The following is a 72,089-nucleotide window of genomic DNA, read 5'->3' on the forward strand; positions in this document are numbered from 1 at the left end:
GGACAGCTGAACCATCCTGGAGTACAGAGGATTTGCAATCTAGACTAGGTTCTAAAAGTTTACCACACCATAATGGGTTACACCATGGTTCCTCTGCTTTGTGGCAGAAGTAGGAAGAAAGAGTGAGAGAAAGTTGTGGTAAAAGACTACAGCAGGGTTCACCACCCCACCTCCTGGAGCCTCGTGGAGCTTAGGTGTTTTTGCTTAATAAACACTCACAATGCACGGTCTGGGAATCGAAATCACATTCTTACAACCACGAGTCCGCTGCCCTAACCACTGGGCCATTGCGCCTCCACTGTTGTTGTTGTTGTCATTGTTGTTGTGGCTGTTGTTGTGGCTGTTGTTGCAGTTAATGTCATTGCTACTTATTCCAATGTCAACCATGATCCAGCAAACCTATTTCTGTACTACCCACAAGGGGCTAAATGCAGAGAGGACAAACAAGGACAGACAAACGGATTAAGTCGATTATATCGATCCCAGTGCATAACTGGTACTTATATAATCGACCCCAAAAGGATGAAAGGCAAACTCGACCTCGGCGGAATTTGAACTCAGAATGTGAAGACAGACGAAATACCGCTAAGCATTCCGTCCGGTGTGCTAACGATTCTGCCAGCTCGCCGCCTTCCAACCACAATAATCGATTTTTATTAGAAGCATATAGTTTTACAATTGTTTGATGTGTCCTCCTTTTCTTCAGAGTGCAGGGTGCAATTCTAAGAAAACATGTTTAGTATTTCTGGCAAGATGAGTGATACTATCGAGGTACCCTTACTGATTCATTCTTGGAGTTTTTAGGGATACACATTCTGGATGAGGAAGGGAAAGAAAATTTATCAGTTTATATATATTTCTTTATTGCCCACAAGGGGCTAAACATAGAGGGGACAAACAAGGACAGACAAACGGATTAAGTCGATTACATCGACCCCAGTGCGCAACTGGTACTTTATTTATCGACCCCGAAAGAATGAAAGGCAAAGTCGACCTCGGCGGAATTTGAACTCACAGCGTAACGACAGACGAAATACGGCTACGCATTTCGCCCGGCGTGCTAACGTTTCTGCCAGCTCGCCGCCTATCAGTTTATCAGTTTATATATTCCACATTATATTTCCTATTCCTCAGATTTACTATTCAAATTATTTTGTCAAATGTAATCATCATCATCACCATCATCATCATCGTTTAACATCTGTTTTCCATGCTAGCATGGGTTGGATGGTTCGACTGGGTTCTGGGAAGCCAGGAGGCTGCACCAGGCTCCAGTCTGATCTGGCAGTGTTTCTACAGCTGGATGCCCTTCCTAATGCCAACCCCTCCATGGGTGTAGTTAGTGCTGTTTAGGTGCCACTGGCACAGGTGCCAGGCGAGGCTGGAAACACCACGATCAGTTGGTGCTTTTTACGTGCCACCGGCATGGAAGCCAGTCAAGGCGGCACTGGCATAGGCCACATTCAGATGGTACTTTTTATGTGCCACCGGCACGGGTATCACAACTACAATTTCCATTTGATTTTTATTTTGATGTTGATGTACTTGACTCAATAGGTCTCCTCAAGCACAGCAGTTATTTACATTTTATAAAATTAATCCTGTATTATCTTATGGCATCAAAATTTTGATGAGATTTATTTTTAGAATGACATTCAAGGGTAGGTGAGGGACTGGATTTGATTTGTTTGAACATAAAACTGAATATTTAGGCTGGATATAGCCAGTTTAAATGCTAATGAGTAAGACACAATGTTACTTGCAAATATTATCAATTTTTGCAATGATTTTTTTTATTGTTGTTGTGGTTTTTGTTATTTAGCCCAAGGTCAGTTCTGTCTAAGCAGACCTATAATCAAAGCATTCCAACACTGATATTCCCAACATATTTTGGCAAAACAAAAACAAATACCAGTGACTATATCAACCCATGTGTCTTTCCATTTTATTGAAGATGGCAAGGTATGTTTTTGGAGGAGAATACCAATATTATTTATAGCCTGTTGAATAGCCACATAAAGGACTCCGGTTGCTGTCATAATCTTCAATTTCTAATGTTCTAAAACCATTAAAGTTGTCACAGAAATATCGAATTTCTTGTGATTATGCTCACTTCAGGGAATGTTGGAGTGAGAATACACTGGAATGGTTTCTAGTTTCACATTTCAGACCTTGAAGGCTTGGAAGCAAAACTGTAGGCTCATTAATTATAAAATTCTGATACACAAGCAAACAATAACATATGCACATACAATACTTGAGCCAATGTGAGAGCCTCCATGATGGAGGCTGATCTGCCAAAATAGTGACCAAATCACTCTTGAATCATGCTCTACAAACCTAAATAATAAATTGATAAATTTAGATTATATTTTTCTTTTCATATTTTAAGCAGAAGAGGAAGCAGTTCTCATGATCCTTTACAGAGCCTCTAAGACTATTGGGAGGAAGAGATTATGTCATCCTTCAATGGAAGACCTGATGTGAATACTTGCATAGAGTGGGTTCTAATAAAGCACCCTAGATACCAGGTGGCAGTGTTAATCTGTGCAACAGATTAAGTTTACTACCAAAGTAGCCCATGGCAGGATTTGAACTCAGAATACTATAATCCAGAATAAATACCACAAGGCATTTTGTCCAACATTCCTACAGTTCATACAGCCCATGGCCTTGGATTGATCATCCTGCATAATCTCAAAAAATAGATAGAGTGGCCACTGTTGAAAGACATTTGATAATAAGCTTGTCAATCAAGGTTGATTTGGGTTAATTATTATTGACAAATAATAACAGTAATAGACATGTAGTACAATATATAGATTAGTCCATAAACAGTTCATGGAGGTTGTATTCTTCATTGCCTTAACTGTATATTAATAATAGACAAAAATAAGCTTTGAGGCAGGAGTCTGGTACTCTATTTGCTTGTCTCTTTTGAAAATCTTCGAAGTGAATAAATTACTTAAAATTATATATTTGAAACATAAAACTGGCCCTAATTTCCTAAGTATGTGTGACACTGTTAATGATGTGTAGATACACAGTTTCCTTCATAATCACTCTTATACTGTGCAATTCCCTGGACATGTATCTTTTACTATAGCCTCAGTCTGACCAGTGCTTTGTGAATGGAATTGATAGCAGCCTGTTAGATGTGTATATTAGTATGTATATATGTACAAAAACCATAGATACTTTGGAATTCCAAATGAATAACCAGGACAGGAGTATTCCCAGTGTATGATGACATTTGGTAGCCAATGCTTGTGGATGAGCTTTGTATAACCTTCTATAAGGTTTTTACTCAAATCTCATTCAATTTTATACATATACATACATACATACATACATACATACATACATACATATATATATATATACACATTCAATTTCTATGGGTTTGTGCACAAGAATATTGACAGTATATGGCTTTACTTGTTACCATCTAAGTGACATATAGGTGTGATGTCTGTTTCTTGGTGAAAACATTTCACTTCTCAGTACTTTCAAAGACTTATAGAATAAAACATACCTCATTGGAATATACTAGGGCTGTCAACTAGAAGTGCTTTTGGTTGTAAAATACTACATCAAATAATTCTCCATCTAAACCTGCTACCATAGACCATCATTTGTAAAAGAAAAAGAAAAAGATGCACTGATAAAATTAATAAAAATAATGTTAAATACACAATTAAGCTTTGGGGCAAGAGTGGCTGTGTGGTAAGAAGCTTGCTTCCCAGCCACATGGTTCCAGGTTCAGTCCCACTGCATGGCACCTTGGGCAAGTGTCTTCTGCTATAGTCTCGGGCCGACCAAAGCCTTGTGAGCAGATTTGTTAGGCGGAAACTGGAAGAAGCCTGTCGTCTATATATCTATATGTATATATATATGTATGTATGTGTTTGTTGTTTGCATCTGTGTTTGTCCCCCACCATCGCTTAACAACCGATGCTGGTGTGTCTACATCCCCGTCACTTAGCGGTTTGGCAAAAAAGACCGATAGAATAAGTACTAGGCTTACAAAGAATAAGTCCTGGGGTCAATTTTATTCGAAATGGAATGGTAATTATAATAGTGATTGAATATTTCCCTTTGTGCTTGAAGCTTGTGTCTTATTTTGTTGTAAAATACTAAACAGACGTTTTGACCAACCCAATACCAAAAAGACACTATATGAGTAAACCAACACAGGAATCTCTATGCAATAAATCATCCTACAAAAACAGCAGCCAAATCTCCCTCTAATTACACCCAAGTAACTTCAGCATAAAATAACAAAATACATGAAAGAAACCATTTCATCCTCATATCCTAGATATAGAAGGCCTAAAAATAAGACAGGATTGTCATGTAAGGGATACATTTAATCATCAGTCAGCACAATCAAGGCAGATGTTTTACTAATCTACAACAAACACAGCTGTTTCTATGATCACATCTGATTGAGTCCCACCAATCAACATATAATAGTTTTCTTTCTGTAGTATACCAATTACTGAATATCTATACAATCTAAATTGAAGTACTTGTAGTTAACAAGAAGTCTCCCTTAAGGAATAATAAACTCATGTTCCGGAAACAGAAGCCGTTTTGCTGTAATTTCACTATTTCATTCAATAGATATAATAACGAGTAATATGCATCTCTCCTACAAGCAATTTAGAGTGCTGAAGAATACAAATCTGTTATCAACATGTTTATCTGTTAATCTGCTTCTTATACTGTAGTTATAGTGTATTTTACTTTTTACTCATATTTACTACATAAATTCACTGTTTTAGTATTCAGGTTGCTGAATTGCATCCTTAGAAAATGGCATTTCTTTATGCATGCATGCATGTACATATGTATGTCTGTATATATGTACATATGTATGTATGTATGTATGTATGTGTATGTATGTATGTATGTATGTATGTTGTCATGTATGTATGTATGTATGTATGTATGTATGCATGTATGTATGTCCTTTCTATTTTTCAATTATCATAAATCTTCCACTGAGGAGCGAGCCAGTCTCCAACAAAGATACAAGGCTCCAATTTTAGAATGTAGTTAACACAGACAAATTCACATTTGGAACTTGAGAAAAATCTTGCATATTTTTACTGTTCCACTCATCAATTGCACTTGTAATGTGCGAATTAGCCGGTTGATTTCTGTTTCTGAAAATTCCAGTTTATCCAGATTATCCTTTAAACTTTTACTAACAAAACCTATAGCTCCAATTATTATTGGTATAAATATGAATTCATAGTCTGGATATAGAAGAAGAAGGTTTCAAAGTAGTTGTCCATAGATATCCTCATTTTCAATGAGATATTTTTGTTTGCAGTGCAGCTAAACTCTACGATGGTACATATCATTGCCCTCTATCCCAAACAACAATATCCGGCCTGTGTATGTATGTATCTATGCATGTATGTATGTCTCTTCTACTTTTTAATTATTATAAATCTTCAACTGAGTAGAAAGCTAGTTTCCAACAAAAATTCAAGGTTCCACCTAAAAAGCTCTTGTGATGGTACCACATAAAGTGCTTGTGCTGCTGCTACACTAAAACCACCCAGCACACATTGTAAAGTGACTGGTGTTAGGAAGGGCACCCAGCTGTAAGAACCAAGCCAAATCAGACAGGAATCTGGTGCAGCTCCCCAGTTTGCCAGCTCAGATCAAACCATCCAACCCATTCCAGTGTGGAAAACGGATGTTAAAGGAGGTGGAGGACAACGACAACAATGACAACAGTGACGGCAGTGACGGTGATGATGACGATGACAACAACGACAATGATGATGACGACGACAACAATGATGATGACAACAATGGCGATGGCGATGACGACGGTGAAGATGATGATGACAACACTGACGATGACGACAATGACGATGACGACAATGACGATGACGATGATGACAATGATGATGACGATGACGACAACAATAACGATGATGACAACAACGATGACGATTACGACAATGACGATGATGATGATGTTTGAGGTTCGAGGAAGAAGCTTTGTAGTATTAACTCCATTCTCTTATGTTCTGATGGCAATGCTTGTGACAGCATTGGTGCCAAGCTGTATCAATCTGTCAAAAACTTTTCCTTCATATGAAAGTCAGTGGTGAGGAGAAGGGTCAATTGCATGCATGGGTAACTACTAGTCTTCCGTAAAGCAAATCTTGTCCAGGCCTGCATTTATGTGTGCAGATGCGTAGCCAACATTGAACATCAGAAGCCCTTCAACCAGGATAAAGGTTTTATATTCGATTAAACACTATGTTAAAAATTAATATTTGTTATTATTAATGAAGTCATTTACTATTTCTTTGCCAAATACATCAATATTAGATTTGTACAAAATGATAGAATCAACTCATTTGCTTTATCTAAAGGGCTTGTGTGTGAGTTTGTCTGTGTGTGTGTGTGTGAGTTTGTCTGTGTGTGTGTGAGTTTGTCTGTGTGTGTGTGTGTGTGTGAGTGTGTTTCTGTGTATGCATTTGTGCATGCATGCGTGCATGTGTAAAACTATTCTAGATAGCAAAACATTTACAATTCTTAACTCCACCCTGGTTGCCAAACGTCTACATAAATCTTTAAAGAGTATCGATATGTGTGTGTGTGTGTGTGTGTGTTTGTGTGTGTGTGTGTGTGTTTGTTTGTGCGTGTGCGTGTGTTTGTTTGTTTGTGTGTGTGTGTTTGTTTGTGTGTGTTTGTGTGTGTGTGAGAGAGAGAGAATTTGTCTTTGTGCGTGAAGACATATATAGGTATGTATTTATGAATGTATATGTGTATATATATATATTATATCCCTTTTGAGAAATTGCAAAGCAAGAAACAGTGACATGTTCACAGATGAGTGACCAGAAAATAAATTCTATCAAGATAACAAATCATGAATCGCAGAAGGAAATTTTGGACAGGAATCAAAGCTAGAATATACAGGACATCCTACTTAGTAATCAAAATTAATGCATTCCGTGCCACCCACAAGAGAATTTCAGCTCTAATTCTAAGAGATTCTCATCATTTGACATATCTCACTTGCTTAATAAGTCACATACTTAGTGTATTAATGAGGGTAATTGCAATGCTACTTAGCTTCACTAATTAGTAAAAGCTGGCATCAAGAATATTGTTCACATTTTTCAATGATTGCAACATTTGAAATCTCTGTCAGCAGAATTCTATATGGCCTTTTCTTAAGTGTTTTACTGGTCAAATGTGTTCAATAAATCAACTCCAAACTATTAGAAGTGCAACATTGCAATTCTGATTCTGATCAGTGCTAGTTTGTACTCAGAATTGCAACACAATTATTTCACAATCTCATTTTGTCTTCAATAGACAATGCCACAAATATTAAACATTGGAACAACCATTCGTTATTATATTGACAAATGAGTTCAGTGAAGACGTTGCAATAAATTCTAAAGTTACTTTATTTTTATTATTCATTATTCATAAATGAGGTGTAGTGTCCCCAAATTATTCAAGGTTTCTTTGATTGTAAACTATTTTCAAAATCTAATATCATCTATATTGTTTTTACTCTTTTACTCTTTTACTCTTTTACTCTTTTACTTGTTTCAGTCATTTGACTGTGGCCATGCTGGAGCACCGCCTTTAGTTGAGCAAATCAACCCCGGGACTTATTCTTTTGTAAGCCCAGTACTTATTCTATTTGTCTCTTTTGCCGAACCGCTAAGTGACGGGGACGTAAACACACCAGCATCGGTTGTCAAGCAATACTAGGGGGACAAACACGCACACACACACATATATATATACATATATACGACGGGCTTCTTTCAGTTTCCGTCTACCAAATCCACTCACAAAGCTTTGGTCAGCCCGAGGCAATAGTAGAAGACACTTGCCCAAGGTGCCATGCAGTGGGACTGAACCCGGAACCATGTGGTTGGTAAACAAGCTACTTACCACACAGCCACTCCTGAGCCTATAAACTTTATAAACTTACAAATTTTAGCTTCAATAGGTTAGACCACCAAACTGTTTTCACTATAAGTTTTTATCATTGCTTTGGAGCAAAAATGGGTATCATCTCCCTAATTTCTACATAATCATAATAAACCTTCATCAGAGTTCCTTTTTACAGAACATTATTAATCAATTAATTAATTAATTCAGTTTGACAGATGGATTAACAGAATTATTAACATATCAGAAAGAATATTTTGTGCTATTTTTCCCATCTCTTACAATTTGTGCATTTATATCCAGCCAAGAACAATTTTGCCTTTTATACTTTCATAAATAACAGATACATATTGAGGTCCATAATATTAAACAATCTCATTTACTGAAAATAACCAGCCTTGTATCTAAAGTAGCAACCATCATTAACTACCATTATTAACTTATTTATTAATAAAGTGTATTGTCAATACATGCACTGCTATGCAAATTAGATGACCAGTGTAGCTGAGTGTAAATTCATATATGTCATAAACAAAAACCTCTATTTTGTTTGTGAACATAGAGATGGTTATTCATTCTGATGATATGGGCCAAAGAAGGCTAGAAACTAGTCAAATTAATTCCAATCTTCCTTATTTCATTATTGCCCACGAGGGGCTAAACATAGAGGAGACAAACAAGAACAGACAAAGGGATTAAGTCAATTACATCGACCCCAGTGTGTAAGTGGTACTTAATTTATCGACCGCGAAAGGATGAAGGCAAAGTCGACCTCGGCGGAATTTTAACTCAGAACATAACGGCAGATGAAATACCGCTAAGCATTTCCCCCAGCGTGCTAACATTTCTGCCAATTCGCCACCTTTTGCTGATGTTTCCATGGTTTCAGTCCCAATCTTTCTACCTAAGGATAGTTGAAATCCTGTATTGTAATCATTTAATTATTTTTCACAGTAAGGTTAAAAATGTATATTTATCAAATAGACAACTGGAGCAAGCATGACTGCAAGGTTCAAAACCTATGTTAAAAAGCATGAAGGCATCACACACTGACGTTTCCATGGTTTCAGATTCATCTTCACTAAGCACCTTAGGGAAATTGTCTTCTAATGTGGTCCAAGGACAAATAATGCCAAGCGAGTGAAATGGGTTGACAAAAACTGTAAGAAGCCTGTTGTGTGTGCATGCATGCATACATACATACATACATATATACATACATACATACACACACACATACATACATACATACATACATACATACATACATACATACATACATACATACATACATACATACATACAAACATATGTATATCATCAGCATCACCATCATTGATATCATTAGCATCCATCTTCCGTGCTGGCATGGGTTGGATGATTCAACAGAACTGGCCAGGATAGAGTCAAGCATGGTTTCCAATACATGCTGGTTTCAATACCACTTTAAGGTGGTACCAGCCTGAATATGGTCATCTTAGAATTTGTGTGATTAAGGCTCTAAAGTACACCCAATAATTGAAGGAGAATAGAAAAGAGAGGATGTGATGTTTCTGGACTGGCTAATGATAGAGAGTGGAATATGATAAATAGAACAGGTTAATGGTTCTAAGTGGAAAGCAGTGAAGTGAGTAACAAAGGAGACACTATTAACCCTTTCATTGCTGTATTTATTTTGCGATGCTCTGTGTTTCTTTCAATTACTTTAAATATAACAAAGAATTTAATAAAATAACTTAGTTATCATTCAGCTAGTTTTAGGAACATAAATTGTGTCTAAGGTTTGGTGGAAGATTTTAATTCAAAACTTATGAAAACAAGACATTTGTATGATTTAGCCAGAGCCAGTTTCAGCTTGGTTGGTATTGAAGGGGTTAAAGGAGAGAGGAATAAGAGTGGTGGGTGCTTAAAGGGAGAGCAATGAGAGAAAGACAGGCAGGGTGGCACTTTAGACATGTAAAGGACTGGTAGCAAGATAGGGACTAGAGTTGTCGGGCTGCAATAGAGGCGGTTTTGAAGTAGTACAGCCAGATGAAGTACAACAGACAAAGTTGGAGAAAGATGGTTAAGTTGGTTCTTGATCATGAAATCAAGTGTTTAACTTCTGGTTTAGTAGATGCATTATGTTCTTTGATATGGCACTTTAGTTCCATGTTGCTCCTGTTCACAGATTTGGCAAAAACTGAATTTTAAAATTCAGAGTGCTTGGTCAGTGTCTGGTTAGTGCAACATCTTTAACAAGTCAAGGACAAGATGACCAAAAATAGTTCCAGCATGAAGAGATATACACCAAGCAGTGAACTGCTCTATCCTATCATTAATTTTTAGTCTTTTATTATAGAGGTAGCCAAGGTAAAAAAACACCTTATATGTGTATCAAGAGGCTGTTGTTTAGCTCTAAGGTCAGCCCTGATCAAGCTGACACAGGGTCAAAATAATTCCAGTCTATTTCTTTATTTTTGTTTCAGAACCAGTTCTACATTATCACATATATCCTTCCATTTTTTTCTTAAACAGCAACATGTGATTTGAAGAAAAATAAGTTGTTATATTCATTAGATCAAGCAATGATGTAGATCCTTGCTCACTACTTGCAATGAAAGAGGGAAGTTTCTGTACTAAGTGAGCAAGGATGCTATAACTACATGAAACTGGAGTAATTAGGATGTAAAATAAATGAACAAGAGGGAGATAACTAGATAAAGGTAGATTAGATACTGGAAATGGAATTGTGGTGGATGACAATCCTTAAGTTAGTATATTGAATTAAATAACATAATATTGGAAATAATGTGAAATATGAATATTTAACAAGAGACGCAATATTTTATACATGAAACTGTGAGAAACTCATCAACGGAGGATGGTTTATAAGTAGAAAATATAAAGATCCCATATAACCAACTCCATGAAATAAGTGTCAATTATGTTACTTTAAAGAAGGTAACGGCTTAACTGTTAAATATTTAAATTTTGTATTGTTTTGAATTTTTTGCATGTAGTTTGTAATTTCCTAATTATTTTCACTGATGAGATTGGTTGAATGAAGTGTGGTATTTGAAAATAATTCTACAAATGAGTAAAGTGTGTAATAGCTGTAAATATTTTAATGCTAAACTCAAACATCTAGTTAGGAATACTAGTTCAATGAGGAAAGAAGACCATTAGCTCAATGACTTATACATACAAATATGTTTACACACGCATACATACATACTTACATACATTCATATATATATACTTATATATATAAATATGCATACATATATATATATATATATATATATTCCTCATCATCATCGTTTAACGTCCGCTTTCCATGCTAGCATGGGTTGTTGGACGATTTTGACTGAGGGCTGGTGAACCAGATAGCTGCACCAGGCTCCAATCTTGATTTGGCAGAGTTTCTACAGCTGGATGCCCTTCCTAATGCCACCCACTCTGAGAGTGTAGTGTAGATAGATAGATAAAACTTACTTGAAAGAGGATGCGTGGCGTTCAATTATATTATAATATATATATATATATACATATATATATGACGATGTTATATATATATACATATATATATATTAACAATTGAGGATAAAATCTTTAAAAGAAATTATCAGTAGTCAGCGTGAAAAACCTCGTAAGAGAAAAAATCCGTAAATTCTTCCCCTTTGAAAATATTCATTTATATTAATATAAATTATATTAATATAATATATACATATATATATATATATATAACATAGTCATTTTGGGCACATCACTGAAGTAAGTTTATCTCTGTGTAACTTGGAAGTCTGCTGTCTCTCTCTATCAAATACAATTCTGAGCAATATGTGGCACAAAGAATTGAATTGACTTATACAGCTTTTGGTTAACTAACAAAACACATATTCTAAAACAAAAGCTTAACTTTGAAGATGAAGATTATCGTCTATCAAACTGTTGCTATTGTAGCAAGTATATGTTCACAGATTGCCTGTCTACCCTTAAATATTCAAATATGGCTCACATGCTATGTTTTCTACAAGCGGTTATATGACCTGTTCACATGATGGTTGAGTCCTTCTCGCTTTAAGCAGGCTATCCACTCCATCATGTGACAGACCATCTGAGTGTGGACAAATCCAGGTTTGTTTGCTGGAGCCTATTAGCAGCTTTAAAAAGTGGCTTTGCTCCCACTATTCCTCAGTGAGGTGGGAAGCACAATTATGTTTGGATATTAGCAGAGGAGGTTTATTTCGCAAGTAGCCACAGGTAGCCTTGAAGCATTACATCTTTTCCTGTCTTTCAGCAGAAGTCATATCAAGCATGGCAAAAGAGACCGATAGAATAAGTACTAGGCTTACAAAGAATAAGTCATGGGGTCAGTCGATTTGCTCGACTAAAGGCAATACTCCAGCATGGCCACAGTCAAATGACTGAAACAAATAAGAGAATAAAAAAAAACAAGAGTAACAATTTTGCCGTGTTAATGTTCTTTAACAGGTTGACCAAATCATCTCATCTAATCCTAGCTGGTCGCCTCATTCTTCCTTTATACACACAATATATTGGAACTCAAACCAGTTTATTTCTTCAGCCAACCATCTTGTTAAATTATTTCCATGCTCCTAATATGGTTGTGGAACTTGGATTTTCTGTTGTTGTGACATCAAAGAACCCAAATTCTTTCATCAGCAGATGAAACTTCACTCTCTTTCTTAAGCATCAGGTAGTTTGACTATGTTTACAATAACTCAGTGAAGTGATGGAAAGAGTGAATAGCCTGAGCTTTGAATCCCTAATAATCAAACATTGCTTTCGATGGGTTGGCTATGTCACCAGGATGAATGATGAATGACTACCTCGTGAAATCCACTTTAACAAACTGGCAGCCAGGGAAAGACATAGATGAGCCCCTCTTCAATGCTACAAGGATCAGCTAAAGTCAACTCTGATGGTGACCAGCCTCAATACCCTGGCTTTTGAGATGACCATAACCAACCATCTTGACTACTGAACAAACTTTAAAAATAATGTAATATTGGTTGAAAGAGAAAGAATAACAAAAAAAAAAGAGGAGAGATAATAGCAATGGAAGGCCAGACAGCAGCAAACACAACCGACTCCAACATTTGCATGTGGCCAATACAATTACATGTTCTACATTAGGATTGGCCTTGTCAGCCACATTTGTCACTGGTACAGATGGTCTAAATATTTGTAGAGGAGGAGAAATAAATCCTCAGATTCGAGGGATGAGCTGCTGATGTTGAAACATTTACAAGTTCCATTGGGGTGTCAACTTTTGATTATGCTTTATCAAAACCATCCAGATATCAGATTCAAGTATAAAACAGAAATGGATAGAAATGGAAATCCGAAAATATGGAATGAGCAATTCGTTTCATTACATAATTTTACAGTTGTTTCATTGACATTTTATCAGAAAAGTATTGCTGTATAATTATTATAGGCACAGGAGTGCTTTCCAATCACATGGTTCCCGGTTCAGTCCCACTGTGTGGAGCCTTGGGCAAGTGTCTTCTACTATAACCTCAGGCTGACCAAAGCCTTGTGAGTGGATTTCATAGACTGAAAAATGAAAGAAGCCTGTCATACATACATACACACACATATATATATATAAATATATGTATATATGTATATGTGTGTATGTATGTAAGCATGTATGTATATGTATATATTTGTGCGTGTGTCTGTGTTTGTCCCCCATCATCGCTTGACAACCAGTGTTGGTGTGTTTACATCCAGGTAAGTTGGCAGTTCGGCAGAAGAGACCAACAGAATAAGTCCTAGGGTTGATTTGTTTGACTAAAGGCAATGCTCCAGCATGGCCATTCAAATGACCGAAACAGGTAAAAGAATAGAAGGAAAGAATATAATATGTGTAACAATACATTGCTTCATTTTAACTATACTAATACCACAAAAATATTGACTCATCAGGTTTATGTACAACATCCATTTGCTGATGAACTTGTACATTCAAGAACATATACCCATTAACCAGGATGTTCGGATCACTTCATTTGCATATAAATAAAGCAAAAAAGAAAATACATAACAAACCATAAATTCAAATAAACTGGTAAAAAAAAAGATGACTCAAAGAGAATACAAAAATAAAGGTAAAAAATAAATAATTTAAATGGACACATAAATGATAGATAAATAGAATCTAAAAGTTTTTACTGACTTCAGAGCCATGTATCAATTAACAGGTAGGGTTTGCACTGATGTTATTAAGAAGGTTGAATGAACAATTAAGTGTCTACTAAGTAATATGATATTGCTGTTATTATCTGGTGTTAATGGCCAAAGATTTTTGTGAGTAGTCTATTAAGTGTGAACTGTGGGCTAAATTGTCTTTCATGTTCGCCCACACTCTCTCGGACACACACAGACACAGGCATTTTCTAAGATATATAAAACTGAGTAATTTCTTTGTTAAAGTGTGATTCTTCTCTGGTAATAAATAAATCAAGACGTCAATTAGGAAGATTTAGATTGTCCAGAGGGTCAAAAACTATGTGTGTGTGTGTGTGTGTGTGTGTATGTGTGTGTGTGTGTGCGTGCACGTGTGTGTGTGTGTGTATCTATATCCATACTCTCTTTACTCTTTTACTTGTTTCAGTCGTTTGACTGCGGCCATGCTGGAGCACTGCCTTTTAGTCAAGCAAATTGACCAACCCCAGGACTTATTCTTTGGAAGCCTAGTAATTATTCTATCAGTCTCTTTTGCCAAACCGCTAAATTACAGGGACGTAAACATACCAGCATCGGTTGTCAAGCGATGTTGGCGGGGACAAACAGAGTCACACAAACATACACACACACACACACACACACACATATATATACACATATATACGGCAGACTTCTTTCAGTTTCCATCAACCAAATCCACTCACAATGCTTTGGTCGGCCCAAGGCTATAGTAGAAGATACTTGCCCAAGGTGCCACACAGTGGGAATGAACCCAGAACCATGTGGCTGGTAAGCAAGCTACTTACAACACAGCCACTCCACACGAGTGTGTACATGTATATGTATATGTGCATATATGAAATGAATCCTAAAGCCTTCTACAAGTTTGTGAAAGAATCTGCCTCAGTGCACCACAAGATAGAACATTGTTTGAAGAAAAAAACTCACTGACTGCCAGATGAAAAAATAAACGTCGCCCTTTTCAAGCCTAGGCAAGCTCATGGGCCCAGTTTCCCGGTTTCTGTGACATATGTGTTCCCCTCAGCTAGACGGAACACCAGTCCATCGCAGCGTTACTCAAGAAACAGGGAGAGAGAGTGAGAGAAAGTTGTGGTGAAAGAGTACAACAGGGGTCACCCCACCCCCTGCCAGAGCCTCGTGGAGCTTTTATGTGTTTTCACTCAATAAACACACACAACGCCCGGTCTGGGAATCGAAACCATGATCCTCCAACCGCGAGTCCGCTGCTCTAACCACTGGGCCATTGTGCCTCCATCTGACTGACAGATACCAGGAGGATAATAACACCTGCCTCGATATCACTGCCAGCGCTGAATGCCAAATTCTCTAACAGAGTATCGGTCAGAGTATCAGTTTCAGTTTTGGCCACTTCAGTGTGGTAGTATCATATTCCTTATATTAATTTATTACAATTACTGCCATGCTGGCTGCTGCTGTTGCTGCTGTTGTTGTTGTTGTGTTGTGTTGTTCTGGCCATACTCAGCATCTTAGACTTCATCCAAAAGAAGGCCATCTGGCTACTTACCAATAAACTGCAAATAATTCACTGCAACTTGAGAACCACAGACATACTGTCTCCTCTGCTTTATCACTCTTGATGACTCTCTCACTCTCTCTACCCCCTCTCTCTCTGTCCTTCTGTCTCTCTTTCTATCACTCTTACTCTCTCTGTAGTCATTCCATGTGTTTTCTTTTTTCCTCTCTTCTACTTGTGTCAGTCATTGGGCTTTGGGCATTCTGGTGCACCACCTAGAAAGGTTCAGTCAAACAAAATTGATCCCCAGTATTTATTTTATAACCCGCTACTTAATCTATTTATATTGCTTGCCAAACTGCTAAGTTATAAGGATGTAAACAAACCAACACATGTTCAAGATGCAGTGGGACAATCTGAAACCAGATGGCTGCAAACTGAGCTTCTTAACTCCATAGCCATATATTATGTATGTATATATATATATATATATATATATATATATATATATATACATATGTGTATGTATATATGTGTGTGTGTCTGTGTGTACACATACATGCATACACACACACATGCATGAATACATACAGAGTGCGATAGGTAAATTGTTGCCATTTGTATTTATAATTTTGTGAATGTGCATTGTTTTGTTTTTGATTTTGTTGACTACACAGTATAGTAGGGTCAGTTGGGCACCGCCTGTGAGGAAAACAGCACCATGACGCAATTCACTCTGTCAGAAATTTGGAAACAACATGCTGTACTGCTTCACAGGTGTGACAGAAGCTCCAATACGGATATTTCAGAGTGTTTGGGTGTCTATCTAAGGACAGTGCAGAGGATTCGGAAAGAGTTGGATGAATATAATGGTGATTACAAATGTATAGCTGCTTGGAAAACACTCTGATCGTTCTGATAAGAAAAGAACTCCTGAATTTCTTGGTGAGATCCTGGCCATGATTGGCAACGATCCCTCCAAGTCAATCAGATCCATCGCCAAGGACATGGGTGTGTCTGAATTACTAATCAGGCAGGTAGTGCATGAAGACATTTGGTATTCCTCATACAAGATGAAAATAGGCCAATTTTTATCCCAAGCCATCGGGGACAAGAAGAAACACCACACTATGAGACTTTTGAACAAACTCAAGCATCCCTCCAACTGAACATGATTTGGTTTTTCTCAGATGAGAAAAATTTCTGCCAGGATAAGATGCTGAACACACAGAACAACTGTAGGCCTGCCATGTCCCCAAAACATGTACTGAGGTGCAGGAGTTCAGTCCCTCTGCATGGAACCTTGGGCAAGTGTCTTCTACTATAGCCTCTCAGCTTCACACACTTATTGCAGCAGTCCTTCAGCTTTCCTCAAACCTGTAAAAGAACTTGGAAAGTTGGGCCCCCAACTAGGCCTTTTGCAATAACCCTTAAAGCCAGGAATTTTTCAGCACCCACTTCGTATTTAAGAACACTTAGAAAGAGAAGCCTGTTTCACAAACTGAAAATCATTATTATAGAAAAAATTAAATTCTATGTTATTTTGTATAGAGACAACTGAAAACTCTATTGGCTGCTCCAACCATGCATTAGTGATTCTAATGCTATGTCACACTTAAGTATAAGATTATGTCAGCATCAAAGGATTTAAGATAAAACTAGTGTGTAACTTTAAAAGTATACTTTTGTTACCATTGATAATATTCAGAATGATCCCACTTATGCAATAGTTACAGATTGTTATGAAATTTCTTGCCGTTTATACAAATGTATGAATTGAATTCTAATTTTCCAAAAACAAAAAAATTATTATTACCTTTAAGGAAAATAAAATTTGATAAAATGGAATAAATTTCTCTTCTGTTTAGCTCTTCTCATAAGTACTCTAGCATTTATTCTTCCTCCTTTTACTCCTTGTCCTTCTCCTCCTTCTGCTGCTCCTCCTCCTCCACATTATCATCATCACCCTTCTCCTCCACATCACCCTTCTCCTCCACATCACCCTTCTCCTCCACATCACCCTTCTCCTCCACATCACCCTTCTCCTCCACATCACCCTTCCCTTCCTCCTTCTCCCCCTCCTCCCTCTCCCCAATTTCTATGATTCTTTCTCTTCTACACTAGGCGCAAGACCCAAAATTTTTGGGGAAGGGGCCAGTTAATTAGATCGACCCCAATATGCAACTGGTACTTAATTTATCGACTTTGAAAGAATGAAAGGTAAAGTCAACCTTGGCAGAATTTGAACTCAGAACATGAGGACAGACGAAACACTGCTAAGCATTTCGCCTGGCATGCTAACGTTTCTGCCAGCTTGCCACCTTTTCTGTGATTCTTTCTCTTTCACCGTGTGTAAGCGGCATTCCTTTACCAAATCATTGCCTGTTACCAAACCTGCTATTTACTCTCATACTGCATCTCTTATGTGAACTCTCCTGGTATCCCTATTTAACACTCTCCTCCTCTCTATACGATACCCATTATTATTACTCTTTTATTCTTTTATGAATGTTTCAGCTTTTCCCAAGGTGTCATGCAGTGGGACTGAACCCAAAACCATGTTGTTGGTAAACACACCAAGCGATGATGGGGGGGGGGCAAACACAGACACACAAGCATATACATACATATATACAAATATATATATATATATATATATGACGAGCTTCTTTCAGTCTCTGTCTACCAAATCCATTCACAAGGCTTTGGTTGGCTTGAGGCTATTGTAGAAGACACTTGCCCAAAGTGCCAGACAATGGGACTGAACCCGGAACCATGAGGTTGGTAAGCAAGCTATTTACCATATAGTCACACCTGCACCTTTAAGTATACTAGATCATTGTTACAACAGCTTCTGATTTTCTACTTTTATAATTAGCTTGTTACTTATTACCTCCATCTAATTCAGTCAAACACAACTGTCTTTCTTTCAGTTTCTCTAATGTCCCTCCTCCTTTCATTGCTTCTAATGTCTCTCTTCACAGTTTCACACTAGGCATATATCTCAGTTTTTTTTTTCTCCAGAGTGTAAACATATCATAATTCCCTTTTCACACTTTCTCTTACAGTTTTTCCTAAAGATGTTATCTTACAGATAATCATGTCTGAATATTAATCATATTAATTGCATTAGTTACAGAAGGCCTGCAAAGGTGATACAAAACAGCTCAGAGGGAAGTGTGAAGGTCACAAGCAGTATGACATATAGCATTTACGTGTGACCATGGACCCAAATCTTTAGAACAGTGATCATAATACTTTCTCTATGACTAGACACCTCTTTCAAACGCATGGAGAAATCTTATTCTTTAATCAATTACTGAAAAATATTTAGTGAAATACATGGTATTATGTAATAAGCACTCGTGCCAGTGGTATGCAAAAAGCATGCCCTGGCTGGTGTTAAGAAGGTCATCCAGCCATAGAAACCATGCCAAATCTGATTGAAACCTGGTGCAGCTCACCAGTTACCAGTTTTCAGTCAAACTATCCAACTTATGTCAGCATGGAAAACAAATATTAAATGATGATGATGATGATGATGATGATGATTATGATGGTAATGGTGTTCAGGCTAGAGTTGACAAATTTTATGCCTCCTTTTTTTTTTCAGTAACAGCTTCAATGTTTTTTCCCCTTGTAGATTTTAATTTATATAAAATAAAAAAATCAAGCTAAACATTAGTCGTATCAATCCCATGAGTCGCAGAAGGGTTGCAAAAGAAGTAAAAAGAGACCGTGTCAGACATGGACTGACGCAAACAAAATACTGCTGTAACAAGAATACAGTATTAAAGTAGTTATGGTATGAGGAAGACTTGACTGCTATTTCTAACAGGCTGTGTAGCCAGATAGAGTTTCCCTATCTGTTTGACGTTGGCTTCACTGGATAATTTAGACATATATAATCTGCAGAACAATAAAAATCAAGCCCACAAAACGTAATTGTCTGGAAGAATTTATATGAAATCGTCTCCACAAAGACCCCATAGTGATAGCTAATGTATAACAACTGACAAACTAACATACTTAATAAGACTTGATAATATTTCATTATGTGAAAGTTGGTGTTTGAGAATTATTGGTTGAAAGTATCAAAGAATATAATGACTTTTCAACTATACAGAGCATTATAATGCCTCTAGAAAAAGAAAGATAATAAAATTAATTCTACTGAAACATCCAATTTCCTGCTAAATTTCAGTGAAACAAAGAAAAGCACAATTCTATCTGACTGTTCTGAAAATATCCTTCAATTTGCTCTGAGACAAAAAGAAATATTAAACACATTATCGCTGTGTGAAATATAATTTCTCTAACCTGAAACATGCAGCCAATAATCATTATAGAAATACAGACATGCACAAGCTTGCAAGAAAAATATTCTGATGCAACTAAATGCATTTATCTGTAACTTCTTGACTTTGTGTTTCAAACTTTTAGAACAAATAATAGGATTTTCACTTCTGTTATGTACAACGATGCACTGAGTTATTGAGAGAAATATACAATAATTCTGGTTTTTGTCTAAGAAATAGGTACAATTCCACATATAAAAAAGGAAAATGCTATTATGCCTAATAATTTTTTCTATTTCCCTTTGTGTTTCCGAAGACTAGAAACAAATACTCCAGACATCAATTGGTAATGTTTTTATGCAGAGTATTGTTTCAGCTAGTGAAGTCATGCTTCATATATTTCTTTCAATGGAGTCATAGGTAGTCAAGACAATAGGGTGGCTCGCTGGTGACTAAAAAGAGATTTGGTTATGATGTATAGAAACAGTTTCTGCATGAGAGATGAAACACTGGGTAAAGAACATAACACAATTCAATACAAGATTTAGTCCAGAACCACACGAACAGTGCTTGTGACCTTTGCAGTCTCTCCTAGACTGGTGAGATTTATGCTGCTGACGTCTGGTCTGAATATAAGCAGTCTAATGCCAGCAGGATGAGTTGTTTGTTAGTTTGTTCCTTCTCGAGCCATGCCTGGCTCATAAGGGCCGGTCTCCCGGTTTCCTTGGTGTATAGGTTCCCCACCTGAACAGGACACCGGTCCATCACAGGTGAGCGGCAAGATGCAGGAGGAATGAGTGAGAGAAAGTTGTGGCAAAAGAGTCAGCAGAAGTTCACCATTATCTTCTGCCAGAGCCGTGTGAAGCTTAGATGTTTCACTCATAAACACACACATCGATGAATCTGAGATTTGAACCCGTGATCTCTCGACCGCGAATCTGCTGCTCTAACCACTAGGCCATGTGCCTCCACAGCAGAATAAATGCTGACTGGTGAATAATTAGAGTCCATGTGCTTATGTGCATGTGTAGGGGGTTTGTGTCCCCTGGTTTTGGCATTGCTCAGCAGATATGAAATATGCATTCTCATCACACAAGCAGTGTCCCGCATTCAGGTCTTCTGTTCAAAGATATCCAGCCATGGGGAAATATTACCTTGCTTTGAAGCAAATGAGGATTAGTGACAGAAATGGCATCAAGAAATCCTGTCTGCTCCATGGAAGTAGGGCAAGGGGCTATTAAAAGTAGGACAATGATTGTAAGTATATACATACATATGAAGGTTGGCTAAAAAGTTCATACATTGGCTAAAACTCTCTCGTGGAATATGACCAAATGGAGTTTATTTTTCAACATAGTCCTCCTTGTGGTTCACACACTTCTTTCATTGGTGTTTCACTGATTGCATCTCGTTGGTGAAGAAGCATTCATCCTGTTGCTCACAAAAAGTCATCAACAGTAGGTATGACATCATCCTTGTGATATTTATTCCCAACCAAGTGTTTTTTTCATGTTAGGAAACAGATGATAGTCAGATGGGGCCAAATAAGAAGAATATGGAGTCAGTTTAAGCCAATATCATGCACAGTAGCCACTGAAACCAAGAACTTGTGTGCTGGAGCATTGTTCTGAGGAAACAAGAGCAATTTCTTCAGTTTTCCTGGCCATTTGGCATTGAGAGCTTTTCATAACTGCCTCAGCAAGTTTGCATATTACTCTCCATTGATGGAGTGGCCCTTCAGAAGACAGTCAATAAATGTAATGCTTTTTGCATACTCTCACTAAAGAACTGAAGCCGTCACCTTCCCTGCAGATGAAATGACTTCAGTTTCTTTGGAACCAGGGAGGAGAGATGTTTCCACTGCATGAATTGTCTCTTTGTCTCTGGATCAAAGTGATGAATCCAAAACCGATCCTGGATTAGGAAATGATCAAAGGAACCAGCTGGATCTGCCTATAAAAATGTTAGGTTTTTCCTAATGTTAGGTTGGTGTGCTTTTGATCAAGTATCAGAAGATGTGGCACCCAGGGATCAAAGACCTTAACCGTGCCAATTTCATCGTACAGAATATTCTCAAATCTCTCTCAGGATATGCTAATAGCATTGACTATTTGATTTATAGTCAAATGCCTGTCATCCATTGGCATGTAATGAACATTATCAATATTTCCTTTGGTAGCAGCAGTTGCAGGACATCTAGACCTTGAGTCATCTTCAAAACTCTCCCTTCCCTCTTAAATTCAGCTGCCCACTTGATAAAGCTGGAGTGTCATCCCCTAAAGTAATGAACACGTCAGCATAAATGTCAATGGGGAATAAACCATTTTCCTGCACAATGCTTAAATTTTGCCAATTTTCAAGAGAAGTCACTACTAGTTACATCTGAAGTCTTTGATCAGTCAGATGTCAGTTTACCTGAAATGAAACAATGCAGTTATTAACTCTTTCGTTACCATATTTATTTTGAGATGCTCTGTGTTTCTTTCAATTACTTTAAATATAACAAAAAATTTAGTAAAATGACTTAGTTATCATTCAGCTAGTGTTAGGAACATAAATTGTGACTAAGGTTTGGTGGAAGATTTTAATTCAAAACTTTTGAAAACAAGATTTTTTTTACTACAGAGCCAGAGCTGGTTTCAGCCTCGTTGGTAACAAAAGGGTTAATAAGAAAATTTGAAACTAATGCATACAAGATTTCACAGGTCTAGTATCGATCCTTCATAGTCACCCTATGAACATTTTAGCCCAGCTTTTCAAATTTTCATTTACCAAATCCTACTTACAAGGCATGGGTCAAGTCAAAAGTTGTTTTACAAGACACTTGCTCAGAGTGCCTTACAGTGGAATAAAACCCTGAGACATATTGTAGTAGAGAGAAAACCTCTTAACCATTCTGCTATGCCTAGGTCATACTGCCATAAGAAATCTGCTTCTAAAGCTGGATTGTTAATTTTGCTCACATTTCTTAATTGAGATGAGTGGTATATGAATCCTTGATTGATTCTTCTTAGTTGGTCCTACTTCACTGTATTTAATAAACAGCCTTTAGAAAGACAAAGCTACAATAAGATCCTAAATCCATTCTCCTGTATCTGCATGACATCATCAGCTTCTAGCATTTACATTGTTTCGATGTCATTGCTTCACTGCAGTTACTAATAACCTATGGAAGGACAAAGGCGTAACAAGTTCTCAAATCAACTCTCTCTCTCCCTCACACACCTTCGTTTATCATCACAACTTCATGACTTATTACAAAATCATTATTATCACATGCTCTACTGATCCTTTACGAAAATGTTATTAGTTAACGAAGATATTCATAACTTATGTATAAGTATTGATTAGTTGGTATTCCCACTAATCTATAATTGTTACTAAGTGTGTCTATTCAAAGTTGAAGACTGTGTAAGATTTATTCGCAAGTGTGAGCTTTTGCTATACAGCCTGTAAATTTATAATGTGTTACGTGGGCAAATATTTGCTCAACAGCATTGATTGAAATGTTTTACTTTATGTCTGGACAGTAACTGCACTTTGCTTTCAGCCAAAACGACAACGAAGCAGCCTCAACATGTTGTCTAGACATGCTAGAATTAACAGACAAATTTCTCTGAAATTACACGATTTTTACCTAATTCTTTCAACAACAACCCTCCTGCGATTGCCCTTGGTGCTTTGACACAGACTTCCTGTTTAAGATGAATTAAATTAAAATTTTCTTCCAAAATTTTATATTAATTTATGCTTCAAAATCCATTTTAATAATGATAAAGATTTTACATTAAAATTCTTTATTTCTTCCAAATTTCATTAAAACAAAGACAGTGTATTTTAAGAGAAATGCGGTAGCAAAAGGGTTAAAAAAATGATGAACACATTTGGTAGAGTTATTGTTGTTATTGTTCTTGTTACTGTTGTTGTTGTTGTAGCTGTTTTTGTCATTGCTGCTGTTTATATTGCTCCAGGTCAATCCTTCTTTCTTTCTTTCTCACCCTTTTCAGCCCTAGCCAGGCTCATGGGCCAGTTTCCCAGTTTCTGTGGCGTATGTGTTCCCCACAGCTGGACAGGACACCAGTCCATCGCAATGTTACTCAAGAAACAGGAAGAGAGAGAGTGAGAGAAAGTTGTGGCGAAAGAGTACAACAGGGATTGCCACCACCCTCTGCCGGAGCCTCGTGGAGCTTTTAGGTGTTTTCGCTCAATAAACACACACAACGCCCAATCTGGGACTCGAAACTGCGGTCCTCAGGCTGCAAGTCTGCTGCCTTAACCATTGGGCCATTGTGCCTCCACCAGGTGAATCCTGCTTGAATATAACTGTGGTTATCTTGTCTGTTTTGGTGTGGAGGAGGTCCCCACAATTTCCATATTTAAGGTGTTTCCTTTCGTTTCATAAGATGGTGATGTGTGATTTATTAGGATCTGACTGCTATTTTTAGCATGTTGAGGGACAACATGTCAGCCACCGCATTTGTTGTATACCTAAATGATGGTATGTTTATGACTGAAAAACTTTGGATTATACTTCGGTTTGAGAAAGATTGACACAGAGTTAACTGAAAACAACAGCAACAACACCAACAATAACAATGATAACAACAACAAGAAAAATAATGATGGCCACTAAAACAACAACAACAATAACAACTGACCGTATTCAAGCATAGGCGTAGGAGTGGCTGTGTGGTAAATAGCTTCTTTACCAACCACATGGTTCCTGGTTCAGTCCCACTGCGTGGCACCTTGGGCAAGTGTCTTCTACTATGACCACGGGCTGACCAAAGCCTTGTGAGTGGATTTGGTAGACAGTAACTGAAAGAAGCCCATCATATAGATGTATATATATATATGTGTGTGTATATGTTTGTGTGCTGGAGCACTGCCTTTAGTTGAGCAAATCGACCCCAGGACTTAATCTTTGTAAGCCTAGTACTTATTCTATCGATCACTTATGCCGAACTGCTAAGTTACAGGGACATAAACACCAGCATTGGTTGTCAAGCAAAGTTGGGGGGACAAACACAGACACACAAACATATACACACATATATACATACATACATACATATACACATACATACATACATACATACATACATACATACATACATACATACATACATATATATATATACATATATACAACAGGCTTCTTTCAGTTTCCATCTACCAAATCCACTCACAAGGCTTTGGTCAGCCCGCGGCTATAGTAGAATACACTTGCCCAAGGTACCACGCAGTGGGACTGAACCCAGAACCATGTGGTCAATAAACAAGCTACTTAACACACAGCCACTCCTGAATCTGTGAAAGACTTCTTACATCCAGACCTCCCTAGACAACCAGAATAAGGTTTTGGTAAGAGAATTAGTAATGTTAGAATGAAAAGCCTTAATAGCTTGTTGGCTTGATGAATTAATGTTGACTTCCTAATGCATTCATCTGCCCTTGGAAATAAGTATTTTTGTTCTACCTACCAAGTTGAGACCCAGGAGGAGCAATCTGGTAGTCACTGAAGAATCAGCTTCAAAACAGGTTGTACTAGTTTAAATAATTACTGGTTACTGCTAGTAGATTATTTTGATCTGACCTGACATAATATCATTAACCCTTCAACAGCAAAATCAAGTTTCATGGATATTCTTGTAATGATGTTAAATATGTACCCAAAAAATAGAATTGATATTTTCTGAAAGTCACTTTGCCTCGACAAACTTGACACATCATCATCATTATCATCATTTAACGTCCGTTTTCCATGCTAGCATAGGTTGGATGGTTTGACCGGAGACTGGGAAGCCAGGAGGCTGCACCAGGCTCCAGTCTGATCTGGCAGTGTTTCTACAGCTGGATGCCATTCTTAATGCCAACCACTCCGTGAGTGTAGCGGATGCTTTTTACATGCCACTGGCATGGAAGCCAGTCAAGGCGGAGCAGGCATCCGCCACGTTCAGATGGTGCTTTTTACGTCCCACCAGCACAGGTATCACAACTACAATTTCCATTTGATTTTTTATTTTGATGTTGATGTACTTGACTCAATGTACTAAAATATAGTTTCAACAAGAAAACGTAGATAGGTATATACAACTACTTTCAGAAGTTGAGGGTAATGAAATTTTGGATGTACATATTTGATTTCTACAGTAAAAATGTTAAAACAATAGAATAATAAATTCTTAAAGGAACTGCCAGAATTTCATGATTTTGTAAATATGTTTTTGTTTCTGTCTTTGCCTATCACAATGTTAAATTAAAATTACTATTCAATACACGTTCTTTTATCATGCCATGCTTTGAAAATATCAATGTTAAGTTCCTATTCTAAATGCCAAAAGCTCAAATCAGCAAGGGAGCAATTATATAAAGGTGATAAATATAGCAACTAAACCTTTCTCGTAAATATCACCCCTGGTATCTCAAAGAAAGTGAGAGTTCCATTGGATTGTGCACGCAGTTCCTGATATACAAAGAATTTGGTTCATTACAAGTGCACTGGTTACTGACAATGGTGTCTACTGGATTAGGATTGACTGAGGATTAAGCAAACCCAACAAAAGTAACAACAACCTTCCAGAACACGATGTAACAGTTATCTTTCATGCAACTCTGAAAAGCCAATGGTTTGCTTATTATGCCCCCTTTGTTTGGAAAGACAAACAGAGAATGATTGTAATATGGGAGGGAAGACAACCACTGTTTCCCACTGGATGTGTAATGTCAATGTGCATGAAATAAGTGGTACAAATGACTTTTGAGAGAAACGTATGCAGATCTGTCACAACTATTTCTTTCTTTCCTTTGCCATAGATATATGGAAAAATAGGTAAACAGATAGATAGACAAACAGACAGATATATATATATCTAGCATGGGAAACAGACGTTAAATGATGATGATATATAAATATATTAGGATTGACTGAGGATTAAGCAAACCCAACAAAAGTAACAACAACCTTCCAGAACACGATGTAACAGTTATCTTTCATGCAACTCTGAAAAGCCAATGGTTTGCTTATTATGCCCCCTTTGTTTGGAAAGACAGAGAATGTTTGTTTTGCAAAATAGTGGTTTTGTCTCTAATAATATTTTATATATATATATAATATATATATATATATATGTCCATAGTTTTTTTGATGTCCTGTACCCATATATTCATGTATATATACATATATATGTAGGTATGTATATATATGCATATATTTATATATTATTTATATTATATATATATATATATATATATATATATATATATATATAGAGAGAGAGAGAGAGATAAAAAGACAGACAAATAGACAGACAGATGGATGGACAGACTGACAGACTGACAGACGGATGTGTGGATGGATGGATGGATGGATGGATGGACGGATGGATGGACAGACGGATATGAGGATAAATAAGTTAGTGCTTTTGCTGTTGCTTCAGCTGTAAAATATCATACCCTGCAGCACCTTTTATCACATAGGTGGAGTGTAAGACCAATATCTAAATATTTTGGTTACGATCATCTTTCAACATTCTTAATGTGATTTGAGCATGCAAACAGCCATTCTCACATTGGGTATCCTGTAGTTGATCAACTTTAACTGTCTTCATGTAGAATATCACATAATATTCATGAATTTCATCATCTTCTTTTTTTTATGTTCATGAATATTCTCTATAAATTTACGACTAACATGGGTTAGATTGTTCTTCAAATACATCTAATTGCAAATGAATTGCTGTGGCAGGAAAATTTCTCTATCTGTATATAGCATAAATATATTTCATTATTTATATTTTGAATTTAATAGTTCCAAAGATTTATGTATTGCAAAATTAAGAATAAATAGATAATTCGTAAAAATATAATTTAAAATTATAAGCAGATTCATAAATTATAATTGATATCCATGCAACATTTATATATAAAAATGAAAATATACCAGATTCCTGTATGTGTGTATGTATGTGCTTGTGTGTGTGTCTTTGTCTATGTTTATTCATAATATTCAATCTATTTCATTTATCTTCCACTATTATAAATGATATTTAATAAAATTTGTTTACATTGTGATGATTTATCAAAATACACCAACCAGCTATATTTGTATTTTCTCTTTTCAAGATACTACAACACAGAGTCATGTAATAACTTTTATGATTATTAAATTTTAAATTATTGAAAAAAAACAAAAAAAACAAAAACAAAAACAAACAAAAAACCGAAAAGCTAAAATAACAAAAACATAGATTAATGAAATATATTAATGTTTTATATTAATAACTGTATTAATTGTACTAAATATCTACGATGTAGCTATGTAGGTTGGTAATTTGGTTTGATATCCCAACGATTACACAACTAAGAAAGTCACGAAAATACATATAATTTACATACCTAAACAATGTATTTTGCAATAGCTGTCTGCTTTGTTATTAAATTATCACCATCATCACCATCACCATTAGCATCAGCACCATCATCTTCATCATCATCATCACCATCGCCATAATCACCATTGCCATCATCACCATCACCATCACCATCACCATTAGCATCATCATCATCATCATCATCATCACCATTGCCATAATCACCATTGCCATCATCACCATCGCCATCATCATCATCATCATCACCATCGCCATAAACACCATTGCCATCATCACCATCGCCATCGCCATCGCCATCATCATCATCTTTGTTGTTGTCATCAACATCATCATCACCACCATCATCATCATCATCATCATCATCACCACCATCATCATCATCATCATCATCATCATCATCATCATCGTTGTCGTCATCATCATCATCTGTGTTGTTGTCATCAACATGATTGGTGACGTCAGTGTCATCGTTATCACCATTATCATCATCAACAATCACAATCACTGTTGTCATCATTGTCCATGACATCACTGTTGTCATCAGCAGGCTTGTCATTATTGTCATTAACCTCAGTATCGTTGTCCTAGTGATTGTTGGTATCTTCGTCGTCAGCATCATCATCATCAATATCATTGTCATCATCACCATCATCGTCATCATCTTCAATATTATCAGTACAAGTGCAGCTAGCTGGCAGAATCGTTAGCACACTGGAAAGAATGAATGACCAGTGGCATTTTCTTCTGTCTTTACATTCTGAGTTCAAACTCCACCAAGGGTGACTTTAGCTTTTATCATTAAGGGTCTGATAAAATAAGAACCTACTGAGCACTGGGGTAACTTGGTTCCGGGTTCATTCACACTGTGTGGCACCTTGGACAAGTGTCTTCTACTATAGCCTCGAGTCGACCAAAGCCTTGTGAGTGGATTTGGTAGATGGAAACTGAAAGAAGCCCGTCCATATATGTGTGTGTATGTGTATTTATGTATGTAAGTGTGTGTATATGTTTGTGTGTCTGTGTTTGTCCCCCAGCATCGCTTGACAACTGATGCTGGTGTGTTTACGTCCCTGTAACTTAGCAGTTTGGCAAAAGAGTTGGATAGAATAAGTACTAGGCTTACAAAGAATAAGTCCTGGGGTCGATTTGGTCGACTGATAAGGTGTTGCTCCAGCATGGCCACAGTCAAATGAATGAAACAAGTAAAAGAGTAAACAGTAAGAGTAAGAGACATCATGAAAGTTCCTATTATCAGGATATAAATATTAATAGATTTAGAGATATTGTTACAAAGAGAGTGATGTCAGCTTAAACTTGTTGAAAATATATATATGTATATCTCTATTTGTGTTTGTCTTTGTGTCTGTATTTGCCTCCGATCACCACTTGACAACATTTTAAAAAACTATTGGCATCCTCATAACTTAAATCTATAGAATAAGTACACGGGGTCAATTTGTTCAACTAAAAACCCTACAAGGTGGTGCCCCAGCATGGCTGCTGTTAAATAATTAAAACAAGTAAAAGATAAACGATAAAGTTCCACAAAGCTACTAACTCTTGAATGCAATGCTCCAGTATGGCCACAATTGAATGACTAAAACCAATGACAGAATAAATGAATACAGGAATATTTAAGACTTCATTACCCAGAATTCTTCCACCTCTTCTTTGCTTCTTAAGAAACAGATTTCTATGACCTAAGGGAGATTTGGCTGCTATTTCCAAATAGCTGAGTAACCACACAGGGACTCCTTTTTTAGAACAAAAAATAGTTGTTGACGTAGAAACCATTCTAAGTACTAAGATATTGTAATAATAAACTAGTATACGGCTGTTCGTATTGTATATTACAGAATATAAAAATATCTATTCATTACTTCAGAAAACCTTTTATTTACTACCAAGAGGAAAGTAAATGGTATTTTCACCATCTTTATTTTGTATTAATTATTATTCTTTTTTACCTTTCTTCTGACAAGAATTTCTTGAGCTGAAATAATCTTTAATCTTCCCCAATATCTAATTTTGTTTCTCTAGTCTTATTTTAGTCATTGCCATTCCTACTGTTTTGTTTATCTTCTGCTGATAACCAATTTTGTCAATGCATTCCTCATTTTGTAAGTAAATATATTTTTTTTAATGCTATGTCAGCATTTCTTTAAATGTGTCTGCCAGTCATAATATTTCTGATAAGCTTCTGCATCCTTCAAATAACACCTCTCTCCAATGCCTAGCTATCTTACAGTTACACATACACACACGTTTGTATATATATATATATGTATGTATGTATGTATGTATGTATGTATATATATATATAATATATATATATATATGTATGTATGTATATATATATATATATATATATATAATATATATATATATATATATATATGTATATATATATATGTATGTATGTATATATATATGTATATATATATGTATATAGTAAGAAGAAATAGTGTACAATCTTTGTTTCATTGCTGTTATGATACATACATACACACACATAAGCATATATCACCTTCATCATCAGTAGCAGCATCATTCATCATTGTCACCATATTCTTCATCATTTCCTATGCTGGTATGGTTGAATGGTTCTGCAAGTTCCAATGACTCTGAGAGCCATGGCTTTTATAGCTGATTGCTCTTTCTAACTCCATCTGTGGAAGGAGTAGATCCAGGATGATGTGGGACAAAATGGTGAGAAAGGATCTTCGGATGCTGGGCCTCACTTAGGAAATGACAAGGGACCGGGGGATGTGGTGATTTTCTGTTCTTGCTAAGGCATTTCAAGCTAAGTAGAATCCCTGTGTTCCACATATACAGGTTTGTCCTTCAAGGTGCGAGTGCCACTTAAAGAGCACCCATACTGGTGTGGCATTAGTGTTCTCATTGCGGCTGCTGCATAAACACACCTGTGATGGTGGCATGTAAAAAGCACACAGCACACTCTGTTAAGTGGTTGGCATTAGGAAGGGCTTTCTGGCATAGAAATCATGCTTCAACAGACAATTAGAGTCTGGATAGCTCTCTTACTAGCAAGCTCCATGTCAAACCTTTAGACATATTCCAGCATAGAGACCAGATGTTTCTCTTTTACTCTTTACTGTTTTACTTGTTTCAGTCATTTGACTGTGGTCATGCTGGAGCACTGCCTTTAGTTGAGCACATCGACTGCAGGACTTATTCTTTGTAAGCCTTGTACTTATTCTATCGGTTTCTTTTGCTGAACTGCTAAATTACAGGGACGTAAACACACCAGCATTGGTTGTCAAGCGATGTTGGGAGCACAAACACAGACACACGAACATATACACACACTCATTCACACACACACACACACACACACACACACACACACATACATACATAAATACATACATAAGCATATACTCACAAATTTGTGAATTTGTGCATAAAAGCAAGTGCGTGCCAATGAAATAATTATTAGTAAAATACAGTGGTGAAGTGTAAAGTAATAAACACTAATATATGCGAATATACACACACACATATAAAGGAAGATGTGTGCATGTGCATGTATGCATCTTTTAGTGTCTGTCTGTCCCTCACTAATGCTTGACAACTGGTGTTGGTGTGTTTACATTCCTGAAATTTAGTGAATCAGCAAAGGAAACTGATACAAACCATGCTTAATAAAATAAAATAAGTTTTGGGGCCGATTCATTTAACTAAAAATTCTCCAAGGTAGTCCCCCAGCATGGTTGCAGTCTAATGACTGAAACTGAAAAAAAAAGGTAAGAAAGATTTATATTTATGTATAAGTATATGTCCAACCCATGCTAGCATGGAATGCAGACATTAAACGATGATGATGGTGATGATATAAACAGACACATATATGTATTCATGGAATTGTAAGTAATTATTTCTCATTATCACAAGAGAATTTTCAAACCAGCTTTTATTTGTTAACTATTGTAAATAAGTGGAGGCGCAATGGCCCAGTGGTTAGGGCAGCGGACTCGCAGTCGGAGGATCCCGGTTTCGATTCCCAGACCGGGCATTGTGAGTGTTTATTGAGCGAAAACACCTAAAGCTCCACGAGGCTCCGGCAGGGGGTGGTGGTGAACCCTGCTGTACTCTTTCACCACAACTTTCTCTCGCTCTTACTTCCTGTTTCTGTTGTACCTGTATTTCAAAGGGCCGGCCTTGTCACTCTCTGTGTCACGCTGAATATCCCCGAGAACTACGTTAAGGGTACACGTGTCTGTGGAGTGCTCAGCCACTCGCACGTTAATATCACGAGCAAGCTGTTCCGTTGATCGTATCAGCTGGGACCCTCATCGTCGAAACCGACGGAGTGCTCCTATTGTAAATAAAGGAAGTAATCAGTTGGAGACAGAACTGTATAGAGAGATCATCACCAGAGAAAGAAACAGTGATTCTAAACTATTGGTATAAGTAGTAGTAGTAGTAGTAGTAGTAGTAGTAGTAGTAGTGGTAGTAGTAGTAGTAGTAGTAGTAGTAATGGTGGTGGTGGTGTGGTGGTGGTGGTGGTGGTGGTGGTGGTGGTGGTAGTAGTAGTAGTAGTAGTAGTAGTAGTAGTAAGGGAAGCAGGGAGAGGAGAGGAATGAATAAATGCTTATTCTGGGCTGTCATATTCTCTGATTAATGAGACTGGTCATTCAACCTTTAGAAACTTTCTAATTTGGCAGATCGTCAGGTGTTCAACACATATAGACAGATGTACATTCAATGAAGTACACACTTGCATGATATAGATATGCAGTCACACACTATATATATAGCCAACACACAAGGGTATTACACAGCAACACAAATGTAAGAACAACCACTTTTTTTATAAACCTTTCTCAGATATGATTAGTTGCTCAAACACACATGCACACACCCCAGCATCTGCCACACGCATATATATATATATGTATGTGTATATATATATATATACATATATGTGTGTGTGTATGTGTGTGTGTGTGTATATATATATATATATACACACATATATATATACAGAAATTAATATATATATATATATAATATATATATATATATATATATATATACATATACACACACACACACACACCCATATATATAAATAATATAAATAAAGATAAAGTCATTATTTAAATACCAATCTTATCAGGTGGCCAGCATGGGAATAAAAACCTTCAAAGGTATTAATTATTATTCAAATTATATATATATATATATATATATATATATATATTAGTGCATATGTGCATATGTATGTATGTGTGTGCACTTGCATATATACACACTAGTATATATATATATATATATATATATATGTATGTCTATATATGTATATATATATATATATATATATATATATATACTAGCAGTATCGCCCGGCGTTGCTCAGGTTTGTAAGGGAAATAACTATAAAGCATTTTTAGAGAGTTGTAGCCAAAAAATAGCAAAAAAATGGAAAAAAATGATGGTAAATTTTTTTTTTAGTTAAAAAGGTGGAGTTGCGTCCCCTAGACAGTTTGCGGTTTGTGTTTCTGATTCTCGACCCCATGTCGAATTTATCGATTTTTTTCAGAACTGGGGGAACTTTTCAAAATTTTCGGTGCGTTAGTTTTGAATTATGACATTGGTCTATGTGTGTGTCAAGTTTCATCAGAATCGGTTGAAAGCCGTGGTCAGGGTGAGGGTACAAGCAAACAGACACACAGAAACATGCACAGACAAACTGCCGTTTATATATATATATATAATATATATATATATATATACATATATGTAAAAAAAATACAAACTGGGACAAGAACGCAAAACATTTAGAAGACGATACAAAAAACACGGACGGGACATTCAAAGCCTTCAGTCTTCAGTCAAGAACCAGATCATCCTTGCAATTTCGGCTGATTAATCTTGAGATTGCTCCAATCTGGCCAGCTTAATTATATACATTACATATACATATAATAGATAGATAGATAGATTTCCAAATATATAGATATAGGCCTGGAATGTCAATTGCAAATCAATCTTGTCAATATATATATGTGTGTGTGTGTGTGTGCATGTGTGTTTGTTATGTATGTTTATATGTGTCTATGTGTGTGTATATGTATATATGTGTGTATGTATGTACGTGTGCATGTATGTATGTTCATATGTATGTATAAATATACATTTTCAAGATACGCATAGTCATGTTTTGGTCCTCACATACATATAATTATATACATATAGTTATATTCATAGAAATTATATTATGATAGCTAATCCTCAGAGATATGAGAACATTGAGAAAGAACATGTTTTACAACCCAAGGTAAATTTAAAACAGCAGATATTTTATTACCTTCAGCATCTTAAATCAAATTCTTCATTATTAAAAAATATGCAGAGAACATCAGAACATCATTCCTCAAAGAATTTTCAAAAGATTTCAATGAGATTTGACATTTAACTGATCAAAAATAGTGTTGATGTTGCTATTAACGCTGACAAGTTGTTGAACAGAAGATGAATGGATATAAAGATTTTGACAATAAATTATGGATATAAAGATTTTGACAATAAATTATGGACAAAGAGATATTGTTTACATTTCATTGTTGTACAGAGAGGTGTTTATTTGCGGCTCTTTACATTCTAAGTTCAAATAAATGCTCAGAGCTACTTTGTCTTAAATCATTCCGGTGGTCGATAAATCCAAGTACAGAAGTTGATTCAACTGACCATATCTCTCCCCAGAAATAAGTGGCTTTTTGCTAATGTGAAGAAATTAATATTTCAAAGCAAAAAGAATTATAATTTTTTCTAGTACAAGGCTTGAAAATTTATGGGAGGAAGATAGTTGATTAGATCAGCCCCAGTGCATGCTGGGTACTTATTTTTATTAACCCCCGCAAAAGGATGAAAGGTAAACCTGATCTCTGTGGAATTTGAATTATTTGGTCATTAGATAAACACTTTTGATGTACTGTTGTGTCTGGGGAGAGTCATTTTCTTTTTGTGCCTTATAATGTAACAAGACTATTGAAAATGTTGCAAGAGGCAATGAAAATTTTAGGAAAATAAAAATAAGAAATAAGTGGAAATTTTATCGACGAGTGTGTTACATTATAAGGCACAAAAAGAAAATGACTCTCCCCAGACACAACAGAATATGCTTCAACACACGAACTCAAATAAAGAATCTTGCAAACCAAATCCAAAATCGAAATACTTTTAATGTATTTGTTCCAGATATTGAGGTACTGAGTTCAAACCTTGCTATGATCTACTTTGCATTTCTCACAGTCTTTTCACGAGTTAGTCATAATCTCTTGTAAAGGCACTCCTCATAATTTGCAAAACTGTCGGATGCTACATATATATAAATGTAAATAATAATAATAATAATAATAATAATAATAATAATAATAATAATCCTTTCTAATATAAGCACAAGGACTGCAATTTTGGAGGAGGGGACTAGTGAATTACATCAACCCCAATGTTTCACTGGCACTTAATTTATCGAGGAGCCCAAAATGGTGAAAGACAAAGTTAGCTTCAGTGGAATAATAATAATAATAATAATAATAATAATAATAATAAACATGATGATGAGGATGATGATGGTGAAGTTCCATGGTGAGCTGGTAGAAATGTTAGCACACCGGGCGAAATGCTTAGTAGTATTTCGTCTGTCTTAATGATCTCAGTTCAGATTCCGTCGATGTTGACTTTATCTTTCATCGTTTGGGGTCGATAAATTTAGTACCAGTTGCATATTGAGGTCGATCTTATAGACCATCCACCTCCCTCCAAATTTCCGGCCTTGTACATAGAGTAGAAAAGAAATGAGGCTAGGGACTACATAATGCTCCAGTGTCTGCTTTGGCATGGCCTCAACAACTAAATGACCTTCCTAATGCCAACCACTTTACAATGTGTGATGGATGATATTTTTTTTATGCCCTCCAGTACTACAAAAGTCACCATGTAGCTGTTCAATAAACAAAGAATGTAGTTTCTAAGTGAAGGAAATGTGAATGCTTATTAAATCCTGATATGTTTGATAGAAAAAGTGTTTGGTTATAAGAAGTCTATTTTCAGAATCTAAAATACGTCTGTTGTATTATTTATTGAAATGTATACATTAGTAGATTTCTGAGAAATCTAAAACATACATAGGAACAACGAAAAATGATATTAAAAAAAAATACAATTCAAATCTTTTGAATTACTTTTTCTTTTTCCTTTGTTTTTCAGACCCATTATTTAACATGTTTCATTTTGGTATACATTAGCAGAATATTCTTATTTTAATGGCTGAAAAATATCTTATGTTGCTATAAATTATAAGGCAATTCACAGATAGTTGAAATACTCTAATATTAGAAGAACATTAGAAATTTCTAAACTTTGTCTTATTTAGTTATTAGAGAGGATGATAAAAGAGAGGTTTTGGTTACATATACTCTTTACTCTTTTACTTGTTTCAGTCATTTGAATATGGTCATGCTGGAGCACTGCCTTTAGTTGAGCATATTGACCCCAAGACTTATTCTTTGTAAGCCTAGCACTTACTTTATCAGTCTCTTTTGTTGAACCGCTAAATTACGGGGACATAAACACACCAACATCGTTTGTCAAGCGATGTTGGGGGAACAAACATAGACACACAAACATACACACACACACACACATGATTGGTAGGTGTGGTTTTGTGGTAAGAAGCTTGCTTCCCAACAACATGGTTGCAGGTTCAGTCCCACTGTTTGACACCTTGAGCAAATGTCTTCTGCTATAGCCTCGGGCCAACCAAAACCTTGTGGGTGGATTCAGTAAATGGAAACTGAAAGAAGCTCATCGTATATATATATATTTATAAGTATATATTTGTGTCTTTGTATGTCTCTTCACCATTGCTTGATAACCAATGTTGGTGTGTTTATATCCCCGTATCTGAGCGGTTCGGCAAAAAAGACTGATAGAATAAGTAGTAGTCTTACAAGGAATAAGTCCTGGGGTCAATTTATTCGACAAGAGGCGGTGCCCCAGCATGGTCACGGTCAACTGGCTGAAACAAGTAAAATAATAAAAGAAGAAAAGAATATACACTGATAACCACTAACACACACACTCACACACACTCTATCTCTCTCTCTCACACACACACATATATTTACATAGAGAAAATTATATATGAAATTACAAAGCCCTTGTCTGATGCTCTGACAAGTCTTCTCTGGAGTGGTACCAGAAAGGATGAAAACCAGTGCTGACCTGAGAGGGATTTGAACTCATTGTGAAGTGAGCTGGGAAAAACCACTACCTCTTTATTTTATTCAAGCTTATAATTAAACTGGATATCATAGAGAACTACCATCATTATTGTTTCATTATCTCCTCTAATGGAATCAATACAAAACTACAGAAAGATTGCTTTCGAGTTTTGGCACAACGCCAGCAATTTCGAAGGAGGAGTAAGTCAATTACATCGACCCCCAATACTCAACTGGTACTTATTTTATCGATCCTGAAAGGATGAAAGGTAAAGTCAACCTCAGCGGGACTCAAAGCATAAAGACGGATGAAATACTTATTTCTTTACTACCCACAAGGGGCTAAACACAGAGGGAACAAACAAAGATAGACAAACGGATTAAGTCGATTACATCGACCCCAGTGCGTAACTGGTACTTAATTTATCGACCACAAAATGATGAAAGGCAAAGTCAACCTCGGCGGAATTTGAACTCAGAACGTCGCGACAGATGAAATACCTATTTCTTTACAGAGAGGACAAACGGATTAAGTAGATGTATATCGACCCCAGTGCATAACTGGTGCTTATTTAATCAACCCCGAAAGGATGAAAGGCAAAGTCGACCTCGGTGGAATTTGAACTCAGAATGTAATGGCAGACGAAATACCGGTAAGCATTTCACCCGGTGTGCTAACGATTCTGCCAGCACGCCTGATGAAATACCAGTAAGCCTTTTGTCCAACATCCTAACAATCCTGCCAGCTTGCTGCCTTTAAAACTATACAAATATTACCTGGTTTGCAATACAAGTCTTAAAGATGAATGAATCATGGTTTTAGCTGCAAAGATATTTCTTACATCCAATGAGTTAACAATTGCCATGGATTCCATAGTTTAGTCATTACAAGTTTCAACTATGATAATGTGTCTTACGACTGATACACAATGGATTTATCTATAATAACTTATTTTGTAACAACACTCTATATTTCTTTCCATCATCATCTTCTCTCATGTTTTGTTGCTTCTTTAACAGAATGATAAACAGTTACTGAATACTTTAAATCTCTTCTGTAGAGTTCTTATATATATATATATTACTAAATAATCTAAAGAATTTAGGAAAACTCATTGCCATACTTAGGAAATGTCTAAATAACGTTGAGATGAGATGAGTTGCTATTAAGAAGATTATGTAATTTTTCAAAATATTAACAAAGTCTTTAGAAGTGAAAAACTTTCCTGACAGGTATGTTTATAGGTGAAGGTATGATAGTGTTTTTAAGAAAGTTGCTTTTTAACCATGTGGTTTTGTGTTTGATCATAGAGTACTGCGCTCTTGGACAAATTGCTTCTAATATAACTTGAAGTTGACTTATGCTTTGTGAGAGAAATATGGTTGATGGAAATTATGTGCAAACCCATCATACACACATACACAAGCACATATACATAATACATATTATTTATATAATGTAGATCTATTTGGTGTAGCTGTGCATGAATGGTAAGAAGTTTGCTTCCCAAACACATGATTTAGGGTTCAGTCTCACTGTGTGGCACCTTCAGGAAGTTTCTTTTTTTATAGCCTTGGGCCAACCAAAGCCTTTTAAGTGGGTTTGGAAGACAGAATCTGAAAGAAACCCATCGTGTGTGTGTGTGTGTGTATGTGCGTACATGTGTGTGTGCGTGCGTGTATGTGCGTACGTGTGTGTGTGTGTGTTGTGTGTGTGTGTGTGTGTGTGTGTGTGTGTGTGTGTGTGTATGTGTGTGTGTGTGCGTGTATGTGCGTACGTGTGTTTGTGTGTGTGTGTGTGTGTGTGTGTGCGTGTTTATGTCTCTGTAGCTTAGCGGTTCAGCTAAAGGGACCAACAGATTAAGTTTTGGGCTAAAAATATTTAAGTATTAAAGTTGATTTGTTTGACTAAATTTCTTCAACGTGGCGTCCTAGCGTGGCTGCAGTCTAATGACTGGCTTGAATTAATCATGCAACATCTCACCGCTTTAAGATTTCAATGATGTGATTGTATATTTTTAGAATGACATTAAATGGTAAGTCTGAAGATCAAATCTGGTCAGCTTGAAAATATGACTGGTTTCATCCTTTACCATTCAGATTTCTTTGTCAGATGTAATGCTTATTTACTCTTTTACTTGTTTCAGTCATTTGACTATGGCCATGCTGGAGCACCGCCTTTTAGTCAAGCAAATCAACTCCAGGACTTATTCTTTGTAAGCCTAGTACTTATTCTATTAATCTCTTTTGCTGAACCGCTATGCTACAGGGACGTAAACACACCAGCATCAGTTGTCATGCAATGTTGGGGGGGACAAATACAGACACACAAACATATACACACACACATACATATATATACATATATACGACTAGTCTCTTTCAGTTTCCATCTACCAAATCCACTCACAAGTTTGGGTCATCCCGAGGCTATAGTAGAAAACATTTGCCCAAGGTGCCACGTAGTGGGACCAAACCCAGAACCATGTGGTTCATAAGCAAGCTACTTACCACACAGCCACCCCTACGTCTATTTATTCACATTGTTTTGAATTAATCACACATTATCTTGTAGCTTCGAGATTTCAATGGTGTATTAGTATATTTTTTAAATGACATTGCAGGCTAAGTGTGATATGTTAAATCTGGTAAATTTTGACATAAAACAGGTATAATATTTGGGCTGGATATGGCCAGATTAAATGCTGAAGAATTAAAAACTAAAGGATTATCACAAACCATGGCATCGGCGATGAGCTGGCAGAAACTTTAATGTGCCGGGCGAAATGCTTAGCGGTATTTCGTCTGCCGTCACGTTCTGAGTTCAAATTCCGCCATGGTCGACTTTGCCTTTCATCGTTTCGGGGTCGATAAATAAAGTACCAGTTACACACTGGGGTCGATGTAATCGACTTAATCCCTTTGTCTGTCTTTGTTTGTCCTTTCTATGTTTAGCCCCTTGTGGGCAATAAAGAAATATATTTGAAATGACAGAAATATTAAACATAGACATTTTAGCATAGTTCTGTATTTTCCGAGATCTCCAATTTTTGAGTTGTAATGTTTTTTTTCAGCAGGAGTTTTTTAGTATGCTGCTTTCTAATATATTTTTCTTATGCTTTCCACAACTTAGAAATGACACATGTGCAGACAATGATCATACTAAAGTTTGAGCTCCCAAATATTTCATTAACCTGCATCATTAATATTTCTAGCTGTATATCCAATAAATTAATGAATCAATGTTCAATGATCATAATAGCTAAGACACTTGCTGGATTATGTAATGAAGGTAGTGCAAGGAAATTAATCATAGCATATAATTAATATGTGTTAGTTGATGATGTTAATAAGCTGCTTCCTAAATCAAAAAATACATCAAAGCCTCTTTGTGGTTAATCAATCTGCTAGAAATAGCAGCCCAAATCTCCCTCGTATTGCAACCTTCTATTAAACCAATGTGAAAGACAATTGAGCTACGGTAGTTTTGATATATTATACTCTTTTACTCTTTTACTTGTTTCAGTCGTTTGATTGTGGCCATACTGGAGCACTGCCTTTAGTCGAGCAAATCGAGCCCAGCACTTATTCTTTGGTCTCTGTTTGCCAAATCGCTGTTACAGGGACGTAAGCACACCTGCATCGGTTGTCAAGCGATGTGGGCGGGCGGGGGGGGGGGGCAAACACAGACACACAAACATATACACACACATACATACATATACATATATACGATGGGCTTCTTTCATTTTCCGTCTTCCAAATCCACTCACAAGACTTTGGTCGGCCCGAGGCTATAGTAGAAGATACTTTCCCAAGGTACCACACAGAACCATGTGGTTGGTAAGCAAGCTACTTACCACAGAGCCACTCCTATGCCTACATAAAAGACAGGATGGTTACAGCTGAAGCTCTTTTGGTCATAGGTCAGCTACATCATGGTAGAATTGAGTTAAACAACAAGAAGATCAACAACAACAACAACAGCAACAGCAACAACAACAAAGCATGTCTCGACCATCTCCAAATTTTGCCACTCATTTTTGAAATTCTCTGTTACTTGTGCAACACAAGTTGGTAATAGTGTGTTTCCTCTTCATAAGAATCAAACTCTTATGTAATTTTGAAACAAAAATCAGTGTGTATTAAATCTAATAGTTCAATTACAGGTAATCTATTCACAATATTATTATAATTCATTGTTGGCAGCAGACAGCTAAGAATATCCATTTCTGAAGAGAAACCAAAATGAAGAGATTAAAGAATATTGTGTTTGGAATTTAGCTGCTGACTGGGTTTGACAAAAGATTGCATTTTGTCCAGAGAAAACAATATTACTAATTAACATAAGCATTTCGTTTCTCTTGTAGTTGCTTTGGTATTTCTTGGTGTTTCATTGATTTCTTTGATTCCGATATAATTATCAATTTAAATTTAAAACAATTGTTTGTGTATCTTGTAATTAAGGTAATTAAGGTGAACAATGAAGGTGGAGTGAGTAAAAGATTAAAACAAAGAAAAAAAAGAAATGTTGCATGTACCATCAATTGGAATATGTCTGGAGATCCGTTAGTTTTATTTCAAAGAAGGATAAACACAAACTTTAACTTCGTTTAGAAGAATTTAGATATTTAAATGACTTTAGGGGAAAACTTATAAATGTTGGTTGTTGCAGTTGGAAAACTTAATTAAGATAAGGTCAATGTAGTGTAATAAGGGGGAAATTTCATAAAACAATATATTTCAATATTTCAGTAGTAATATTTGATGAGTCGATTCCAGATACCAAGTTTTCAGAAATGGTAAGATTAAACTAAATGATTTGTAAATAGAATAATTTTCATATATTTTAATTACTACACAGTAATTCAGGCAACTGAAGAAACCAGTACAAAGTTATTCCTATTAGAAATAGCAGTTATATATTCCTTATATTGCAACCTGCTATCTTAGAAAAAGTGTTGTCACATTTCATCATGTAATCCTAGAAGCACTATCTAAAAATATATATATAGACAGGATGATCATAACTGGAATGACTTTTATCACTGATCTTCTCAAAGATGATTGATCTAAGATAAAACTAAAATAACATCATAATACAGCACTTTTTTCTTTTATTTTTTTACTCATTCCAGTCATTGGACAGCAGCCTTGCTGGGACACTGTCTTGAATATTTGCTCAAAGAAATCAACTGCAACAATCATTATTTTTAAAGTTGAGAACCTACTCTATAAATCTCTTTTGCGTTAATTTGTGGGACACTTTATTTCTTGTTGCTCCAGTTCACTCAGCTGTAGAAATGAGTTGCAACATCACAGGTGCCAAGCTGTATCGGCTGTTGCCTTTCCCTTGGATAACACCAGTGGCGTGGAGAAGGGAGGCTGTTATGCATGGGCAACTGCTGGTCTTCCATAAACAACCTTGCCCAGACTTGTGCCTCGGAGGGTAACTTTCTAGATGCAATCCCATGGTCATTCATGACCGAAGGGGGTCTCCTCCTTATCCATGGGTACATATTTATATTTTAACATGCACACGAGGGCATTCCACATGCTTTACATTGCTTATGATCTTTGCTGCTGCTGTGGTTTATACTCATTGTTCTGGAATCTAGCAAAGGATAAAATTACCTACACAAGCTTTTCCCCTCACTACACTGAGGAATTACAACCGTGTTTCATGGTCTGCTACCACAACAGCCCCTTTATAGGATCCAGTTAGCTCAAGACATCATCAGGAGGAACCACGTCTGGTTTCAACCCCTACTCCTCTAACGTTTTGACATGGCACCCCCCCTCCTTTTGGAGGTGTCTTCAGCGCTAGTGTTGGGTGCATGTCTTCTTTCTTCTTCTTTCTTCTGTTCCCTGGCCTCTTCAGTGTAGCATCAACAAGTGTCAGCTGGCAACTGACTGACTTGTCAAATTTTTTCCCTTCAATTACCTGCCACTAGGCTCCAGAAGGCAGCCCCAGCAAGTTGTCACATGACACTGTCTCAACTTTAACTGACCAGTGAAGGCGTGTAGTCTTAGCCCACGCATTCTCTAAACGACCGTCATCACATCCTTAATAGTTGTTCACTGACCATACTTTTGAATAACTGGGGAATCTAATGACAATATTGCATAACCACAATCATCATCTAATTCAAAGCGGTGCCTCCTCAGTTCATGCTTGGAATCTTTTCATCTTCAGAAGTTGACTTCAAGTCTTCCTTTGGAAACGTTTGATCTAATTCCTGTTGATCTTTGAAATGATTTACATAGTTCTGAGACTACAATTTGATGAGAATAAATGTTTTTATTATCACCACAACAGTAACGATGCACAAATTAAGGTCCAGCAATCAATGTGTAAATTTAATCAATATGTAGACACTAACCCACTCAGGTTGTATTCCTCAATTACCTGAAATCTCAGGTTTGATGCTCAGTGGAATTCCTGATGTAGCAGAAATTGGCAAAAATCACTTGTTAAAATTAGGTTAAGTTAAAAATAGATCAACCAATCAAACTAAAGTTAGGTTTTCAGTCCAGAATTAGGTTTATATATATATATATAAATGTCAGGTCTTAGGTAGAAGCAATCTAAACATATTTTTCTCTCTTTTTCATTTTGAGTACTTTATTTACAACTTTATCTACTAAGAAGGTCACCACATCTAACTATTTTCAAGGTGAAAAACTGAAGACACTAGTTATGAGCTTATTTAATTCTAGATGACTCTGACCCACTGGAATTCAATCAAATATTTCTTGAGGATGAATAATAATTTCAAATTAATAATAGTTTCAAATTTTGGCACAAGGCCAGCAATTTCGGAAGAAGGCGTAAATCAATTACATAAACCCCAGTATTCAAAAGGGATAAAAGGCAAAGTTGACCTCAACAGAATTTGAACTTAGAACATCATGTCAAAAGAAATGCTGTGAAGTGTTTTCCCAATGTGCTAACGATTCTGCCAGCTCACTGATTTTACTTGAGTCAATTAATAATCTTTTCTATTTTTCTACCAAAGGCACAAAGCCTGAAAATTTTGTAGGGGGAGACTAGTCGATTTTTATGAGGAAAATTAATAAACATGTGGCTCAAATGAGCAGACATGGTTCACACAGAGCTTAGTAATGATGTAATTGTATTAGATGGGTGAAGCGTATGATTCAGTGGTTAGAGCATTGGGCTTACAATCATGAGGTAGTGAGTTCGATTCCTGGACTGGACTGTGTGTTGTGTTCTTGAGCAAGACACTTTATTTCATGTTGCTCAAGTTCACTCAGCTGTAGAAATATGTTGCAACATCAATGGTGCCAAGTTGTATTGGCTTTTGACTTTCCCTTGGATAACACTGGAGGCGAGGAGATGGGAGGCTGGTATGTACAGGTGACTGCTGGTCTTCCATAAAAACAACCATGCACCAGACTTGTGCCTTGGAAAGTAACTTTCTAGGTGCAATCCCATGGTCATTCATGACTGAAGGGAGTCTTTACCATTTTTTTCTTATTTGATTCACAGATTGCCAATTTCAGATATCCTTAATTTTTAGTTGTATCTATTTAATAGTCTCTATAGGTGTAGGAGTGGCTGTGTGGCAAATAGCTTCCTGATGAACCACATGGCTTTGGGTTCAGTCCCACTGTGTGGCACCTTGAGCAAGTGTCTTCTACTATAGCCTTGGGCCGACCAAAGCCTTGTGAGTGAATTTGGTTGACGGAAACTGAAAGAAGCCCATCGTATATATATGTATATATGTGTGTGTATATATATACATATATACATATGTATATATGTGTGTGTGTGTGTGTGTGTATGTGTGTGTGTGTTTGTGTGTGTGTGTTTGTCCCCCCAACATCGTTTGACAACCGATGCTGGTGTGTTTACGCCCCCATAACTTAGCCGCTCAGCAAAAGAGACTGTTAGAATAAATACTAGGCTTGCAAAGAATAAGTCCTGGGGTCGATTTGCTCGACTAAAGGCGGTGCTCCAGCATGGCCACAGTCAAATGACTGAAATAAGTAAAAGAGTAAAAGAGTATTCAATTACTTCTAATTTACGAGATGTGTTTAGTCTGTATTCAGATACAAACATTAGTTATCTCCTCATGCTCAGTCCGAGGTGATGGGGTCACGGGACAGTGGGATGTAAATTAGGGGAAATAGAATGACATTTACAAGAGGAAGTTTTGTGGATGGTGAGAAGAACCAGGATGTTCAAGAAGATTGTTGTAATATTTCAATAAAAAGATTTTCTGGTCATTTATTCTAAAGCTGGTCCTGATTGAGAAGCCCTATGACTGAAATTCTCCCTGCTGTTCTGAACCCATCTTCTTTTCTCGGGTTTAGTATATCTAGGACCACATTACCTAAAATGCCCTTCTTTTTTTGTAATAAGAAAGAGATATTGTTTACTTTAACTATTATTACAAATATTTATTATTTTCAGGCACAATGTATCTAGAACTACATTATTTCAATGCATTCTTCTTCTTTCCTGAGGTTAGTAGTTTGTGATATAAGGGAAATGTAGCTACTATTTTCAGCATATCAAGTACTGACTCTTGGTGTGCTTCCACATTTACTATTTTCAGGTGTATCATATATAGGACTACATCAGTTAATATATATGCTTTGTTATTTAAGATAGTAGCATATGAAATAAGGGAAATTTAGCTACTATCTTACTGATCAAGAGAAAGCATACAGGCTCCCAAGTTTAACTTACTATTTTGGCATGTGCTTGTATTGCAAGAGCAAATTCTTGGGATTCAGAGCCAAAGATTTGATTTATATTCCTGCACAGAGGCACGTGACTCATTTCTAGCATTCATGATTCCAAGAAGCATCCATAAAAGATTTATATTTACAAATCAGACTGTGACATAACATGAAGTTGACCACTTACAATGGGGAAAATGCCCCTAGGGATCACGAGAAGTGATGTATTATTTATACATACATTAACATGGTGAACAAAATCATTGGAGTGTTGGACACATTGCTTTGTGTTAGGCATTTCAGCTCCTTACATTTCGATTACAAATAGCACCAAAGCCAACTTTACCTCTCATACCTTCAGGGTTGATAAAATAAAGTACTGGTCAAATAAGTTTGATGGTTTCAATCAACCCACCCTCTTAAAACTGCTTGTCTTGTTCTTAATTAAGAAAAAATTACTAAGTCACAAGTTGACAGAATCGTTAAGGCATTGGAATAAATACTTAGCACCATTTACTCCAAATTTTTAGATTCTAACTTCAAATACCACTCTCTTTATTCTTTTACGCTTTTACTTGTTTCAGTCATTTGACTGTGGCCATGCTGGAGCACCGCCTTTAGTCGAGTAAATCGACCCCAGGACTTATTCTTTGTAAGCCTAGTACTTATTGTACCCGTCTCTTTTGCCGAACCGCTAAGTTACAGGGATGCAAACACACCAGCATCGGTTGTCAAGCGATGTTGTGGGGACAAACACAGACACACACATATATATATATATATACATATATACGACGGGCTTCTTTTGGTTTCCGTCTACCAAATGCACTCACAAGGCTTTGGTCGGCTATAGCAGAAGACATAAGGTGCCACGTAGTGGGACTGAATCCAGAACTATGTGGTTCGTAAGCACCTTGGGCAAGTGTCTTCTTCCATAGCCTCGGACCGACCAAAGCCTTGTGAGTGGATTTGGTAGAAAGAAACTGAAAGAAGCCTGTCGTATATGTGTGTGTGTATATATATATATATATATATATATGTACGTGTGTGTATATGTTTGTGTGTCTGTATTTGTTCCCCCAACATTGCTTGACAACTGATGCTGGTGTGTTTACATCTCTGTAACTTAGCAGTTTGGCAAAAGAGATTGATAGAATAAGTACTAGGCTTACAAAGAATAAGTCCTGGGGACGATTTGCTCACTAAAGGTGGTGCTCCAGCATGGCCACAGTCAAATGACTGAAACAGGTAAAAGAGTAAAAGAATATTATATTAGGTCACTCTTATATGCTACAGGTTCCATATAACTTTAGTACAACACGTTAGATACGCTATATTTTGACTAAACTGACATTTGCTCTAAATTATCTCACTCATGGGGGTAGCTAGAAAAAACAGGACTAACGCCAAATTTTTGAAAAGATAAATGAATTCAGTAAAGGATCAGTAGCTGCTTAGTATAAGTGTAGAAGGATGTAGAAATACTGGAGTTGGTGACAAATTGTGCAGTTAAAACTAGGAATGTAGTCCCAAAGTTTCAACCAGAACTGCCATCTAGGAGACAGAAATCTCCGAATTCAAACCTTTTCTGTCTGTCTTGTAACAAGACAATGGATTGTTATTGACAGACATAAGCTAGGGAAGATACAAGGCAAAGAAGAAAAGCCTTAATGGAAATACAAGTCAAGGATCAAGTCTCATCTACCACCATACTGAGCAAGTCATCTCACTGGCTCAAAATAATATAAGGTGAATCGGGATAGATGATGCTGTGCAAATTCTCAATTTAAACTAATTATGATTCTGGTGGCAACTGATAGAAACTTTTTGGGAGCGACTTAGAAATTGCATTTTTTTTTATTTGTTTTTCTTTTCTTGTACTAGTCTGAAGTAATAGTCAGATCTTATTTTATATGCTACTAAGTATCTCAAAAGGTCTGCAATAGCCCAATAATATCTTTTCCGTAGCAAGGCAATGAGCTGGTAGAAATGTTAGCATGCTGGGCAAAATGCTTAGTGGTATTTCATCTGTCTTTACATTCTGAGTTCCGATTTCGCCGAGGTCGACTTTGCCTTTCATCCTTTCGGGGTCGATAAATTAAGTACCAGTTATGCACTAGGGTCGATGTAATCGACTTAATCCGTTCGTCTGTCCTTGTTTGTCCCCTCTGTGTTTAGCTCCTTGTGAGTAGTAAAGAAATAGGCATTTCGTCTGTCTTTACATTCTGAGTTCTGATTTCGCCGAGGTCGACTTTGCCTTTCATCCTTTTGGGGTCGATAAATTAAGTACCAGTTGTGTACTGGGGTCGATCTAATTGACTTGCCCCCACCCCAAAAATTCGGGCCTTGTGCCTAGAGTAGAAAAGAATACCACTTCCATAGCTTCATTGTTTGTAAGGTCTCATAGGGTTTATTATAGGTAAGGTCAGTCATAATTATTGAGACCCATTCACTGTTGTATTCTCTGTTTGAGTGTCACATAACGAATTATACCCTTCATTGATCACCAATTATCAAACACGTATCTAAAACTATAGTATGCAACTTGCTCTTCCTTTTTTATGATAGTGGCATATAAACTGAGTGAAATCTGACTGTTATTTCTAGTAAGTTAACTTACCCTATCAAGGCTCTCTCACAGACTTGTGAGAAAGTGTTACTGTTGTTCAACCCTTGATTAGCCCTGATAAAGACAGTTAGGGTTAAATTGAGGAAAATTTGGTTGTTTATTTAGCAGATGAGGCAACCCTGTAAGGTTGTTATGAGCAGGTGGAATAGTAGCCGGAATAGAGATTGAAAAACTAATATTTAGAGATGGCTGGTCAGCAATGACCTAAAAAGGTGAAGATTAACAGAAGAAATGATCAGAATCGATTTAGTGTCATTTTATAGATTTAACGTATCTAAGCTAGCATAGCTGTCATTATAATGTGTATTATTATTTCGTAACGATACGAGGAAAAATATTTATCCAATGATACTAAAAGTTTCATCCGACAATAGCAAAAGGTTTATCCAACATCAGTAACAAACGAAAATTTGTGTTGTAACCTAGAATGGTAAATATTCAGTTTTCAATGAAAGACAATTTTGTATAATTTATGACCTCTTGTGATGTTTGGAAAATAATTCTGGCTTCATGTATATTATACTCCTGCCATATTTTAAGATTGAACACATTTATTAACAAAAGCATATATAGACAGTCATATGATGGAGTTCATAAGTTCAATTTCTCATTTGGCAGATTTCGACTCACTTAAATAGTTGAAGAGAAACCGAGAGGAAAATACAATAATGATCAGGAAGTAACACAGAGTAGTGGAGGTCACGTTTACATGCATAACAATGTTCTCTTTGGCTGATAGTATGTGTGTGTATGTGTGTGTGTATGTGTGTGTGTAAATATGCATGTGTCTATATATGTGTCTGTGTGTGTGTATGTATACATATATGTATGTATGTATATATATGTATATGTGTGTGTATATATGTATACACACACTCATATATATGCATGCATACATCACACACACACACACACGCATATATATATATATATTATATATATATATATATATATATATATATATACACACATTTACATATATATATACATATGTACATATGTATGTGCATGTTTATATATACATATATGCATACCTCTCTATCTATCTATCTATCTATCTACACATATAAATGTATATACAATGTATATACAATGTATATATATATATGTATATATATATATATATATGTAAATGTGGGTGTATGTGTGTGTGTGAGTGTATGTGAGTGTGTGTGTGTGTATGTGTGTGTGTGTGTGTGTGTGTGTGTACACAGGCATCTTTCTTTCAATTTCTGTCAACCAAACCCATTCACAAGGCCTTGGTTGGCCCAGGGGCGATAGTGCAAGACACCTAAGATAGCACATATGTGATTTGGAAACAAATTTCTTTACATAGAACACTACAACATGCAAAATATTTAACAGTAACAGTAAAACTCATAGAGATTCCACGATTCATGAGTTCATTGAATTCTGAAAATATGACTATATCAGAATTAAAATATTATATAAAGAATTCTGTACTTTTAAAAGATAAATAGATCTTGTATATTATGCACAGATTTTGAACAAATGCACATACTTGTCAAAAGAACCCAAGGCAACATTCATTCACAGCATACTAGTTTAATGTGTCTTATCACCAAACATTAACTCACACACACACACACCACACAAAACATACCGATACACATGCACACACATACACACAACCACACATGTATACATTTGAACACACATAAATATGTACAGGGTGTGATGGGTAAATTGTTGTCATTTTATATTTTAATTTTGCACATGTTCATTATTTGTTTTTGATTCTGTTGACTACACAGTATAGTAGGGTAAGTTGGGCACTGTCTGTGAGAAAAACAACACCCTGACACAATTTGCTCTGGCAGAAATATGGAAACAACATGCTGTACTGTTTGGTATTCGCACCTGCACCTCCAATATGAACATTTCTGAATGTTTGGGTGTCAATTTGAGGACAGTGCATCATGGTGTTTGAAGTGGGCATTATACCTCCATGCATCTTCCCATACGACCTCAGACTCAACACGGAGGCCTACATCAAGTGACTGTAGGAGGTGGTGCTGTCCTGGGTCAAGACAGTGGCTGCTGGAAGACCCTGTGTCTGACAACAGGACTCTGCACCATGCCACACAAGCAGGAGAACCCAGTCATAGCTGTCAGGCTATTTCTGTGACCACACCACCCCTGACATCACACCACCTAACTCCCCAGACTGCAACCCCCTTGATTATTATATGTGGGGTGCAGCTGAGTGAGAGACCAACAAAACTCCTTATAACATCAAAGATGAACAGAATGCAAGAATTTTGGCAGCATTCACCAACTTAAACAAAGTGACTGTCCAGAAGAGTTGCAGAAGAGGTTGAGGCCAATAGCGATTTTATTAAGTAAATTTACTCGTTAGTATTATAAAATATTATTATACAATTTTGGTAAATATCTGTTAAATTGAGATGTCAATGTTATTTTCATTTTTGCATAATTTAGACAACAGTTTATTCACCACTCCCTGTATGTGAGTGTGTGTGTGTGTGTGTGTGTGTGTATATATATATATATATTATATATATATATATATATATACATAATACATACATACATATATATATATATATATATATATATATATATATATATATATTACAGGGATTAACTTGCATAGCAAGTGACCTGATCTGAGATCGTGTGGTGAAGCAAAAACAATTGCAGCATGGAAGGTGTTTATAAGCCATTTAAAAACACACAAAAACCGTTGGATTCACTTCAACATTTAAATTTAATTTGCCAAAATATTTTCGTTGCTTTGAGACTATGACCTGATCACTGACAAAATTCCATGGTGCATCTTTATATATAGGTAACGTGATGCAAATATGAAAAATACAACACAAAATATGAGTATATGTATATTTTTGTTATTATTTAGTAGTAGCTACAGAGTGACTCTGGTTCCGAGTTTTTCATACATTGGCACTTATTGATATTTGATTAGTGCCAAAACATGAAACTTAAGGACTTTGAGTCACTCTGTAGCTTCTGCTAAATAATAATAAAAATATATGTATTGATACACATATATGCATGACAGCAATCAAATGTCTGAACCAAGTGAAAGAAGGTATTTGTTTGACAGTGTGTATTTATGTGTGTATCCATAATTTATTTCTTTTATTGACATAACATCTGCTGATTGCTCCTCAGGCAAAAAAAATTGAATTTATGGAAGTGTAGTCAACATCAGCTATACCATAATATAAAACACACACACATATATATGTATATATATGTGTGTGTGTATATATATATATATATATAAATAGATAGATAGATATTTACATATGTATATATCATGTATATACGCATATATATAACATATAACATACACACGCACACACATGTATATCATGCTTATTATCCTTCTAATCTGCCACAAGACACAGTTTTCTAGAAAACACGAGTAAGTCTTAATTGTAACTGTACAAATATTCTTCTTTCTTAAAGATTGGTTGACACTTCACTAATTTTCTAAATAGATTTTCGAGGAATTTGTGAAGAAAATTTCTTTATTCACATCACGTATCAAATTAGCCGTGCTTGTTTCTTTCTTGGTTCTCTTTAAACATTTCATTGATTCTCAAATACAATATCAATGTTCTTCAGTTAACCATCTTTTACAGAATTAAATCCTTTACTTATTTTCTTCAGCTAATTGTATAGAATTCTGATATATGTTACAATTAACAATATTTATATCTACCTAAGGCAGGGAGCTGGTACAAATTCTGCTGGGGTCCAAAAAGGTGATGAAGTAGCATAATCATTAGTACATTGGCTGAAATGCTTAGCAGTATTTCATCCAAAAATTACTATTTTTAAATCTCACAATGAGAGATATTCAGCAACAGTACTATGGAGTAAAGATTTTTGCCAACAGAACATGGCAGTCCTGGTTTAGAATGAATGTTGCTGGCTATACAACACAATCTGTGTTCTTATATTTTCAAATAAGGGAATCTAGCACCCCCACTCAGCTCAAAAAAATATCTGTGTATTGCAATTTACTGGGACTAAATTACAGCAACATTCATCCTAAACCTGCCATGTTATGTTAACAAAAATCTTTAGTCCAAAGTATTTCATCCATCTTGATGTTCTGAGTTAAAATTCCACCACGGTTGATTTTGCCTTTATCCTTTCAGGGCTCAATAAAATAAGTACCAGACTTACCCACTACCCTGAAATTACTGGCCTTGTACCAAAACTTGAAAGCAATATTTTATATCTACCAAAGTTTGAATTAAAGGTCTAATATATTCCTTTACTCCTTGAAAAAGACTGTTTGATGCTTCTCTTATGATCTTAATATATATGTGTATATATATATATATATATATATATATATACGACGGGCTTCTTTCAGTTTCCGTCTACCAAATCCACTTACAAGGCTTTGGTTGGCCTGAAGCTATAGTAGAAGACAGTTACCCAAGAGGCCATGCAGCGGCACTGGACCCAGAACCATGTGGTTTGTAAGCAAGCTACTTACCACACAGCCACTCCTACACTTATCAACATTTCATCTATATTTGCATTCTGAGTTCAAATTCTGTGAAAGTCGACTTTCATCCTTTCTGGGTTGATAAGATAAGTACCAGTTGAGTTCTGGGGTTAATATATTCAGCTCATCCCATCCTCTGGAACTACTGGTCTTGTGCCAAAATTTGAAACTGTTATTAAGCTACAATGGAACATAGATTTACACAAAATTTTGCTGGAAGATTTTACTTTAAACATGAAGAATGTAACATAGAACCATAACTGGTCTCAGGTGGATTGATATTATAAGAGTTATCAAGAACCTGAATGAATCCCTTGACAGTATTATTCCTATTATTTATATTCCTATTACAAGAACATGAAACTATTTACTAGATACTAACCTGATATTCTTCTCTTAAAGGGAGCCTGATAGAATTGTTGGATGCTTTTACGAAGAATGCATCTTTATATTTTTGCAACTGAAGAGACAGGATATCTGAAAAACAAAAAAAAACCCCAGAAAAATCATAAATTCATATAATGCAGGAATTCTATCTGTAGCTATTTCAAAGAAATATGGTGAATACAATAGATTAATAGCAGTGAGAGTATTACGTAGGAAAACCCTACAAAAGCTGAAGAGTTCATATTCATTAGACATAATAATTTAGCAGTACAAGATAGTCTTTGAATATGACCATCATTATCCAAAAAGTTTTCTGCATTGTCATCATTATCTTCGTCATTGTCACCACCACCACCACCACCACAACAACAACAACAACATCTACACATACTTGCAAATAAAGATACAGACATAGCTATGTGGTTCAAAAATTTGCTTCAAACCACTTGTTTTCGGGGTTCAGTCCTACTGTACTCTACCTTAGGGGAATTATTTTGCTATGGTTCTAAGCTGACTAATACCTTATCAGTGAATTTGACAGTTGGAATTTGCAAAAGCTCAAAAAAGAACCTGAAAGATTGCTTTAAGATACATGGCATATCTTATAAAAATGCCTGTTTAACCCTTTCATTACTGTATTTATTTTGAGATGCTCTGTGTTTCTTTCAATTACTTTAACCCTTTTGTTACTGTATTTATTTTGAGATGATCCGTGTGTCTTTCAATTACTTTAAAATATAACAAATAATTTAGAAAAATAACTTAGTTATCATTAAGCTAGTGTTAGGAACACAAATTGTGACTGAGGTTTGGTGGAAGATTTTAGTTCAAAACTTATGAAAACAAGACATTTGTACTACAGAGCCAGAGCAGGTTTCAGCCGAGTTGATAACGAAAGGGTTAAATATAGCAAAGAATTTAGTAAAAATAACTTACTTATTATTCAGTTAGTGTTAGGAACATAAATTGTGACTAAAGTTTGATAGAAGATCTTAATTCAAAATTTATGAAAACAAGACATTTGTACTCAGAGTCAGAGCCGGTTTTAGCTGGGTTGGTAACGAAAGGGTTAAATATCGTAATAGCATGAAATTATTAGTAGCTCTTTTGGCTGTGCATTTAATTTGATATATATATATATACACGGCAATGCCTCACTTTACAAGGACACATTTATGAGGCCCTAGGTTTAAGAGTTTTATTTCTCAAACACATGATCCCAAATTTAGAACAAAGTGCAAAAGTCTCTACTACTGTAACAAATGTTTATGCATGTTACAAAGAAATTTATAGAGAGCAAAACAAGTCTTCTTTTAAGCAAACAACTCTAGACTTATTTTTAAAAAGAAATCTACACGTTTGTCTATGAGTGCTTGTGAATTGGTGATCAAGTCTACAAGTGATGGTGTGAATGATTCTAGTATAAGTGAAAGTGATTCAGGAAATGATTATGATAATAATATTTTTTATTATAATTGATCTTTACATTCATTTTACTTTAGATTAAATATTCTTTACATTCTACTGTTGTTTTATTGCCCTTTATTTTCGAGTGTTATGAATTTTATAAGTAAAGTATTTTTCTGGGAAAGAATTACAATTTATAACATTGCTACTTTGGGAAATTATTGCTCTGTTTTATGAGTTTTCACTTTACGATCAGTCTCCAGGGACAAATTAACCCGTATATCAAAGCATTACTGTATATATATATATATATTATATATATATATATATATATATATATATATATACACACATATATATACATATATATATCTATACATATACATACATACATATATGTATATATGTATATATGTATATATATATATATATATATATATATATATATATGTTGATGCAATAGAAACAGTTTTCATCTTTTTATGGTGAGATTTTTAATAAAGATATAATCTTTGTATGTATTTTCATGTTCATGTATATATATAAACATGAAAATACATATATATATATATACAAATATAAGAAGGAATTTTTTCAACCACTATGTGGAAACCCTTATGCTAGAAGATACGCTATGGTCTCAACCACTAAGAATCGTTCTCCACAAAAGTTAGCACACCAGAAATGTAAGTCAGCAAGATAAATAAAAAATAACAAAAATATAGATTAATCACAAACAATTGTTTAACTATCAATAAATTACATAATCATACTTAAACAATTTATCTGTAGATCGTCAGTGTGATCCTCTAATGTTTCCATATAATGGTTAAAAAAATTCCTGCTTATATTTATGTATGAAATACTATTTACTGAATCTCAGTATTTTTATATGCTAGACCACTGGTGTTAAAATTGATGTTATCAAATTAATATCCAATTTTTCACCCTCATTTTGATTTTAATTTTATATATATAAACTTAGATAAAACTTAGATATGTTTCGACCAGAGATTGGTCCAGGCCATGTCTAACTTAATAGCACCACCTGATAGGATTATTCAAATCCTGTTTAAGTCAAATTTTGTTCAAGTAGTGAGTTCTTGTTGGGTGAGTTGTATCCAGTTTTGTTCAAGTAGTAAGTTCTTGTTGGGTGAGTTGTATCCAATTATGGGTGGCTTATCTGGTATTCTTTGAAGGAATCTATCCAGACTCTGTTTAAAGTTGATGGGATCCTTTTCCTCTTTGATCTCCCTCGGGACAATGTTAAATAGGGCAGGGCCTGTTGAGGAAAAGAAATTATGTTGCAGTGTACATGTATGTTGTGATCTTGAATTTGGCAGGGGACGTATAGCCCGTGGTCCAAGTCTTGGATGGACCTTGAAGCTAATGTTTAGGTCGTTTGGGCAAAGTTGGCGGTATATTTTCCACATCGTACAAATGATGTACCGCTCACGGCGACGCTCGAGGGAGTAAAGTTTCAAGGTGTGAATGTGTGTCCATGTGTGTACGTCCTTGAGATAATGTTTGTCCTTTCACTGCTGGAAAACTAGTATTAGTTTGTTTATGTCCCTATAACATTGCAAGAAAAAGAAACCCCACTAAAATAAGTATCAGGCTTACAAAATAAAATTCAAGTACTGAGGAAAATTTGTTTCACTGAACCCTTCAAGGTGTTGCTCCAAGAATCCTGCAACTGAAAGAGTAAAAGAAAATAGCTATACAATTCTATATTTGTGAGATAAGGAATTTGTATTATGTGTACTATTTATATTAGTCAAACTGGTGTCCTTATCTTGAGTATTGCTTTCACTACATTTTGGCTGTTGTATGCTCCAGCCTTCTCCAGGAGTCTTGTATTGAACTTGAATTGATTTGCTGTATCAAAATTATGAATATAATGCATTATTTGATTCCACAGGGGTACACTTTTCTCATTCTGCTCTCTGCGTTTCATGACATTTTTTGCTTCAGTTGATTTTTGTGAATTACCTTAGTGCCTTGCCTGAGATTGAACTCAGGATCCCTAGGAGATGACTATACTACAATAATCGATTTCTATATCTACTATGCTAAGCTTAAAGAAGCAGCACATATGCAAGGACATAACAACCTCATAAGCAGGCCAAGTGCAGAGATTAATAAAATACAGGAACCAATAATTATGGAACAAAAAGCACACAGCCACAGAAGATTAAAAAGGCATTAGATATATAGGCATAGGAGTGGCTGCGTGGTAAGTAGCTTGCTTACCAACCACATGATTCCGGGTTCAGACCCACTGTGTGGCACTTGGGCAAGTGTCTTGTACTATAGCCTCGGACAGACCAAAGCCTTGTTAGTGGATTTGATAGATGGAAACTGAAAGAAGTCCGTCGTATATATGTATATATATATGTTTGTATGTATGTATGTTTGTATGTATGTATGTATTTATGTATGTGTGTGTGTGTGTGTGTGTGTGTGTGTGTGTATGTTTCTGTGTCTGTGTTTGTCCCCACCAACATCACTTGACAACCGATGCTGGTGTGTTTATGTCCCTGTAACTTAGCAGTTCGGCAAAAGTGACCGATAGAATAAGTACTAGGCTTACAAAGAGTAAGTCCTGGGGTCGATTTGCTTGACTAAAGGCGGTGCTCCAGCATGGCAACAGTCAAATGACTGAAACAAATAAAAGAGTAAAAGAGTAAAGAGTATATAAGTCTTTAAAAATTCACTCTGTCACTGCCCACATCCATTACAGCCAATTTAGTATCAATCAGTTTTGCACAAATCAGAGGCTCAAAAGGGTGTTAGATAACACCCTGATTATGTAACCCTGAGTGGGTTGTATCTAACAACCTATTGAACCCCTAGCGCAAAACTGAATGGTAAAATTGACCATAATGGATATACATGAATACTGTACACTTTGCTTAATATACCCATTCTATTGACAAATATATGAGCACATATTGTTTCTGACTTATGGATTCTTAGACAGAATTTACATACATACATATACATATCTGTATATCTTAGATACACAGACACACACACACATACATATATATATGTGTGTGTGTATTTATATATGTATCATGTATATATATGTGTGTGTATATATATGTATACATACACATATATAAACTAATTATCTTTTTTTAATAATTTTGATATATATTTAAAATAATAGGTCTCACCATGGAAATGACTAGAGACCGAGACCTATGGAAGTATGCTGTGCGTGAGAAGACCCGGCAAGACTAGTGAAGCCATAATCCGTGGCCCCTACCTGGGACGTAGTCAGTCCACCTGTGCATACCTTCCTTCTTGTGACACTTGTGAAGACCTGTTGAGGCAAGTGAGAATCGTATCGAATCAAATCAAATCAAATCGAACCAAATCAAAATAGATGAACATCAATGGAATTTGTATCCTTGTGGTACCAGTGCCGGTGGCACATAAGAAAACCATCCGAACGTGACCGTAGCCAGTACCGCAATGACTGGCCTCCGTGCTGAGGGCACGTAACAAACACCATCCGAGCGTGGCCGTCTGCCAGCCTCGTCTGGCACCTGTGTCGGTGACACATAAGAAAACACCATCCAAGCGTGGCCGTCAGCCAGCCTCGTCTGGCACCTGTGTCGGTGGCACATAAAAAAACACCATCCGAGCGTGGCCGTCTGCCAGCCTCGTCTGGCACCTGTGTCGGTGGCACATAAAATCACCCACTACACTCTCGGAGTGGTTGGCGTTAGGAAGGGCATCCAGCTGTAGAAACACTGCCATATCTGACTGGCCTGGTGCAGCCTTCGGGCTTGCCAGACCCCAGTTGAACCGTCCAACCCATGCTAGCATGGAAAGCGGACGTTAAACGATGATGATGATGATGATGATAAATTAATTAATCTTATGTATTGGCTTAAGTTTTTCATTGTATGATTTGCCTAATAGTGGTTTTATCTCTAATTTAATATAATATATATATATATATATAAGAATTATTTGCGTAATAAGATAAAAAAACCAAGGCTGTGTAGATGTTAGAGCATTTATAGATCGAAGGTCTTACAGCTGTTTCTAGGATATTTATTAATTATATCCCTTCATCGGAGACAGTGTGAGAGGAAAGTTAAGTCATAGTTAGTTTAGATGGGATACAAAATAGAGAGTGAGGTGGAGGAAAGAAAATAGACACAAGATATGTATGGGTATTGAAGTTGTAAATCCATTTTTTAGGCATAATGGTATATATGCAATATTCCAATATCCTATGAGTAATGTCCAAAAGTCCAACTGAGTTTAAAATGAGTCCATCCAAATATAGAGGTTATAAGCAATATATATATATATATATATATATATATAAGCACTATATATATTGCTCACACATATGTATATGTATGTACACATGTTTATATATGACCTAACAACATATAGTTCCATACCCACCGAGTGATTCACTGATATTTTTCCATCATAGATTATTGATTCTAAATCTACATATTTTAATGTTGCTTATAATGCTATAAGCTTTTATCTCTCAGTATATCCATAGACACCTTTGTATATGAGTGGCAATAATTCTGTATATCTCTCTGTATATGTGGTTAACTCTATTTCTCTGTGTTTACATGTATGTATGATTGATTGCATATGAAAATTTTCATTATGTTGGCCAACCTTAATTTATTTCAAATTAAAACATTGCCAACGTAATAAAACCACAAAGTAATATTAAAATTTCTTTTAAAAAAATCACTTTAGTTATTTATCATCATCTGAATCTTTGAATTTGGCATTAAATAAATTCTTTGTAAACCATAAATCTTATACTTTTAGTTACAGATTCACACAACAATAGATTTCAAATTGATTTCCCTAATGTTCTTCCTTGTTGATTTCATATATATATATATATGTGTGTGTGTGTTTGTGTGCATGTGTGTGCACATATATATGTGTGAGAATGTGTTTGATATTTAAAATACAATATATTCTCATATTAGCCACTTCAGAAATCAGTTTCATACCGGGAGTTGAGATAACCCTAGTAATCATCAGAAAACTATAAAAGCAATCCATGTCATACTGTTCCTTAAAACCTATTCATTTAAGCCTTTTCTGATTAAAACCAAGGTTATTTCAACACCTGCTGCAAAATTAATTGATAAAGTAGTTGATATGGGAATATAATATTTTATTAATAATATTACACCCACTCTATCTCAATTAAGCAATATGTGAGTTCCTTTTATTGTGACTCATGGATTTTAAAACAATTCTATGCAGGAGTGGCTGTGTGGTAAGTAGCTTGCTAACCAACCACATGGTTCCGGGTTCAGTCCCACTGCGTGGCACCTTGGGCAAGTGTCTTCTGCTATAGCCCTGGGCCGACCAATGCCTTGTGAGTGGATTTGGTAGATGGAAACTGAAAGAAGCCTGTCGTATATATGTGTATATATATATATATATATGTGTGTGTGTGTTTGTGTGTCTGTGTTTGTTCCCCTAGCATTGCTTGACAACCGATGCTGGTGTGTTTACGTCCCCGTCACTTAGCGGTTCGGCAAAAGAGACCGATAGAATAAGTACTGGGCTTACAAAGAATAAGTCCCGGGGTTGATTTGCTCGACTAAAGGCGGTGCTCCAGCATGGCCGCAGTCAAATGACTGAAACAAGTAAAAGAGAGTAAAAAGAAAGATATATATAGATATATATATATATATATATATATATATATATATATATATATATATATAACAAAGTGAAGTTGTAAGGTACTGTGGAAATATATATGAAAGAAGGTTTGAAAACGCAATTTTAAAGATGTTTATTCACTTGACCAGTTTCACTTTTTTAGAAAAAGATTGTCAAAAGTAAAATGTAAAAGCTTTGTTGTGTTAAGTACTGGTTGTCACAAAATATTACAATACATATATACATTCTTTGATAATAATAAGAACATGTTAAAAACAGTTTACAAGGAAGAATCTTGAGAAAATATTAAAAAGTTCATTAAAAATATTAGGATTTCATTAAAAATCATGTTTGTTTGGAAGTATCTATATATATATACAGAGAAAATTATAAGTTCAGAAAGGACATATTTGGTGGTATATATATATATATGTACACAGAAAGAGATATATTTTGGAGTTTACAAAGAATTTGAGATGAACTGACCTTTTTTACCATTTTTTCGTTTACTGTAAATAATAATTATAAGGTTAAGCATGTTAGCATTCATTGCATATTGGCTATAGAAAATAGTCGACCAGTGGGGCATATAAGCTCGCCACAGAAAAAACGTGTATTAGTCAAGAACATATGCACCCTATTATTAGACTATTTTCTATTGCCAATATACCATGAATGCTTACAATCTTAAGCTTATTATTATTATTTACAGAATTTTTACTCAACACTGTTTCTTAATTTAACACAGAATATATACACATATATAAGTATATATGTATATATGTATGTGTGTGTGTGTGTGTGTGTGTGTAGGCATTGTTATGACATTCTAATGATTCTTCTAATTGATTTTTACATTTTGGTACAAGGCTAGCAACTGTAGGGGTTAGTTAAGATTATTATGTAATAAATGGGTCCAAACTGCTACAGAGGAGAGATTAATCTCAGAGCAACAAAATGAGAAACTACACTACTGATATACTCTTGAAGGTGGAAAGCTAGCAGAACCATTAGCATGCCAGGCAAAATGCTTAGTAGTATTTCATCCATTTTCATGTTCTGATTTCAAATTCCACTGAGATTGACTTCACTGGTCATTCTTTTGGGGTCAGTAAAATAAGTACCAGTAGGGCACTGGTGTCCATATGGTCAACTTACAACGTCCTCCAAAATATCTGGCTTTGTGCCAAAAATATGATATCAATATTAAGCTCCTTTTTGTAGTAGTTTCATCATAATTTCGACTAATCCTTAAGATTGCTGGCTTTGTGCCTAAATATGAAACTTTTTTTAGTGTGGCAAGCTGATAGAATCCTTAATGTGCCAGAGAAATGTTGTACACTATTTCTTATTTCTTTACTACCCACAAAGGGCTACACATAGAGGAGACAAACAAGGACAGACAAATGAATGAAGTCGATTATATCGACCCCAATGCATAACTGGTACTTATTTAATTGACCCTGAAAGGATGAAAGGCAAAGTTGACCTCGGCGGAATTTGAACTCAGAACATAACAGCAGACAAAATACCTATTTCTTTACTGCCCACAAGGGGCTAAACACAAAAGGGACAAACAAGGACAGACAAACAGATTAAGACGATTATATCGACCCCAATGCATAACTGGTACTTATTTAATCGACCCCGAAAGGATGAAAGGCAAAGTTTACCTCGCCGGAATTTGAACTCAGAACGTAACAGCAGACAGAATACTGCTAAGCATTTCGCCCGGCATGCTAACGAGTCTGCCAGATTGCCACCTTCATACACTATTTCTACCAGTTCTTTACATACTGAGTTCAAATTCCACCAAATTCAAATTTGTTGTTTTTCATTTTGAGCCTATAAAATGAAGAACCAATCAAGTAATGGAGTCACAGACATTGAATAACATCTCTGTAGATTGCTGGCCATAGGCTTATGTTAAAAACAATTGTTATTTAGTATAGTAGCTGAATTACCTGGCATTGCCTTGGTTACTGCTATTCTTATTCAGATTAGTAAACAATAAATATGTAGATATTTTTTTTTCTCATATTTATTTCAAAATATCTATATTTTATTTAAAAATATCCAAATTGAAATGATAATAGAATTTAGAACTGAAAATTTGTCAATCTTGAAGCACCTCAGGGTAAACAATATACATTGAGTAATTTTTTTGTTGGTGTTCAAATGAATGAATTGTAGCTGCTTCCTACTTGTGAGCAACCAACATAAGCTGAGGGAGGAACCTGTAGCAGAGAAAGGAATTCCAATCACCTTCAGGGATTGGCCCTGAGATTTGTTAATTGAAATGCCAAAACTTAGTTTGACTGGAAACTGAAGCCTCTTAAATTCAAATGAAACATCTGTAGGTATGGGAGGAAATTTTGGAATTAGGACATTTTCTTCTTTGTGACTACCTGTTATGATTGTTGCCTGTAGGACATGGGGCTTCATGAAAGTAACTATTAAGTGTGTTCCATTACACAGGTGAGGTGGATCAAGATTCTTAAACAACATAATGGGAGCATCCAGCTTTAGGGTCAAATTATGCAGAGGCATCCCAGTGGGTTTAAGTGTGTTCAGAAATTCAATAGGGTATTGAACAACCTGATCTTGATCAATTGTTGTGTGAATTGATGGAAAAGTCATTTCTGATGCATCTGTTAACTTTTGAAGAATTTCATGATTGAGTTTATCAGCCATTTCATTAGTTGGAGTCAGTATAGTTCTTTCACATAGCCAGTTTACACCAGTGTAATTGACAATGACTCATACACTCACACACACATATATACACTCACATACATATACTAAGACAGACACACACACAGACATATATTTATGTAATAAACGTGCAAACACACACACACTCAAAGAAACATATAGACCCATATACAAAATGTGTCGTCAAGGTATAAAATGTCCTTTACCATCTCATACGTACTCAATGCACAAACACACACACTTACAGACACATACACACTCATATACAAAATGTGTCGTCATCATGGTCATCGTGGTATAAAATGTCCTTTACTATATTGTACGTAACAAATGTGCAAGCAAACACACACACTCACAGAAACATCCACTTTCATACACAAAACATGATGTTGTCACCATCGTGGTGGTAGTATAAAATGTCCTATATTACAGTTGATTGTAGAAAGATTATTTTAGAAAAAATATTGTTTTAATCCAAATGAAAATAAAAATTACATGTTGACTCTTGCAGTGTCTAATACTATTACCTTGTAAAATTTGATTTCATTTGGTGGAGCCAGTTGAGAATGCATACAGAACAGACAGACAAACTGATGAATAATTTTATATAGAGGTAAGAGTGGTTAATTAACTGAATATTATGCTATTAGACAATTTTTGAGCTTTTAAGCTAGAGTCCCACAACCAGATTCAATTTAATGTCCTATGCAAATGATTATTGCAAATGGAAACCAGATATATAAGATTCTCAAAGCAATAGAGATATTGTTAGAGAAAATTGTTATGAATAGAAAATTGATACCAAGTATGGTAGGTTTCAGGATAACCAGCTGTGATATCAGTAATCAATATTCCATAAATAGCTAACTCTTATGCTTGCAGCCATGACACAATTCATGAGGTATATATATGAATATATATATATGTGCAAAGGAATTAGATCAGTAGCAGTCCTATATACTTGCAGTAGTTTTGCTTCAGTCTTTGATTGTTAGAGAAATCCCATGTTACTTTCTGCAAATACTATTTCCAAGTTTGTATTGAAATGATCCCAATTATTGCTGATGCAGCTTAGCAAAATCCTAGTACAATAGATTTCATGTCAATGCGTTTCTATGACCTATGTCTGAGACAAACAGATTAAACACTGTTTTTAAATCCCCACACCTAAATCACTGACAATATATGCAGTGTAAGAAGGACATTAAGAATGCAGCTGGCCAACAGAGAACAGCACATATATGCCTCACACAAGTAGAAGCTCTTTGTATGTGTGTATGTGTGTGTGTGTGCTTATACAAATATATATATGTGTAGGAGTGGCTGTGTGGTAAGTAGCTTGTTTACCAATCACATGGTTCCAAGTTCAGTCCCACTGTGTGGCACCTTGGGCAAGTGTCTTCTACTATAGCCTCGGGTCGACCAAAGCCTTGTGAGTGGATTTTGTAGACAGAAACTGAAAGAAGCCCGTCATATATATGTATATACATATATACATGTGTGTGTGTGTGTGTCCGTGTGTGTGTGTATGTTTGTGTGTCTGTGTTTGTCCCCACCAACATCGTTTGACAACCAATGCTGGTGTGTTTCCGTCCCCGTAACTTAGCGCTTTGGCAAAAGAGACCGATAGAATAATTACTAGGCTTACAAAGAATAAGTCCATGGGGTCAATTTGCTCGACTAAAGGTGGTGCTCCAGCATGGCCACAGTCAAATGACTGAAACAAGTAAAAGAGTAAAAAGTGTAAAGAGTGTGTATGTATATATATATGTATATATATAAAAAAGGCGGTGAGCTGGCAGAAACGTTAGCATGCCGGGCGAAATGCGTAGCCGTATTTCGTCTGTCGTTACGTTATGAGTTCAAATTCCGCCGAGGTCGACTTTGCCTTTCATCCTTTCGGGGTCGATAAATTAAGTACCAGTTAAGCACTGGGGTCGATGTAATCGCCTTAATCCGTTTGTCTGTCCTTGTTTGTCCCCTCTATGTTTAGCCCCTTGTGGGTAATAAAGAAACATATATATACATGTATATATATATATGTATGTATATATATATATATATATATATATATATATGTATGTATATGTATATATATATATGTATATATATATATATATATATATATATATATATATAATATATATATATATATATATTCATAAGCCTGCATATAAACACAGATGCTGCAGTCATGTAGCAGAGTGTTATAGCACTTAAGCTGTCTTATGTAGTTTTGCATGTAACAGCATCATAACAAATTTATTTACAATGACAAAATTTAAAAAGATCAGATAGTTACAGGCTTTGCATACTCAAATGTGAGGTGAGCTGTGAATAGAGAGTGTGTGTGAGTGTTTGTATATGTGGATGTGTACATATGTACAAGTTAGTACTTGCTGTATCATCCAAGCTTAAGGCAAGGCTTGGTAGATAAGTGTCAAGAGGTTTTTACATTCTTTTATTCTTCTATTCTTTTGCTTGTTTCAATCATTTGACTGTAGCCATGCTGGAGCGCTGCCTTTAGTCGAAGAAATCAACCCCAGGACTTATTCTTTGTAAGTGTAGTCCTTATTCTATTGGTGTCTTATGTATGTATATTATATATATATATATATATATATATATATATATATATATATATATTCATAAGCCTGCATATAAACACAGATGCTGCAGTCATGTAGCAGAGTGTTATAGCACTTAAGCTGTCTTATGTAGTTTTGCATGTAACAGCATCATAACAAATTTATTTACAATGACAAAATTTAAAAAGATCAGATAGTTACAGGCTTTGCATACTCAAATGTGAGGTGAGCTGTGAATAGAGAGTGTGTGTGAGTGTTTGTATATGTGGATGTGTACATATGTACAAGTTAGTACTTGCTGTATCATCCAAGCTTAGGGCAAGGCTTGGTAGATAAGTGTCAAGAGGTTTTTACATTCTTTTATTCTTCTATTCTTTTGCTTGTTTCAATCATTTGACTGTAGCCATGCTGGAGCGCTGCCTTTAGTCGAAGAAATCAACCCCAGGACTTATTCTTTGTAAGTGTAGTCCTTATTCTATTGGTGTCTTATGTATGTATATTTATATATATATATGTGTGTGTGTGTGTGTGTGTATGTATTTATGTATACAGCAGGTTTCTTTCAGTTTCTGTCTACCAAATCTGCTCACAAGGCTTTGGTCAGCCCAAGGCTATAGTAGAAGACACTTGCCCAAAGTACCATGCAGTGGGACTGAACCTGGAATCATGTAGTTGGTAAGCAAGCTTCTTATCACACACCCATTCCTGCACCTAAAATTTAATTATTTTTTTTCTAAAAACGTGGAACAGGAAACAAATCCATCTAGTAGTAATTAGATGTCCATATTATTTGTAGAAATAAATAAGGGTTGATATCCTCTCTTTAAACCGTTGAGAGGCAGTGGGTAAAAAAAGCCATGTCATATCTTCTTAATAATTTGTTTACGTCACCTTTAGATCTGAGCTGTTGTCTGATTATTGGAAGCTGGTGTATGACAATCTGATCAATATTAAATCCTTATACAGTGACATTCACAACTTTTATAATGAGTTTCTTACAGAAGTACAAGGGAAACCATAATAATCTTCATACAGAATGCATTTTGCAACATTTAAAAACTCCCTTATTGATAAAGTTAATGTTGTGAATGAAGGTATTGGTTGGAGGAATACTGGTGGTGATTAATCTCCAAATCCAAAGTCTTTCCATGTTCAGTTGAAATAATATTTCGAGATGAAAGAAAATCAAATAACAAAGAATTATATAAACAAATAAATGAATATTTAAATAAACAAATTTCCAATTTATTTCAACAAAATCTCAAACAAGCAAAAATACTTTTTGAATAAAACACAATAAGTGTTGTTAAAAGTTTAAAAGCAAGAATTCTTCTTTGAAGAATTTTTCTTTTTTAAACTTTTAGCAGACAGAATTGTGAAAGAAAATGCTAAAATTGTAATGTTTCTTTTATAATTTCAAGGATAGAAACCGTGCATTTTTATATTTCATTTTATATAATTTTTTTTTTTCATCTTTAAGTACCTTGAGAAGTTTTAAAATTGTATTTAATCCATTGACCTAAAGCTTATGTTGCTTCTGTTTGTAGTCTTGAGTTTTGTGTAGATCACAGCTCTTGGTAAATTTTATAGTATTTCAGATTTGTTTTGTTAAATTTTTGCAATTTTATTTAGCTTAGCTTCAGCTGAAAATGCGATTTAATCTTTTCCATTTTCTTATCGTATGGTGTTCTGATTATGTTTGTTGATATGATGTATGTATCTTGAGTGAAAATTCTCTCAATAATTTTTAAAACAGTAAACAACTTCAGCTGTTTTAGTAACATATGTTATTGTCTTGTATGTTCTTGATAAATTACTAAATATATTTGCAGTCTGCTTTTTATCCTCGGTTTTTAAAGAATATAAAACAATATTTATATTTAGAACAACATTTTTGACTACTTCAAATATGTAAAATTTTCTGAGAAGATATATCAAAGTAGAAATTCTATAAATGTTTCTCTAAGATGGGAAACATGATTATGATGATGATGATGATGATGATGATAACAATAATAATTCTTTCTAATTTTGGCACTAAAGCCAGGTATGCTGTAAGGAGGCGAAGCTGATTACACCAACTTCAGCTCTAAACCGTTACTCATATTATTGGTATGAAATGAAAAAGGCAAAATGAACCTTGATACAGATTGAACTCAGAACGTATGGATCTATATAGAATGCTGCTAAGTATTTTGTTTAGTATGTGAACGATTTAACCAACTCATCACTTTATGATGGCTTGAAATTTTGGCATGAGGCCAGATATGTATGGGGAAGGAGACAGATTACTTACAGCAAATCAAGGACATGACAGATACTTTATTTTGGTGAACCTGGAGTGATGGAAGCCAAATTGAATGTTAATTATTTTTGAACTCTGAATGTAAAGAGTCAGGAGAAATGCCACAAAGCATTTTTGCCTCCTGTGCTAACAACACTGCCAGCTCGCTGCCTTAACAACAACAACAACAACAACATTACCATGATAGGGTAGGACAATATTGACATTTAAAAATATGTGAACACTACAAAATCAGCACTCCGGATTATGGATATGAACATTGTCCTGAGCCAGTTGCTGAAGGTAAGAATATTACCATCCTCTAGAATTTTTCAATCAACACAGACAGAATGAGCCAGGCTAATCGACCAGACAGAGTCATTAAGGACAGGGAAGAAAATATTTGTAGACTAATAGATGTAGGTGTTCCCTCAGATAAAAATAGATCTGTAAAGGGATTTGACAAATTAAATAATATAAGGACTTGGAAATTGAAATACAAAAGATGTGGCATCTTAAATCGAGAACTGTTCCTGTTATTGTAGACACCATAGGTATGATAAGAAAGGGATGTAAGAAACATCTGGATAACATCCCAGAAGAACCATGTCTCAGAGAAATCTAAAAGATTGTGCTGACAAGTTGTGCCCGCATCCATGAAAAAAATATCAATTTAAATGTCTGTATTGTATTACATGAAAATATTTTGCTGCTTCCCCTGCCACTTCCCCTCCCCAAGCTTTCAGTCATACTGTAACATCTCCTATCCTTCACTCACCCTAGGATGCCGGGTGTGTCTCAGCAAGTGATTGTAACAAATATGCAGATTAAAAGTATATAATAATAATAATAATAATAATAATAATAATAATAAATGCCCTGATGCAGTACCAGGCAGGGGCACTCATGGTTTCTAATCTTAACTGATTGGAAGTGTTATCATTTGCATTGATTTGTCTTGGTATAAAAGATGGTCTACAGCAGATACTCTGCTCAATACCACAGATTTGCTTCTCAGTTTACATACCTGTTCTCACTTATAGTCATGATAAATGATAGATAAAGATCCTTCCTGTGTCCATACAGACTCATAGGGCTAGTTTCCTGTTTTCTGTTTTGTATATATTCCCCTCCTGGATGTGATGCCAGTCCATCGCATGATTACTCATTTTTTCTGGCTGAGTATACTGGAGCAACATGAAGTGAAGTGTTTCGCTCAAGAACGCAACACGTCATCCTGCCCAGGAATCGAAACCACAGTTTTATGATCATGAGTCCAACACCCTAAGCACTAAGCCATGTGCCTCTACAGTCATGAATGTCGGATAATGATCAAAAGAGTACTCTCTTTACTCTTTACTCTTTTACTTGTTTCAGTCATTTGACTGTGGCCATGCTGGAGCACCGCCTTTAGTTGAGCAAATCGACCCCAGGACTTATTCTTTGTAAGCCTAGTACTTATTCTGTTGGTCTCTTTTGCCAAACTGCTAAGTTACAGGGATGTAAACACACCAGCACTGGATGTCAAACGATGTTGAGAGGGGGGACAAACACAGACACATAAACATATACACACACATACATATATATATATATACATATATACAACAGGCTTCTTTCAGTTTCCATCTACCAATCCACTCACAAGGCTTTGGTCAGCCCGAGGCTATAGTAGAAAACACTTGCCCAAGGTGCCACACAGTTGGACTGAACCCAGAACCATGTGGTTAGTAAGCAAGCTACTTACCACACAGCCACACCGATCACAAATGCAAGTGACCAAACTGAGATTCCTCTTAAAGGATCTCTGAAATAACATTACTCAGCAGGGAGCATAAATCAGAGACCAGAGCGTCTCTGCAGACCAAGCCACAACTTCCCCTTATTGAGCTGTCATAGTTCTGGTATTATGAACATGTGATTAGAATATCATTGGAGAGAATCAATCACAATTTGTTGTCTTCAAATTGAACAAGCTGGTAGGAAATCTGGGACGGAGCAAGAACGAGATGGGTTTATAATATCTCTAGTCTCAGTAGGTCGTGTTTGGGAATCCACTTGGAAAATGTAATGGCAGTTGCTTATGAAAGGATCCTAAGGAGGGGTTCCCTGAGGACTCTAACTACATGATGTTCCTAGGTCTGGGTTGAGAAAAATCTATACTTAATCAAATTCAATAAAGACATTTTAAAATTTATAAAGAAGATAATACATTGGTAAAATCATTAGAATGTTAAACAGAATGTGAAATTGTATTGATTTCAGATCTTGGTGGCTGATGATGAGAATGATGATATTGACAATGACAATAACGGTGGTAGTGATGATGGTGGTGGTGGTGGTGGTGGCGATGACAGTGGGGGTCGCAGTGATGGTAGTGGTGGCAGTGGTGGTGTTGGTGGTGGTGCTAGTGATGGTGATGGTGATTTGGTTGTGGTGGTGGAGGTGGTGGTGTCAGTGGTGTGACGCTGATGGTGGTAATGATGATGTTAGTAGTGAAGATGTCGGAGGTGGTTTCAAATCCCAGTGAAGTCAGCTTTGCCTTTTGTTCTTCCAGTAAAATTTTATAGATCTCTCCAGGTTCCACAAAGTGCATTCCACCATGTGAATGATCAACCAAACAACCATCACATTGAATTAGTCTGTAAACGACCAAGTCTTCCTCAGTCATTTCAATGTATTCCTCAAGCAGAATTAGTATGACAAGAGCCTGCCTTTAAATTACAAGTACTATCCATCCAATAGGCTCCCTGAAGGCACTTGTCTATACAATCTCACTCACAAAGAAATAGTTGCTGTCGGCTTGTCCATAAAACAGATGGCATGAATTTACTTAATTACCCATAGCAAGTCCTTTCTGGATGTAACCAAAAAGAATGAAATGAAATGTAAATAAAGAATTGTACTTTTGTATTGCTTCATGATACAAAGTGTTTATTTTTAGCATTACACTTGGTCAATGAGCAATCATCAGTTTTCAATGCTAGTGTAGCTTCAGATTATTAATATAGTTTGTTGTTATTTCTGCTGATGTTGTTGCTGTTGTTGTTGTTGTTGTTGTTTTTATTGGTGGCTTTATGTAGGTCTTGATTGAATGGAACCAGGATCAAAAGTGTTCTATCCATGCCAATCTTTTAAAGTTGTCAAAGACTCTATCAGACTCTAGCTGCTTTTATGATGAAAGGATATAATTTTAGAAATATCTGAATGCTATCTCCAGCCATACATTGTCATTATGATCATTTGTTTGCTTGTAATAGCAACAGGTCAATTTTAATCAAGCAGTTATATGATCAAAGACACTCCAGCCTGGCTCATCCTGTTTTTTTTTAAAGTTATTCAAGAGAACTGCATAATCTATGTCCTCTTTCTCTTCTTAAGATGTGTGATTTAATTGATATTTACCTGATATATATTGCAAGTTGAGCAGCTATTTATAGGTACCTGTTTTGACAGATCATCATGGTAGGCTGTTGTATTTAATCCCATGTCAATGAGATCAGTGAGACACCTGTGATCAAAGGTGCTCATGCTATCATGTTTGATAACATTTGAATAAT

Source organism: Octopus sinensis, linkage group LG12 (assembly GCF_006345805.1).
Source record: "Octopus sinensis linkage group LG12, ASM634580v1, whole genome shotgun sequence".
In the NCBI taxonomy this organism is placed as follows: domain Eukaryota; kingdom Metazoa; phylum Mollusca; class Cephalopoda; order Octopoda; family Octopodidae; genus Octopus; species Octopus sinensis.